At 31.7% G+C, this 72,089-nt stretch overlaps 2 protein-coding genes across 4 annotated transcripts; one reads left to right on the forward strand and one right to left on the reverse strand.

Annotated features, from left to right (window-relative positions):
- Positions 1-387: 387 nt before the first annotated feature.
- On the reverse strand, positions 388-17,222 carry LOC134716182 (nucleotide exchange factor SIL1-like). Of its 3 annotated transcripts, none has more exons than XM_063579011.1 (10): positions 17,151-17,222; positions 15,107-15,258; positions 14,365-14,460; positions 13,769-13,885; positions 5,205-5,302; positions 4,402-4,590; positions 3,236-3,357; positions 2,671-2,932; positions 2,106-2,161; positions 388-822 (listed from the first exon to the last, which is right to left on the reverse strand). In XM_063579011.1, the coding sequence occupies exons 2-10, from the start codon at positions 15,249-15,251 to the stop codon at positions 531-533; spliced, it is 1,377 nt and encodes a 458-aa protein (XP_063435081.1). In that variant the 5' UTR covers positions 15,252-15,258; positions 17,151-17,222; the 3' UTR covers positions 388-530. The 3 variants fall into 3 exon arrangements, with proteins under 3 accessions (XP_063435081.1, XP_063435078.1, XP_063435079.1); XM_063579008.1 differs by lacking the exon at positions 17,151-17,222 and adding an exon at positions 16,898-17,024; XM_063579009.1 differs by lacking the exon at positions 17,151-17,222 and adding an exon at positions 16,756-17,008.
- Positions 17,223-17,266: 44 nt separating this feature from the next.
- On the forward strand, positions 17,267-46,485 carry LOC134716183 (nucleoplasmin-like protein ANO39). Its single transcript, XM_063579012.1, has 10 exons — positions 17,267-17,428; positions 19,464-19,561; positions 20,924-21,046; positions 21,468-21,564; positions 26,126-26,277; positions 28,707-28,751; positions 29,213-29,304; positions 31,982-32,003; positions 40,398-40,448; positions 46,338-46,485. Exons 1-10 carry the CDS (start codon positions 17,377-17,379, stop codon positions 46,395-46,397), a joined length of 792 nt encoding a protein of 263 aa, XP_063435082.1. The 5' UTR covers positions 17,267-17,376; the 3' UTR covers positions 46,398-46,485.
- The last annotated feature ends 25,604 nt before the right edge of the window (positions 46,486-72,089 follow it).

The raw sequence follows: 72,089 nt of genomic DNA on the forward strand, positions 1-72,089 counted from the left end.
GCCAAAACAAAACTTAATTTAGTCAAGGAAAGTAACTCATTCAACAGTATTTCAGATGACAAACCTACACTATGTATTTTTGGTTTCATTGTACTGTTACATTGGGGTCTAATTGGACATATCTTTGTTCTTTGGTCTTTATGGATAGTTGTGTCATTGGGAATCATACCACATCTTCCTTTGATATTTATTTATACTTCATTTCCTTAATTTCTTATGTAAATATTGAAAAAGTCAAAGTTTCTTTATTAGTTTAAATGAAAATATGCTTATAGACAATACAAAACCAGAAAACTATTTCAAAATAGACAATTGTGTAAGTATGTCACTTTTCTCCATCTGGTTGCATAATTGAGTTATATGTGGAAAAAACAATATAAATACCAAAAAGAAAATATTTATAATCATTCAAAATATGCACTTACAAAACAAAACATCTACACTTTTCTTCAAAACAAAAAGAATATATTCATAAACATTCATAATATGCATTTACAAAACATTACATCTACACTTCACTACACCTAACATTACAATTCCTCCTTTTTATAAGCCACAGACAACTGCTGTCGTAATGAGTTAATGTTTTTATGAATTTGTTGAAAGTAATCTCCATCATCTTCATCGACTGCCAAAGTTTGATATTCATCTTCTAGTTTACTAAGATAGGATACAGTATTATGAAATTTCTTTTCACAACAGTCGTATAAAGATAACATGGCAAAAACAATCTTTTCTCGACTGTCATGGTCTGGTAGTTCTAACAATGGCAGCATCGTATCACAGAAACCATGGTCTAATAAACTGTCTTTCAGTGGAATTCTTAAACAAAACATTACATAATATTGTTAAAACATAAAATCCTACAAGAACGATGATAGAAACAACAATAATATAAACATGTATATTAAATTTGATCAAATATTTAAAGCATTATGGTTTATACTTAAAAAATCTAATATATAAATAATCCATCACTGCAGCCTTAGCTAACACAACAGGAATAATTATCCAACAGAGGGTAAATTATGACCTTAAGATTGGTTAAAACCTGTCAAGATGTGACCCCTATGGATTCGTAGGGGGTTAGTAAATTTTATAGGGGGTTCATGACAACACGTCTACTGTTTATGGTATTATCATCTATTGATTTTGTTGTATCTCATGGTGGTCCGTTGTGCAATACATTTGCTATACGGTTCCCTTCTGACCCCTTACGAACCATAGAGGGTGAGTAAAATATGTGTCCTGTTAATCATATCTCAACTCATATTTTCAAGAATCAAAAAACAAGAAATACCATATAACAGATAAAAAAGTGCAAAAACAATACAACTCATTACTGTTGAGGTGCTAAGCAAAAATGATGCTATACTTGTCAACTTTTTTAAGTTCTCCAAAATCTTGAAACTTTCAAAATACAAGCAAACCTGATTAAGGTATCTAACAGATCTGAAAAGTTTTGCACATGTTATAATTATTCAATGTCAAGCTGCTGAATGAATATAAAGCCATAAGAAGATGAGGTATGAGTGCCAAAGAGTTTTAATCAGAAAAGTGTAACAAAAAAATATTTGTTGGAAGAACAGTCAACAAAGTGATTGCAACCTCAACTAATAGAGTGGGGGTGGGGTATAAAGTTGCAATAGAAATTAAAACTATAAGAATGGGGGTATAAAGTTTCAATAGAAATTAAAACAAGAAGATTATATCTCCATAAGGCACCATGCACAGCTCTCACTATCACATTTCCATGTTTAGTGAACAAAGGAATCAATCACAATCCTACTTTGGCTTTTTCCTTTGAAGTACCAGTACACTTCATAATGAACATGTATACTTTGTTTCACAGTAATGTGATCAGGAACTACCTTCAACTAAAACATTCAACCTACATACCTTAAACCAAATCTTTAACAGATAGAAAGAAAACTGTATATTATGGAAAAGTTTACAAATCCCACTCCTGAATAAAAAGAACTAATCCATGGTTTTGATTTGTTAAAACGTCATCAAGACCTATTTATCCAATCTAATTTTAAACAATATCATAGACTTCATACATAGATATTCTGATCGGACAGCTAGAAAAAGTGTAAACTTACTGTTCATACTGTTTGTATTTCTCTTCAGTTGGTTCTAAATGTCCTAACCAGTGTACCTTTAGAAAATGGTTTTCATATGTTACTATGGCAAGTATAAGTTAAAAGTTGTTTGATATCAAGATTATATTTTCAGTATGTACATTTTTGGTTTCTTGATAGGCAAAGGGAGACAAATATCATTTGATATTGTAAACATTCCTCTTTTTTTTAACTAGACGAATCAAACCAAAAATTTATTACATCAAACATGTATAATCAATTTAGAATTTGATACTGCACATAAATATAACATAGATCATAATAAACAATCAACTTAATCCAGCTAATATTTTGATAGGTCATGTTAAATTTAAACATCCTTCATGTTTCTTTCTTTCATATTTTGTCATGATGTCAGTTTGCCATTAGCATACAAGTTTAAATAACCCTTCTATCTTCAAACTTGTTTTTTTAACACAGATGACAAACAGCAACCATTATAAATACATCATGTTGGCCCCCTTAGACCCAGTTAAGTTTTAAGAAGAAAATATTGTTAATTAGTGATAACTGATGTAATATTTACCCTTTCTTCATAAAGATCACTTATTAATGTGATCACTTTAACTTGTAAACTATGGAGTTTATTATCCTCAAACAAATACATCAATGACCGTAAACCTCCAAGTTCAAAGAATTTTATTTGGGCAAAAGGAAAATGTCTGACAATGCTAGAGATAGCATACAACACTTTCTTTTTCACTGCAATCTCTGGATCTGTAGCCAATGATCTAATCAGCTGATGTAGAGCACCAGACTCAATAGCATTAATCTGGGTTTTTGGATTGCTGAAAAAGATCACAAAACTTTACAAATATTCAAGGTATGACATCTATAAGGGGAGATAATTCATTTTAGTCCAAACACAAAAGTAGAGGAAAATCATTTTAGTCCAAACACAATAGTAGAAGAAACTTATTTATTTAAAGAAAATAAAGTTTTTTTAAACTGCTAACAGAATTTATTTTTCAATTCTTCCACATGATATTCATATTAATTCTCAATTACAACAATTTATTCAGATTTGAAGCAAAAAAACTATCTGGGTTTTTAACCTTCAACATCTGAATCTTTAGGTTTTTATAGCTTACTTTTGAATTGCAGAACCAAGTACAAATGCAGACAATGATCTAAGTGTAGGATCTGTGTGATTAAGTCCTTTAACCAGCAAAGAGATCCCTCCTAAATCTCCAAATAAAACAGCATTGTCATACTGAAATAAATTTAAATTCAAAACAAGTTTATAACAGCAACATGTGCTGGTACCTGTTTAAAACGACAGATTTTTTTTCAAATTAATTGTTTATACCAGGTTTTTTTTAAAGGATTTTGCTGTTCAAATAAGATCTTTGATATTTTAATGATTTCAGTATATTTTTTTCAAATTTACTACCCAATTTAAAATATTGGTTGGAAATGTTCCAATCACTGAAGATTGTTATGGTGATCATTTTGGTGGCTGCTGTATAATCAATGTTTAACTTCATAAACAGAAATTTTCCATGAGAGATATACAGCAACTAAATAATGGTGTTGTTTTTTTTAAGAATTGAATGCTTCTTTTTGTAAATTCATTGGGGTGTAAAAGCGTTGACCGAAGTACATTTTGTTCTGTGCTTCATTCTAAAAATGTGCGCACGGTCAACACTTTTACCACCCTATGAAGTTACAAAAAGAAGCATTCAATACTTATAATTACATTTTTTAGCTATGATCATGAAAAAGCGCATTTTATATTTTTTTAAATTTTATTCACCTGTGCACTTTATTGTGGGACCACGTGTTATCATGAATGAAAAGTTTTATTGAGTGATGCAATTACTTACAGAATAACACTTGATGTGCAATTAACCAATCAGAATAAAGTATTATAATGAAACATACATCTAAAGTAATTATTTATACATAATATCTACAATCTTGTTATGTACTGGTGATACATTTTTCAGGATTTTAGGAAAATTATCTTGTAAGTATTTGTTTTTTTTACAAGCTCAATGTTTTTTGTCAAAAATAATCAAAAGATATTTGATTGATTTCCAGAGGAAACAATGTTAAAAGATTTGATAAGAATCCCTAAAACTGTAGTTTAAAGGTTAGTCAAAGGCGTAAACCCAATTCTTCACAGAATATTTTTGTAATGTGCAGGTTTATGAAATATCTGTAGATTTATAAATTTCAAATAAGTGCAAAACATGTGTCATACACCTGTAATAGGTTTTGATAATGACATTTAATGAATCACATTTATGCATACCTGATGTAGATGATATTCCAAGTCCTCTAGCAAAGTCTCCCTGGCCTCAGTTGATATGTTGGTGGAATTTAATTTATCAAAAAGTTCTGTAACAATTTCCTGTCCAGTTTTGATCGCCATGTTTATCTTCTTAAAATCTTCTTTTAATTCATCATAACTTCTATATTTTTGTTTTATTTCTTCTGCTTTCTAAAATTATGAAAAATGATATACATATACTGTTTCAAGAGAACTTAAATGAATATATATATATATATAACAATGAGGAATAGATGGCCTTAACCCATCTTTGAACAGCAGATTTCCTATGATTCTTGATCATATCCTAATTTTACTTCAAGTGCACACTTAAATTGTTTTGAGTCAAAATTTTGTGAAATATAATGTAAAACATGTAAACTAGGAAAGCATTTTAGTTCTAAAAAGAGAAACATTTTGCACAGCCATGAACAAATGAATATCAGTATCTTTCTGCTCATAGAAAGCTGGTCTAGTGCTGAACAGAATTTAGGTAACATGCATTTGAATCAAAACCAAGCAATATTCTGTTTTTGTGGTGATGTGTTATTGAAATTTTAATTCATTAAATATTTTTTTCATTTTTATACTCTAGCGATGTGTAATAACCAAGACACAAAAATCTCACCCTAGGTCTAAAGAAAGCACTTGAAGCTTTGACTAAAAAATGAAATGAGGTTAATTCAATAAATTTGTTCCCTAAATCAAAACAAATGTCAAAAAGAATTCAAGATGCTCCTTAACAGTTATATCGGTGTTATAAGCATCTCTTAAGATAATCTTACCTTTTCATTGGGAACATCATGTTTTGTTGCTTTGAAGTCTTTCAGGGCACGCTTTAATTCTTCATGTGTAAACTCTTTGCTGTCAGTGTTGACCATGCCTAGAAATATATCCACTCTCCACTTAAGATTATTATGATAATTGTAAACTTTTTTTAAAGAAAAATGAACACCCTAGTCAATTTCCTTTAAATGCATAACCAGTTACTGCTAGTAAAAGATAAGCTAAGAATTTTAGTCTAATACAAAGCAGAGTTCATATTCATATCATAATGACATGTTGACAAAATTATTGCTGGAAATGAAAAGATCCCTCAATCCAAGTTTAATTATTACGTGTGAAATCTATGTCAGTGTATTGGTAATTTACAAAGAAAAGTTCCTACTGTGGACTCCTTTATTTTTGTGAATCCCAATTTTCATGGATTGAGGAGAATTGTATTCTTAACATAATTTCCTAGTTTTAACAAAGACTGCTTACAATCCTATAGATATTTTTGAATTTGTGGTTTCCCTGTTCCAAAGAATTTGTTTTCCACCACAAGTACTAAATCCATAGTAGTTGCAATATAGTGACATCTACTAGTCCTGATAACAGTTTTATAATTAATGATGGCAATTTTCTCAAAACATGCAGATGTACTGATTTTATTCACTATGCTGATATGAAACAAAGTGAAGTGTCTCCAAATTAAATAAAAATACCAACACTAGGATCTTACAAACAGCATTGCTTTTCTTGTTATCTATCATTTATGTTTAAATTGTTTAACCTTTTCTGTTCAATACTAGTAGAACTAGAAAGATGCCACTGAGACAACTCTTCATCCAAGTAACAATTTATAAAAAGTAAACCATTATAGGTCAAGATACAGCCTTTAACACAGAGCTTTGGCTCTCACCGAACAGTGTAAAACCATTCAAACGGGGAAAAAACAACAGTCTAATCTATTGAATTGACATTAGTATCTTTAATATTCTTCTTCTAATGAAGATGAAATATACTACTGTAGGTTCATCATAATTCTTTGTGTATCAATTTTCGTGGGTTTCGTGTGTACAGGTAAACCATGAAATTCAATTTTAAACAAATGACAAATTTTCTATAGGCTAGTATGCAGACCTTGGCAAAACCACGAAATTAAATATCTACGAACATACAAGTTTCCCTTTATCCATGAAAATTAGTACCCACAAATATAAATGATCCCACAGTATTATAAGTTATATCTGAACAATAACATTTCATCAAAGGACATGTAGGATACTATGCCAAGCTTAAACTACATTATTCTTGTTTTTTTTGTAGTGACATACAGGAAGTTTTGAAGGTGGTATGGGTGTCTTTCGCCATCTTGGATTGTAAAAAACAGAGAATCTAAGGTCTATATTTTCTATCAAGTTAGATAAATTTGATGCAGGAATGCAGATATTTAATGTGAATTTTCATCTAAAAGAACCAATTTATAAGAATATAACTTAGAAATGATAATATTTTTACAAAAGTAGATTATTTTTGGTTGTTTTTGAATATTTTCAAATTGGCAATTTAAGGGGAGATAACTCTTAAACTACATTTTCTGAAGGACTCTACATGAAATTTTCCTATTTTGTCTTTTAGCCAGAAAAAAATGTACAGTGACCCTATCTTTTCTTTTGATATTCTCAAAGCATTGTCTGAAAGCAATCTTTTCCTAATTTATTTTACAATTCTATCATTTTGTTTAGTATCTATTCACAAAAAGTTGTTTTTTCCTGTATAATCCATACAAAATTTGTCATTTTGTCACAACCAGTAGCTTGAGAAAATGCGCGGTGACCTATCATTTTTATAATATTTTTGAAAATGTATCAATATATACTACATTTTGACAAACTATGAACAAATTCTATCATTTTTATTTTAGACACCCATACCACCTTAACTACTTTGAATTGCTATAAAGTTCTTGCACAGTCAGTTGAGTGAACCATGAAATCAGGGTCAACACTTATTTGGCATTTAATAGATATAAACACTGTCACCAAATGTTCTTGCAAATTGGTGAAAGTGATATTGAGTGATTGTACACACTGGAAAAACTCCCTATAATAATGAAAAAGAAAACAAACAAACTCGGAAACTTAAAATCTAAAATTTATAAGAAACGAAAGGGAGCTGATGTCAATAGATATAAACAACTCACCAAAGTTTCATGTGAATTGGTTAAAATGTTTTTTGAGTTATTGTCCGACATGTTGACATTGGAGGCACAGACAAAAGGACAACATTATACCATAAAACGTCCTGTAAAGGGACGTATAAAAATAAGAACATGTGGTATTATTGTCGATTCCTCCAGAGACCAAATGACATAAAATTTATTAAATATGGGTCACTGTACAACCTCTCATTGGTAATCATGCCCTTATTTATTTATTATTAATATAAAGACACAAAGAACTGGTCTGAGAGTACCTGTAGTTACTGAGAGCTAGGTCAAAGACAATAACAACTAATAAAATAAAACAAGAATGTGCCCTGAGTACATGGATGCCTTACTTGCACTATCATTTTCCATTTTCAGTGGCCCATGAAGTTGGGGTAAAAGCTCTAATTTGGCATTAAAATTAGAACTCCATCTGTGTTTTGTGGAAATAGGCATTATTTATAAGTGTCGTATTAAACATTTGGTAGAGGCAAATTTAAGTTAGAGAACAGAAACAATAAATTCAGCATTTTTATCTATTTGTAAAGGAACATAACTCTAGAATGGTATAAGTCACCCTACCAAAATTCATAATTGATCTGTGTTTTGTGGTAATAAGCATTATTTAGCAGTTTTGTCACATTTGGTTGAGCCATTAAAGTTAGATGATTGAAACCAATTTTTCAACATACAGACAATAGTAAAACTTAATGCCCTCACCCCTATGGAGGAGCAAAAAAGAATGAACTTATAAATTTGGTGCTTTTCAAAGAGCCTGTGTCCCTCACCTTGGTTTATGAGCAAAGGAAACAGATGGATTCATGATAAAATTGTGTTTTAGTGATGGTAATGTGTTTGTAGATCTTACATTACTGAAATTCTTGCTGCTTATATTTATCTCTATCTATAATGAACTTTGCCAAGTAGTAACAGTGGAAAATATTTTGTAAATAATTACAAAAATTTATAAAATTTGTTAAAAATTGACTATAAAGGGCAATAACTCCTTAAGGGGTCAATTGGCCATCTTGGGCATGTTGACTTAATTTTAGGTGTTACTTTGCTGTTTTTATTGCTGTTTACACTTTATATCTATCTATAATAATATTCAAGATAAAAACCAAAAGCTGCAAAATTTTCAAAAATTTCCCAATTCAGGGGCAGCAACCCAACAACGGTTAGTCCGATTCATCTGAAAAAAACTTAAATAAAATAGTTTGGGGTAGGGGGATCAACATTGCTGCAAGTTTTGTTCATCCAAAATCGATTAAACATATATCCATATAGGTAAGTTAATTATACCCCCGCTTTATACCCCCGCTTTGAAAAAGGGGGGGTATACTGTTTTACCTCTGTCTGTCCGTCCGTCAGTCCGTCCGTCCGTCAGTCAGTCCGTCCCATGAAACTTTCGTCACATTTTTCTCAGGAACTACAATACAGGGATTTCTGAAATTTGGTTTCAGGGTTTATCTAAGTCAGCTATACCATGTGATGCGTCTTCAGATTGATCACTTGACAACTTCCTGTTTACCGAACACTTGTATGATTTTACACATGATAGACAAGTTGAAAATTTTCGTCACATTTTTCTCAGGAACTTCAATACAAGGATTTCTGAAATTTGGTTTCAGGATTAATATAAGTCAGCTATACGGTGTGATGCGTTTTCAGATTCATCACTCGACAACTTCCTGTTTACCGAACACTTGCATATTTTACACTATTAAGGATGTACACCTCTGGGGAGCCAAAAATTTCTAGAATTAAATTTTTTTTCTTAACCTGATTTTTAGGTTAATAAGACTGTAACAAAACAATTGGTGAAGAAAAAATCATATGGTGATGGGCTTCTTTTTTTGCTACGGCCCTTTGAAAATGCCCAATTTTGATGATTTTCTCACTTTTCATCGATTTTTACCTATTTTTGGGCTATTATCGCGAAAAAAAATCACGGTTCCACAATTAAACTTTTTTTCATACTTTCCATAAAGATGAAGTGGACCAATCTGAATAAATTTAACTTACAACTAGAGGCTCTAAAGAGCCTGTGTCGCTCACCTTGGTCTATGTGAATATTAAACAAAGGAAGCAGATTGAAAATTGACTACAAAGGTCAATAACTCCTACAGGGGTCAATTGACCATTTCGTTCAAGTTGACTTATTTGTAGATCTTACTTTGCTGAACATTATTACTGTTTACAGTTTACCTATATCTATAATAATATTCAATATAATAACCAAAAACAGCAAAATTTCCTTAAAATTACCAATTCAGGGGCCGCAACCCAAAAACAGGTTGTCCAATTCATCTGAAAATTTCAGGGCAGATAGATCTTGACCTGATTAACAATTTTACTTCATGTCAGATTTTCTCTAAATTATTTGGTTTTTGAGTTATAAGCCAAAAACTGCATTTTACCCCTATGTTCTATTTTTAGCCGTGGCGACCATCTTGGTTTGATGGCCAGGTCACCGGACACATTTTTTAAACAAGAAACCCCAAAGATGATTGTGGCCAAGTTTGGATCAATTTGGCACAGCAGTTTCAGAGAAGAAGATTTTAGTAAAAGATATATAAAATTTACGAAAAATGGTTAAAAATTGACTTTAAAGGGCAATAACTCCTAAAGAGGTCAACTGACCATTTTGGTCATGTTGACTTATTTGTAAATCTGACCTTGCTGAACACTATTGCTGTTTACAGTTTACCTATATCTATAATAATATTCAATATAATACCCAAAAACAGCAAAATTTCCTTAAAATTACCATTTCAGGGGCCGCAACCCAAAAACAGGTTGTCCAATTCATCTGAAAATTTCAGGGCAGATAGATCTTAGCCTGATTAACAATTTTACTCTAAATGCTTTGGTTTTTGAGTTATAAGCCAAAAACTGCATTTTACCCCTATGTTCTATTTATAGCCATGGCGGTCATCTTGGTTAGTTGGCGGGGTCACCGGACACAATTTTTAAACAAGATACCCCAATGATGATTGTGGCCAAGTTTCAAATAATTTGGCCCAGCAGTTTCAGAGGAGAATATTTTTCTAAAAGATTACTAAGATTTACGAAAAATGGTTAAAAATTGACTATAAAGGGCAATAACTCCTAAAGTGGTCAACTGATCATTTTGGTCATGTTGACTTATTTGTAGATCTTACTTTGCTGAACATTATTGCTTTTTACAGTTTATCTCTATCTAAAATAATATTCAAGATAATAACCAAAAACAACAAAATTTCCTTAAAATTACCAATTCAGGGGCAGCAACCTAACAACGGAATGTCAGATTCATCTGAAAATTTCAGGGCAGATAAATCTTTACCTGATTAACAATATTACCCCATGTCAGATTTGCCCTAAATGCTTTGGTTTTTGAGTTATAAGCCAAAAACTGCATTTTACCCCTATGTTCTATTTATAGCCATGGCGATCATCTTGGTTAGTTGGCGGGGTCACCGGACACAATTTTTAAACTAGATACCCCAATGATGATTGTGGCCAAGTTTCAAATAATTTGGCCCAGCAGTTTCAGAGAAGATTTTTCTAAAAGATTACCAAGATTTACGAAAAATGGTTAAAAATTGACTATAAAGGGCAATAACTCCTAAAGTGGTCAACTGATCATTTTGGTCATGTTGACTTATTTGTAGATCTTACTTTGCTGAACATTATTGCTTTTTACAGTTTATCTCTATCTAAAATAATATTCAAGATAATAACCAAAAACAACAAAATTTCCTTAAAATTACCAATTCAGGGGCAGCAACCTAACAACGGAATGTCAGATTCATCTGAAAATTTCAGGGCAGATAGATCTTTACCTGATTAACAATATTACCCCCATGTCAGATTTGCCCTAAATGCTTTGGTTTTTGAGTTATAAGCCAAAAACTGCATTTTACCCCTATGTTCTATTTATAGCCATGGCGGCCATCTTGTTTAGTTGGTGGGGTCACCGGACACAATTTTTAAACTAGATACCCCAAGGATGATTGTGGCCAAGTTTGGTTAAATTTGGCCTAGTAGTTTCAGAGGAGAAGATTTTTGTAAAAGTTAACGCAGGAAGACAACGGACGACGGACGCCAAGTGATGAGAAAAGCTCACTTGGCCCTTCGGGCCAGGTGAGCTAAAAACTATTGGTAGGTGTTAATATAAGAAAGTTTTATCATATTTTGATGCGTTTTTGTGTAAAATTTACCATACTGCCAATTTTCTATTTTTATGATTTTTCTCATTTTAAAGAACAAAATGCATATTAATTCAACTTTTTTGTTATAAATGATTGAAAAAATACATATCTAAGAAATTTGAAAAGACCAAAATGAGATGGGATGTATATTATTCTTGTAAAATCATTTTTTGTATCCCTCACCCATTTTCTCAAAATTTTGACTAAAAGTACTGACTTGAATGGTCGTAAAATTTGAAAACTTGATTATTCAAAAACCGTTCATGGTAAATACACAATTTTTTCACAGAGTTATGTTTGATTATAATATTTTTAAAATTCATTGATATTTTCCACTTCTATCATATGTTTTGGAAATAATTTAAGAACAAGATTTCAAGGAGACTGAACGAGACTGAAAAGTCAGAAGAATACATCCTTAATATTATCCACTTGCGGCGGGGGTATCATCAGTGAGCAGTAGCTCGCAGTTTCACTTGTTTTTCCAAAATTAAGTTAAAAGGGGGTCAGGGGGGTCAACTATGTGAATTTAAGTTTTTTATCCTACATTGAACTTTTGATGTTGTCCCTTACACTGCCCCAAAATTACCAGACATTTTATAATATTTAACCATAAATAGATATTAATTAATATCAACGGCTGGACACCTAATATATATTTTTGGACATTTGAAAACAACCTATTGCGATATTGTGACTAACAACAGACTTTCTGAGTATCAATATGCAAAATCAGAAGTATTAAAAAGATTTTCTAATAGAAATGCTTGTAGATGCTCCCTAGTCCCTATACATTTATTTGTAGAACTAAGCAAGAACTAACATGACAAGAAAACATTTTTAATGACAATAATAAAACATGCATGTAACATATATAACAATAACTTCTACAACTTTTCTTTAAGCTTTGCTAAAGTTATGTAACTGAGATTAATTAGTTTTAACAATTTATAATCAAGGATCAGGTGCATGTGAGCACTGAAGGGTAAAGAATTGCATTCATTTTGCGTTTGAAACTAAAGATGAAACATTGCATCGTATTATCATTATAAGGCTATTCAATATTGTAATTGTGAACTAGGGAAGATAACTCCAATTTTAAATATTTCTTAATGAAATTTTTAGTACATGTAGAACATATATATTACAAGGGCCTGGAGTGGTGTAATTTTTAATCTACACCTTTGTACTATATTAGTTATATATAAAGTTGAAATCTTTGATTCGTCGTTTTTACGTGATGACGGCTGACAAATTGGACCTCGTAATTTTAGTATTATAGATTCATGTACAAGATTCATGCAACATGCACAACTTATTCAATTATTTCTAAAAGTATGGCTATACAGGTACACAATTTTATAAAATAAATATTTGAGAATATATTTTTCGTTTGAAAATGTTTTAAAATGTTGTGCTCAATGCACTAATGTCTCAAAAAACAATGTAGTGATTTTAAAAGTCTGGAGTATTGGTAACTATTAAGCCACCCACATAAGGGTTTTGTTTGCATGAATGCAATATTTACTCCCTCAAATATATACAGGCAGTCTGACAGTACTACAGATCTCTTCCTTTCTGTTTAAGAATTTCTAGCAGACTTGTCTCTCTTTTAGCAATATTTGTTTCTCTTTTAGCAATATTTGTTTCTCTTTTAGCAATATTTGTCTCTCTTTTAGCAATATTAGTTTCTCTTTTTGCAACATTTGCCTTCCTTATAGCAAGATCTGATTGTCTTTTGACAACTTTTGTTTTTCTTTTACCTAAAATATATAAATCTTTTTCAGTTTATCTATATCAAGTCATAATTCAGTGATTCCCTATATAATCAACCAATTTTTCACAGAGTATTAACTTGGAAAAAAATCTTTTTCTTATTAATCGACACTACTTTGTCAGAAGAAAATAAGAAATCAGCAACAAGACATGCACCATGACTGCACTAATTCCTAGCAAGACATGCACTATGACATAAGAATGCAAAAAATATATATAATTTTTTTAAACCAGTAAGTTATTGGTAAATGCATTCCATGTTCCAAATTGAAGCCATCCTAAATATTTTCAGACGAGAAAATGTCTATGTTTATTTTTTCAGTAAGAAACATATCTCACATGCTTTTTAGAATGTCCCTCAATACATTCTTGAATTTCTACAGTTGACATCATACATGTATGTTACCTTCTTTTTCTCCTCTTTTCCAGTACTTGTGTCCATCATCACCATCCATTAGTTTTGCTTCATTCACGCCGGTTTCCATATTCATTCTGACATGTAAACCTGCAGGAATTGCTTGACCTGAAAACAACTGGAAGTGATTACTTTGAAATATTTTCTCAGGGAACCATTGTACTAATATACTGGATTTTTTGTTTCCCAGAGTGAGACTAAAACTGCTTACGAGTTATAATCAACAAAAGGCAGGTTTTCAAATGATTTGATATTTGGATTCAAAATTCAATGAATATTTATTTTTTTAAACTAACATTAAAACTAGAAACTTAAGAACATTTTCATAGTTAGTTCACTGATTCTGTTTGAACGAAAAGCTGTAAATAGTTTCTGTCCTATATTACATCTTTCATGGTGAGCCATAAAGCCCATCAACCCAGGCTTGACAAATTACTATCTTGTCTGCAAGAGTTTGCACTCCAAGTCAAAAGAAAACCTACATGAAATTTCCAAAAATAATAGTGTTGGGACAGAGGCTGTGAATTTTTGTTGTGAGTACTTCACTTTTCAGCAATTTAAAGAATAAAGCATCTCTATAATCATACCGGGTTGTATTTTCTTCCATTCTTTTTCTGGATAAAACACATTTAATGGGTCTATATTTGTGATCTCTGAATCTTCATTCTCTACAGCAATCTCAGCTAAAATAGAAAGTATTTGTAAATTGATATGATTATTGGAAAGGGAAAAAAATCAGGTAAGAATTGTTATTTTTCAATGTTATTATTGTTCTGAGTTGTCCATCAGACATGTACAAGGTATGCTGCATCTTTTACTAGCCCAATAATATTTCTAGTAGTGTTTGTAATCGGACATCCATTTACAATGTATGTCAAATTTTGTATGCAAAACTAAAATGTATTTCTGTTAATTTAAGTATAATATTGAACATATTATGACTTGTGTGCAGAAATAAAATGAGAAAACATTTAACTGATAATATAACACAATATGGTTCTCGGAATTAGTTATTCTACAAAGGAAATTACTCATGTTGCAATGCACAAGAACCCTAATATTGTACGATAAAACTTTTTTTAAATACAAGAGCTCAAGTTTTAGGTATGGTACTTGATGCTCATTCTTCAGATTTCAATAAAAAAAAAAAAAAAAAAATCATTTGATGTTTTTGTCTATTTTGTTTTGGCAATGATGTTGCCTGTTAATTTCCCCCTTTATATCCTTGGCTTCCCCCTACTGTTTAATAGGATAAAGTGAAAAATAAAATTGCAATTAAATTTTTCAAAAGTAAGGAAACAACAAATAAGTTTATAAATTAAGCCTTACCATTATCATCATCATTGTCTGTGTTGACAACAGTTAGTGCTCCTGGTGCATGTTCACTGCTTACACACATATAATAACAGCAGATCAAAAATAACACCAAACTGGTTATATTAAATGCTCTAATACTGTTCACCACACTATACATTTTCTACCTGAAAATTCATTGTATACATTTTACTTCTATTACATTTGTATTTTAATGTGGTAGATTCTTTATCAGTTGAATTAACATGATTAAGGAAGCAAATTTTTAGCAGAGGTCCCAGTGGAGACCAAAAATGATTTTGTAAGAAGAATCATGATCTCTTGATTCCAGTTACATTGGCCCCATAATGAAAATCACATGGTGGTTAGAAAGGAATTTTAGCTAGGATATATATATATGTGTTTTGAGTTGTGGGAGTCATAATGGTTTGATGACTCTTGAGGTGGGGAAAGTGTAACAGGATTGCTTCCCTTAGAAAATGTGGTCAACACTTTATTTCTTCATCAGCCGTAAGCAGTTGAGCTAAGGAAGTATTCCTTCAACTCAGTTTGTTAGCATGCTGCCTTGTAACCACAGGCACTTGTTTCTATCAATGAGAAGACCCATAGTCAACTTATATTTACGTAAATACCTGTATATGAAATATGTGTTGATACTGCAGTGGCGGATCAAGGGGGGGGAACCCTTTTTTTTGGATGATCAATTCATTTGAATGGGAGCATATAGTTGGACCCCCTTTTAAAAATATGGCTGGATAATGGGGCTTCCCATGGATAGAAACAAGTACCTGTGGTGTGATGATATTAGCAACAACTATATATTATATACATGATTGTAAATAAATAACAAATTAATTTGAATATTCGAAAAAGAATTGCAAGATACTGCAGGAACATATATATTAACTATATAACGTGACGGTACCCAAATTGCACCTATTTTGACAGTTTTTTCACCAACGTTTTTTTATGATCAAGAAAAAAATGTCCATACTGTGTTTATTTTGTAGCCCTATCCTTCTTGATTGTATAGGTACACCAATTTAAATTTTAATCCATATTGAGTCATTGAAAAATGGGTTTGAATCAACCTCCAAACTATCCATGATTCTGTAATAAGGAGTACCCAAATTGCATCCATGCTTAAATTCACATCGTCAAAAGTCTAATAACCGGGCTTTTGTTTAATTTCTTCAAATATTTTGAACAATTGGATATTTGTCCATGCTTACTCTTCATATTTTACGAAATGGATACTTATAATGTATTGTATTTGCTAATTTTAAAAAGATGACGTTTTGATGACGTCGCATGGTGACGTTTTCGTACATTTTGCTTTTTCAGTAAACAGTCCATCTGTTGATAAAAACTATGAACGTTTTGTGTATATCTAAATATGTTTACCTATGTTGAAAGACGTGCATAGTATCAAATCATAAAAATACAAATTGTTTAGTCTCTAGGAAATCTTGTAAAATTTTTGTTGCTATTTTTTTCTAAATAGGTGCAATTTGGGTACTCGGTGCAATTTGGGTACCCTTACGTTACAGATATATATTAGATATATACTGTTCACAGGATACTGTAATACCCAGGAACTGACACGACATATGAATTGATATGATAATTAAAACTATTCCTAAATATACCACAAATATACTCACTTCAAAGACGTCAAAGTGAAACATGTGTCGAAAACTTGCTTGCTGAGGCGGAAATATCTTACAGTTCTAAATTCGTAAAACAGTGAAAAGTGTGGTGCTTTTTTTAAGAATATGTCTTTTATACTATTATTAAAACTTATACCTAAATCTTGCATCAGAAATGTTTGAATTATGGTAAATAATGAGTTGTCAACATCTCTGATGAACACGTCGTCTTAATTTACCGTTCGATACACCTCGTCAATTGTCCTTTCTGGTAACTTCATCGAAAAAGTCATCCAAAATAGCATATGTTGAAACAGGGATTCAGAATAAATATTATTACGTTCGGGTGTTTTTAAATAAACGGACGTGAACGATAAACAGCATTAAATATGAGTTAAATAAAAACTTACAGTTTCACTTTCACATTGAATTGACATAAACCAGTTTTAGTTTGTTGTTAAATTCTACAACTATAATTAGAAAAGAAATAATTGTAGTCCAAACCGGAACCACGTGTATCGAAGGTGTGTTTGATTGCCTCAGGAAACCCCAATTGCACGTGCAAATCATGATGTATCAGTCTGGAGCATTAAATTTGTCGCATTCAGCCAGAAGAAGTACAAGGCATAACATCAAATGGACAGACTACCCTCCACGATGAATGAACCTGCAAGAGAGTACTTTTGGGGTAACATGATATAATAGTAAACTAATGTAGTAATGATTGTAATGCATGTTATTACAGTATTTTATGCATTAGCCTCTCCCAATTATAATAATAGTATCCTTTAAATTCTAAAGCTAAATTGTGTTTCCGTAATTTAGGTTGCATCATAGACGTAATACCCATTGACCACACAATATCGTAAAAAAAAATAAAGGCCTTCTGAAGCCATGTATTAAAAATAGTTATCAATTACAAAGTTTTCTAGCATTGCATGAAATAAACATAATCCTTGACATTCATAATGAAAGATTTTCTTTCCTAAGAATTGGGACAAAAGATAAATCGTACTTGCAACTAATTACTTTAGTGACTTGCCAAATTTTCCTGAAAACCGGCCCTTTTTTTCATTACTATTTTTGTAACTTTTCCATATAAAAAAATCAAAAGACTTTGAAGAAAAATTTTAATAAAGTGATTTTCCATTTCTATACTTTTGGGGGGTTATTCTGATGTCCAAAGATGAATATTTTCATTTTCTTTGCAAAATTCACATGTATCTAAGTATTGTTTTACTTAAGGTTCATGTGGATCCTATGACTAAAATGGCTGATTTTCACCTCAAAATTTACTCTGAGTACAGACAAAGCTGCGCATCTGTAAAAAATTTCAGGCATAGCATGCCCTAGATAAATGAATTTTAAATATGTTTTATGTTTTAGAAAAATAAAAACTTACCAGGATTTTACCGTGCACTTTTTTTCATTCCTCCAGAAGGTGCCAAAATGAACTAAGTTGGGAAACAGGTTTGAGAACTTCCCCACAGGTAAAAATTAAAGTGAGCATTTTTAATTGACATGGACATTAGATGGACAATAGATACCTGACAATAATTGGTTATTTAAACTGTGTACCTGAATGGACCATATCAAGGTACACTCAACTGTTTGTTAATTTTATCATCTTCTGCAGAGACGAAAAAGTGTACGGCAAAATCCAGTTAAGTTATGAATTTTCTAAATCATACAATGCATTTGAATTCTATTTATCTAGGGCATGCTATGCCTTAAAACTTTTCCAGATGCACAGGTTTGCCTGTACTCAGAGAAAAATTTGAGGTGAAAATACGGCCATTTTAGCCAAAGGGTCCACATGAACCTTAAAACTTTACACACTTAATTATATTAGTTGAGATATCTGTATTTATGTTTGTGGTAATTCAAAATTATTTTAGAGTTTTTGAGTTTTTTTGTAAAATAAAGGTGGGGTTTTCACATTTCTCGCTGTATCTCAGAAACTTATTTATAATTATTGCATAAAGCTTGACAATAGTCCATATTCCAATTACCGATTTGACTCTGTTATTATACACTTTTAAAACAAATTCCTTCCCTTTGTCAATTGTAGACTGGTTCCATACTGGACAAAAATGGCTTTTGCCAATGCAAAGCATGATGAATTGAAAGTGTGGTATCAGCGGTTTAATTTATTTTTCATAAAAAATAATTTCCTTCATCAAAAGTATTTAGTTAAATAACAAAATAATGCAATTAAAAGATTTGAAAACCTTAGATTACTCACATTAATTAGGCACAGGTAGATTTGATCTTTCTGCTAGCTCTTCATTGTAAATAAAAATCAATGTCCCTCATAAGGGAGACAACTATAAACAGGATTTAAAAGGGATCTCGAATTACAGAGTCAATTACGGGAATTGGCAAATCGCCTGTTAACTAAGGCCCCCAAAAAATATGTGTTTACGGTTACCCACTGACCCTATTTTGAGGGCCGACACTAAGCCATTTTATTATACTATAATACTATAAATTGTGAAAAAAGGTCTGAAAATTTGTCAGGTTCAGTAGGACAGTATTTTGTAAAATTGGTAATTTATTTTTGTATATATATCTCTAATATTTTTGTGTTATATGTAAAATGAGCAATATGCCAGCTCCGTGTAGCCTCTACTTCAGGAAGCAGTCTTTCCCCCAGCTAGTATCATCATGTATACACATGCTTTTTCTAAAAATGGCTTCATATATTTAAAATTTCATTTTAGGAATAACATTAGACAAAGAAAATCCCACATTTACGTGGACGTTTGAAGAAGAGGAAGAAGATACAGATTATTTAGTTCACACCTTATTTCTTAAGCAGGTAAGAACTAATATGCATGGGTTAAACTGACAATCATTATTTGATTTAATGAATTACCCTTTTAACACCTTGCTTGAAAGGCCAAGTCAGCTTTTGCATCACTTGTAGAAATATAATATAAAGTAAAGTAATTTTCTATATATTTCATTTCTAAGTTGTTTTATTTATTTCTTTAATCGTATGAGATTGTAATTTGTAATATTTACCTCTTGTTTCACATGTCAATGTGATGGAGTGTTTGAAATAAAGCATGTTATTATATTGTAGCCCATACATAATTGTAAACTTCAGAAAATACCTCCCATATGAAACTTCTGGGTCAAAAGATTGCCAAACTTGCATGAATAGTCTTGAGGAATTTTGTTCAAAACTCTTATACAAGGATCTGATTTCCATTCTCTATTTTATGACCTCTGTTGAAAAAATAGTGCATAATAGTAATATTCAACTCGATAAACATGATCTCGATGAAATTTACAAAATAATCAGAATAACCTATTTTGTAGTTTCCCCTGAAATCAGAACAAAGAGATCAATAAATGTCAACATGACATAAATCATCAGTTGACCTCTTATATAGGAGTTGTAGCCCTTTAATAATGACTTTACATTACCGGTACCTAAAGTGAAGCTCCTGGGTAATTAGATAAAGGAAGATGTGGTGGGAGTGCCAATGAGACAACTCTCCATCCAAATAACAATTTAAAAAAGTAAACCATTATAGGTCAATGTACAGCCTTCAAAACAGGGCCTTGGCTTACACCGAACAACAAGCTATAAAGGGCCCCAAAATTACTAGTGTAAAACCATTCAAATGGGAAAACTAACAGTCTAATGTTGTAAAAAGGTTTGGATATGGATTTTGATACCTGGTTTTAAAGCTTCTAACTAAATACAATATAGTTGAGCCCATTATTAGAGCCAATACAAATTGGGGGACGTTAATTATTTTATTTTTTTGTCTTTAGGTCTGGAGAAAGTTTTTGTTTGCATTCAGGACATATATTTTTATTTTATTTTACAAAAGCTAGCAATATGAATAAATTTGGCTATATTAAAGCAGTCTGGGTGCCTGTATTTTTGTGATGTAACATTAGTAATGGCATAACAAAAAGATGTGCATTGCTGTGAACACTTATTATGTGTTTAGATATTTGAGTCTTATGTTTAATTAGTAACTGAACAATATGCAAAAGACCACTGTAATTAGAAATTTGTAATTGGGACGAAATTTGTGCAATTTTTTAAACTAGAACAAAAGTATCTGCCTACTTACCCATATTTAAAATGACCAAGAAGAGGACAAACACACATACTTTTTATATTAGCTTTAGTGTATAATGATATATTGTACCTTTTTAGGCAGTTTTAGGAGCATCTGCAGTAAAAGATGAAAGAAATCTTGTACAAATAGAAACAAAGAATTTTGATCAAAAAGAATTGAAACAACCACTATTATCATTAACGCTGGGTAAAAATGATATGGCAAGTACTACAATATATTTTTCAGAAGAAACTAAAGTATTAAGAAACTTGGAGTTTTTTTTGTGTTTTTTTTTTAAAGTGGATTGTTTCTTTCTTCATAGTGTTTGTTCTCTATGTTAAAGAGCAGTTGAGAAAAAAGTCATTTGCCATAAGATATTATTTTTGATTTTCTCAACTCGTGAAGTTTCATGACTTTTTCAAAAGTTCAAGTAACCTAATTTGTTAATTCTGAAAATATGTTTTATTCTAAGGTAAAACTATTTTATATCTACTCGATTTTCTTATTTGTTGCAGCACTATGTATTGCCATTCAATACATTCAGAATGTTTGTGAAATTTTATATTTCAAACATGGCCTTTTCTGTTAAAATTCCTTTAAGTGAGTATCTTTATTAACCATGATAATGTTTGTTTTTTGTAGACAAGTTTAGATGTGAGTTTTGGTCATGAAGTTGCTGTAGTGTTTCGACTTGTGGAGGGTAGTGGACCAGTCTGTTTATCAGCTCAACAGTTAGTAGGTGAGTTATCAATGATGTAGTGTTTTTCAGACGTAAAGAATAATTTCACAACAACCCATATCCAGGATAGACCAGCAGTGTAATGGCTTTATGATTTATTTTAAGATAACACAAGGCCAAAGCAAATAACACATGTGTTTTTTCTAATGGGCTGAAAAAATAGGGTAGGTAGGATTTAGGGAATATCATTTTATTTTACATACATTTTTTAACTGGTTACTAATAGGGAATCAGTCTAACCTTAACAGTGCATGTTTCAAAATGGCATTAAAGGTGTTGAGAAGGCACTAAAAATTGATGGGTAGTTTTGGCAAAAACTTCTGTATTTTTGTTGTTGCCTAAAACAGTGATCTGGAAGGTTTTTTTCACTATGGGCCCAGGGCCCCCCAAAAATAAATTCAATGGGACATTTAAAAAAAATAATGGGCCATGTTGTCAAATGAGTGGGCCATTCGAATTGACTTCTGTAAAAAAAATAAAAAGTATCATTATTTTTCTCATGTTTTGGAAAAGAGGTGTTGGTACAAGTTTACGTTTATGATTTTAAATAATATTGTTCCTGTGATTCTGTAATTTCAATGAATATACAATAACTTCTTCCAAAACGGACAATATTAAAGATAAACCTTTATTTACAATGTTTAAACTGTTACTGTTGCCTTGGCTTGTTCATGTTAATGTTTTTTTTAACATTAAATTTGGGTCTTCGTCAATACCATACTCATTCCAGACGTTCACTATTAGAGGACATTTCAGGAACGTCCTCTGCACTTCTTGTATTATTATTATTACTTCATCAAGATGACAAGAATAACAGTAGAGAGTACCATTAATTGATAGAACAAAACAATAATTCGCTGAAGTCATGTTTACAAAATGTCAAAACGAGCCAAAGACCAAAAAATGACAAGGACAGTTAAGCGCCTTTTATGGAGACAAAAACTATATTCATAAAAAGGCTTCAGGGGTTTTCAATCGAAATAATAGCAAGCTAAACTAAATTAAAAGATTAAAAGATTATTATTAGAGTTAAATCTCGTCTGTAATAGCCAAATTTCACAAATGTAAAGTTGTTTATAAAAAATTATATCATGAATGATGGTTAATTGCGTTTTTTGGGTTATCAGTTAAACCGCATGGTTCTATTATTACCATAGGAAAACACCCGAGACGTTAAACCGCATGGTTCTATCACCATAGGAAAACACCCAAGACGTCCTAAATATTTATAGGTGCTCCTATGATTGGAGGAACATTATACAATTATTCACACACATGGCGGGACGGAACAGGATTGGAAAACTATTTGACGATATCTAAACGTTTCGAAACGATGTGAAAAATATCGTGCGCCACGTGGGCGCTTACATTTGTCACTCTATGCGCCATTTCTGGTGAATATGGGCTATAGGCGCAGGGCACACGTCCTTCCCGATCACTGCTAAAATGGTAGCATATGGACCATAATTTGCTATTGGGCTCTGTTTCCTATAACTATAGAAAACTAGTGATAAAATGTGAATTACTGTAAGAAAAGTTGCAACTACATCTCAAGATGCCATTATTTTTATCAACATACAAGTGTATGCTACTCTTCCCTAGAAAACAAATGAAAATGTACGAATTTCAAAGATTCTACAACCGTATTTTTGTGTCGTTTCTCGCGGTACTTTTTGCTTCTGAAGAGCATAACGCTGACTGATTTATAGATAATCGTCACCGGCAAATTCGTAACTTTTGCTTTCAAATAACAAAGAACATCGACCAATAAGAATAGTCAGAAGAAAATGCAGAGAACTATAAGTATTTATGTAGCAGATGAAAGAACAGTGGTGTGATTTTTGTGTCCGATTTCGTAACGCAATTTTTAGATGATGTAATCTGCTTTGTTGTAATAGAATTCTTAAAAACAATATGCAAATATGAACTCTCGCGAGATGTTCAAACAGGTAAATCCGAGATGATTTACATTCTTGTTTTGATCTTCGTAATAATTAAATAAGAAAATTACGTTATCGTTATGCGTTACATTTCACACGAAACAGAAGTCCAGTTATTTATTAAAATTGTTTTTGTCCTTAAGTTCTAATCATTTCCGGTCATACGTGAAACATGTGACTAACATGTGATAATGCCATTACGGCCGGATGTACGAAATACTAGGTCTAAACATTGTTTTTGTTTCCAACGGGATGTTAGCAAACATAATCTGTAGACTTGTTTCGTCTTGTTTAAAAGAGGAAAATACAATTGTCAAAGAGATTGCGCCGGTGGTCTGTTATTTTCCTATGTGCATAATGTTACATACGATCCTGTGTGAAAATAAATGCCCAATGACTTGACAAAATTGATTTCATATTTGAAAGACGTTAGAACACACTTCGTTTCCCGATAATGACGTGAAGAGTCCTTGGAAAAATCAATCGAAATTACGTCTCTTATCATTGTACCAATGCTCGTTGGATTGATTTAACCTCAGCAGTAAATATTACTGGATATTTTAGGTGAATAAATATAATTTAATAAAAAATACATGTTAATATACAGTTACACTTGGAATGTACAAAGTTGGAATCTTTGTCACAGTTTTTAATTAATATTTTTTATTCATGTTCTGCAAACACTTATCAGAAAGGCAATAAACTTGTCAAAGGAGAAGTAAACTTTTGCCATGCATGACTTGAAAGGAAGTACTTTATTGATATTAGCCCACTAAAGTAGGTTAAAATGTGGAAACCATGTAGATGGTGTACAGGTCACAAGTATCACATTGTGCCTATTTTAAAGATTTTAATTCCCAGTTAAAAGTTTTTTTCTTTGCTGGATTTAAAGAATGTTACATTGCCAATGATTTGGAATAAATTGTATATAACAGGAATATCAAAACCAAATATAAATACATTTTTTTGGCTTAAACTTCAAGATACAACAATTATGGTATCCTGTATCAATGAAGAAAATATGGAAAATTCTGAATAAATTGTACTAATTGTTTTCAAAACAAGCACATATTTAGGAGTTTTATAATACTGTTACATTTAAGATGGATTTTAAGAAAAAGTATACTGTTCAGATTATTTTAAGCAGACTTTGCAATAAAATAAAACAAAAAAATTGCTTTCGGTTTCTTATGGTTTCCTGTCGGGTTTAAAAAAAACTTTAATACAACATTGAAAATAGATTTTAAATATTAACATGAAGCAAGTAACACTAGTAATGGTGTTTATTTATGCCTTTTGAATTATATTGTGCAAAATAAAGAAAATAAAGATTGGTTTCCTGTTTGGTTTCATGTCACGTAAACGGTGAATCAAAATGTATTAATTTTTTCTCGAAAAACTCAATTGTTCCATTCATACTATTCTAACACCAACACAACCCACAAAATAAAAGTTGAAATTTTAGAACTTATAAAAAAGGATACAAAAAGAAACCAAAGGCTGAATACCAAATTATGGTCCATATTGCCTATCTAGTACTATGGGGACATTATTACAATAAATTTTAAAACTTGGCGGCCTAATATGCTTTTATTTTTGCAAAACTGAAAATTGAATTTAAACTTGTATACCATTATTTTTATGCTGTCTTTTTTAGAATTGCAAAAATTAAATACTGGAAGGTGTGTTAGGTACAAGGAAGAAAATCATTCATTGAAAGTGTTCATCAAAAGTTAGTTTGACTTTCATTTGACCATCCCTCTGCATATGAACAAAAATAGTTTCCCCTCTTAACTTTAAAACCCCTTGGGCTTTGGGGATAAAACGATCTGTAAATCTGAAAATAACATTTAAACAGTTACAGGATTTTTTTTTAACTAAAACAGGGGTGTTTTTTTTTTTTTTTAAACATATAGCACTGTATCTTAAAAATCAATGAATGGTTGCTTTAATCTATGCACACTTCTTAGTTATATTGATCTTAAGATCTATATACTTTTTGGTGATTTTAGAGTTATTGAGTTATTTGTAAAAATTTAAAAAAAGGAGGGGGGGGGGGGGTCACATGTTGCACTGCATCTCCAAAATGATTTTTTGATTATTGTGCAAAACTTTACATTAATTATATTAATTTAAAGATCTGTTTACTTTTGGGTGATGATTCAAAATTTTATTTTTTACAGTTAGAGTTTTTTGTAAAAAAAAAGGGGGAGGGGGGTTACTTGTCCAAGCATCTTAACAGCCTTGAATGACAAATGCTTAACTTTCCACACTTCTATTAAAATTATATTATTCTAACTATATTTTTTTGTGATGATTAAAAATTTATTTTAGAGTTATTGAGTTTTTTGTATAAAAAAAAAGGGGGATTTCAAATGTTGCACCATATCTCAGAAAATATGATTATTGCATAAAACTTCACACTCAAGATGAAGGGCATGACATACGCTGGTGGCGCAGCTGTTTATTGATATTAAAAGCTCAAATTTAGAAAAGACTGAAGTTTGCCGATAATTTTCTGATTCACATTCCCACTGAAACTGGCTGACTATATTTTTTGGTGAATCTTCATAAAAGATTCTATTTGTGAATTCTTTAATGTGATATTTTCAATTTTCCAGAATATCCAGATGATAGAAATGTTTCACAAGACGAATCAGAATTAGAATGTTCAGAAGTGGAGGAGGACGAGGAAGAGGAAGAAGAATCTCCAAAGAAAGTCGAAATCACGAAAAAGAGAAAAGCATCGTCACAAAAATCTGGCAAAAACAAGGTATTGAAAAAGGTATCCATGATGAAGACTTAAACTTTCAGAAGCATACAATGCATGATTTTTTTTCAATAGTAGTAGAGTCCTTAATAAATCTAGAAAAAATTGAATCCAACACTTGACATTATAGATCGACTAGATAAAAAAAAAAACTTGTATTGTGTGCATAGCAAGGAAATAAAAAAAAAAACTTTCTATTGCTTAGAAATTTAAAAAAGAATTGACACGGGTTTCTGAAGTCTTAAATTTTTAAAGACCAAATTTTATGAAAACAACAGCACCAAAAAAAACTAAAAAAAACAATTTGCCAAATTATCAAAACTTTTTGAAAAAAAAGTTGCTAATACCTTTCCACTTTTCACCTGAAAACAACAAGAGACTAATTTAATTTTCCCTTTCATAAACAAATTCTTGTCTGATGACCTGTTGACTTATCTCGGACTAAACTTTTGACTTTTGGTTTTGAGAACCTCTTTATCGCCACATGTAAATTACTCTTCATTAATTTGAAAGGTTATGAATAAAATATTTTTTTTTTTTTTTAATTTGTTACAATACAAAATAGTGAAACTACTAAATATCAGAGCTCCAGATAAGCTGCATATTTGCGTGATCCTGCAATACAAATAATAAAAAACTCAATGCAATTGCCCATTGTTGGGTTCAATAACCCAATTAATTCAAAGGAAAACCCAATTATATGCAAAAACCACGAGTTCTCAACCCTTTTATTGGCTACCGTTTACGTTATTTACCCTTATCTGTTTACAGTCGTCGCGTAAATCTATTTTTATTATATTTATAATTGGAAATTTCCTTTTGTCCTAAAAATAGATCCCTGCATCAAGTAGCTGAAATGGGTCCCTGTTGGAGTTCTCCGTTGCTCAATAGGTACACATGTTTTTGAAAACATTTCAATCTTCTCGGCGTTTATCCATAAGAATGTGTCATGACGTCATATTTGTTTCTAATTGCTTTGGATTTATCATAACATACATTGAATTCAAACGAAAGTGAATGTCTGGTAAAAATATTGAATAGAAACATGTTTTCTGCTTCTTTTGAAAAGCTGAGGGAAAGTTCTGATGATAACAAGACCCAATCAGTTTTATTAGGAAGTGTCCATCGAACGCACAGGCGTGTATGCGTACCTTAACAAGAACATTGCTATTAAACATGGGGTTTCTTCAAAAACAAAATTAGTTGGAAAAAGTGAAAGGCCGGCAAATCAATTATGACATGATAAAGCATCAGAAACCAAAAGTTCTAATAAAAGACAACTAAACCCTGATTTATGTAAATTGAATAAAACAAAAACATTCAAGTATAATAAGAGTTTATTTACTATTTTTATTTCATTTAACGGTCACTTTATGAATACACACACAGGCACTGCCACTGGTCTCAGAATAGGGCTCTTCACTGTTAGTTCGGCCATATTGGATAGGGGGCAGATTTTCATAAAAGAGGTGAAAATGGTGTGAAAAATACGGGAAAACATCATTAAAACAGAGCTGTTGCTTGGAAACACACATAGGATTTCCCACACTTTCAAACTATTTCCACCTTCTTCCAAAAAAATCTGCCCCCTATCCAATATGGCCGAACTAACCGTGAAGAGCCCTATTTATTATATAAAGGTACAAGACAAGTGAGTGCCTGTGAATACACATATCCGTTTTTGTGAGAAAATACAAAACTGGCAGAAGATTTGAAACAGGACACAAATTAAACCTACAATTGCTCCTCAGTGAATAAACCAAATAAACCAGCTAACAAATAACCCTAATCTTAACCCTAAACCAAATAAAACAGCTAAACAAAGAAAGAAACACATTTTAGATGGAAAAAAATGTGGGGTTGATATTGCTTAAATATTCAATATTGTGTTGATGAAAAAACCCAATACATTAAGGAGCTTGGTGGTGAAAAACCCAATTTGATATTAACCTGAGGGGTGAACTCGAATTGATAATGCAATTAAAAAACTTTATCACCCAATTCTATAAGAAAATGGTGGTTAAAATCCCCAATTTGTGAATTCTTATCTGGAGCTCTGTAAATATTGTATGTCATGATGCATTATTTGAGTTAAAGTGTTGTATAAGGTTGATAAAGTGATACTATATTAAAGAAACTGGTGGAAATTTTATTGGTATACTTTACAACAGATGATGCAGTCTTGGAAATGTCCTCTGTCGCACTTTTTGAAAAGTTTATCTGTAAAACTTGTATTGGTCAAAAACCAATCAACATTGAATTAATCCAAAAACAGATCTGGATTTGAAGGACAAGTATTTTCTGGGTTGTCATATTGGGTAAACATATTTTTATTTGGCCTCAAAATGTGGGTAAATTCAGGCATATCTTGTGTTCACTTCCATCTAAACCCCAAAATTTCAATTAATGGGATCTTTTTTTTTTCGTTCTAGAAAAAAGGGAAGATGGAAGTGAGCCAAGATGATTCTGATGATGAGGTAATGCAGAGAATTAATCACATCTTTTGCTTACATTTTTGAGAATTTTTTTTTAGTTTCCCCATTTCAATACTTAGCCCTTCTGCTTATGCTTATCTGCAACTTGTTGAAAATGACTGGACAGGATTTAATTTAACTAGCACATATTCTTGTTTGCCGAGGACATAAAGTTTGTACCTTTTATTCTAATTTTTGATTTGAGTAAATTTTGGGGTTTAGCATATGTATGAAACGGTGTGGCTGAACAGTTTAGATCTTTTAATTTTGGCTTCAAATTGAAGAGACATTAATGTTGAAACTGGCAGTTTTTAGTTGTCATAAACAACTATTATCATTACATTTTTATGCAGTATTTTAGTTTTGATAGACAGAAAATGTCTTGTACCCCACATTAACTTTTAAACTTGTAACATTGTTATGGTTTGTTGTTGTTGACCAACTTGACCAATTATATATTACAGGATGAGGATGAAGAAGATATGGACGAAGAAGATGAGGATGAAAGTATGGACGATGAGGAAGATGAAGAGGAAATGAGTAGTCCAGAAAAAAGGTAAAAATTAATTATCATTTAACTTAAAATTGTATTGATGCAGATTTTACTTAAGATTGTATTGATAGCAGGCTAATCTTTCATATTTTTTTTTAAATGTTTGACATTTTGATGGGTAGCTGCATGCAGATTTAAGGTTTGACACTCGTTTTTGCTAAAATGTTTCATCTGCTCTGGTAGTTAATCATGAATAATGATATAACATTATTTTTTATACTCTGCCAATGATAAGTTAGCGATGTCTTATTGTAACAAATTAAGTAGAACCACTAATTGTTGCCTGCCTACTCTGTCAGGGCCTATTGAAAAAATAACAACTTAATAGTTCACATATACATATGATATAGTTTTGGATAAGGTCTTAAGTCAGTTTTAAGGGAACCACTATCAAAGGCAAGACATGATACTTGGTATGCAGTTGTATTAGCATTGACTTAACAATTTTTGGCAAGTTTACTTGATATTTTATTTACTATAATATTTTACATAATATTTTTACCTAACATTTCATACTGGCGAGATTTATCTCTGAATAGTTAATTGTAAGAAATCAACAGGCATAACAGTATTTGATTAACTGATATTTAGGCCACTTTTTTTTTATTAGTTGGTTTACGGGATTCTTCTTAAAAAAGGAAGGGTAGGAGGTTGAAAAAAATAAAATAAATAAAAACTATGAAAAAATGTAGGGTAGGAGGTTGAAAAATAAATAAAAATAAAAATTGGAATTAATACTGTTTTTTTTAACCAAAAATGGAGATTAACAACAATGACATTACTCTATATAATAGTAATATAATCGCTGGAGTATATACACTCAAAAATGAGTCCACTCCTTGACGGGAAGATAGATAGATATGATAGTATTATGCAGATTGTTTCATAATTTGGTATCGATACTTGCTGTTTTAATTTAAATTTAATGTGTTACAAGGAGTCCAATGTCAATGTAGATTGATGAAAGCATGTCCCTGATGAAGGGGAAGTGTCTTTACCAATTGCATTTGTCTTTGTTCTGTGTATTTATTTATCAAACTTAGATCAGGGAGTGACAAAATTCCTCATAACAAAATACAATCTTATTGAGGAAATACCATATGTGATCTGCATGTCATATGCCTTCATATGTGGTACATGAAAACATGTCCTTCTTAGGCTTTTTATGCTATTTTACACTGCTATTAATAAAGTATTAGCTTATATCTCGAAGTGTTCTGTGATTGTCCCTTTTTATAAATGTCGAAGTGATTTTAAATGTCAGGCATTCTATTACAGTAATACATGTTCTGATTTTGTGTTGGGATCTTGTTCACCATATCCCATCTCTGTTCCATTAAATCTTAATGGGTACGGTGGGATGGTATTTAGGTATTTATATAATAAGGCCAATTAATCAGACACCCATCCCTGGAAGCAAGTTAAAAGATTCTTCCCTTAAGTGACGTCTGGCAAGGCTATTTGTAACAAATCTTGGATGCCAGAAAGCCTTGCCAGACGTCATAATTATTTGGACTATTACCTCATATATGTAATGACAAATGGAGCTCAATCCTCAAGAAACTAAAACAACCCCTTTCGACGGGTTTCAGACTTTCTGACCAAAGTTGACCAGCCGTCAACCTCACTGACTGTCTAGGACAGGGTTTCAAATTAGCGGTTGTTCGACCTTTTAAACCAAACTTCCCAAACCATCTCAAAAATAATTTTCATTTTTATTATTCATGACTGCGATGTTTATTTTGTTCAACCGTTAGATTTACACCGAAAATCTCCAAGGCAACAATATTAAAATCGTATCTGGTCCTCCATTTCAACTTCTGAAGCAAGGTTGTCGGCTCTCCGAACTTTCCCGAAGTCCTGCGTGTAACATTGATTGCCGAGTTTTTGTGAGCTTCGGTCCTTGCTTGGAGTTGCCTTCATTTTCAACTGGTTCCTTTTCACCGCATCAAATCATGATGAAACGTTGACTGAACAGGGAACCGCCTTTCAACTGGTTCCTTTTCACCACATTAGATCATCATGAAACCTTGACTGAACAGGGAACCGTACGGGATTTCCGAATCCACTCCGAGGGTACTCGGATCTTTTTTATTTAATCGTGTTTTAATTTTTATTTGTACTTCTTCAAACAGAAAAAGGTCGGCCGAATTAAAAAAAATCTTCAAAATCGTTTTTATTTTTATTTCAAAATCGTGAAAAACTGGGTCGGCGGATCCGTAAACCAACTAATAAAAAAAAAGTGGCCTTATAGATTATCGTTGATCATCTCAACGAGATTGATTTTCTCGCTTGAGCTGGAACAGCGAAAGTGAGAAAAGCTATCGAGTTGAGATGACCAATGATAATCTGTTTATCGCTATTTTACCTATGACAGTGTTGTCAATTTCAATGTCAATTTCGTTAGCAATGCCACGTGGTCTCCTTAGATTTCTAGCAATAATTTTTCCATCTCAAGCGAGAAGCATGATATGAAAATTATCACAAAAAAAGATCAGAGGAAAAATGCACAAAATAGCGATTATATAACTTACTTTTTAAATCAATGTAACTTTCCATTCTCAATTTTAACTTGCTTGATCATATTTTATGAAAAATAATTTTATTCCCTTGTTTCAGATATTAATGCAGTTATCTTTCTTTGTACAACTTTTGACTGAAATTCAATTTTCTATTTCAGTGATAAAAAGAAAGGGAAAAAAGTGAGTATTTACTTAATTATTTCCACCAAATATCCATATTTTTTATCCCAAGTTGGAAGCCTGGTCTGTGACTGACTTTTGTTCAAACTTTATTTGTTTGGGTTAACATTTTAAAAGTTGTTTAATTTAGTCTTATTTTAATACTACAGATGATTTTAAAGCTAGTTATTGTACAGACACCTACCTTGTGGTAATTTGCGTAAAAATTGTAGTCTTGTATACCCCCCTCCCCCTCTTTATGGTTTGCATCCATCCGTCTGTCAGAAACACATCTAAGTTGGGACTTTTTGAGTCGGTTTTAATACCTGGTAGGATTATTTTTAATCATATAATCTTGACCATGCTACATTGTTAGTTAAATTTGATTTGACAATTTTATGGTAGCTCTTTTGTTGATTATTTTAATAATGAGATCTTGTGAATGAAATTCCATTTGATATATAAAAAAAGATGTGGTATGATTGCCAATGAGACAACTATCCACAAAAGACCAAAATGACACAAACATAAACAATTATAGGTCACCGTACAGCCTTCAACAATGAGCAAAGCCCATACCGCATATAGTCAGCTATTAAAGGCCTCGATAAGACAATGTAAAACAGTTCAAACGAGAAAACTAACGGCCTTATTTATGTAATAATAAAAAAATGAACGAAAAACAAATATGTAACGCCTAAACAAATGACAACCACTGAATTACAGGCTCCTGACTTTGGACAGGCACATACATAAATAGTGTGGCGGGGTTAAACATGTTAGCGGGATCCCAACCCTCCCCCTAACCTGGGACAGTGGAATAACAGTACAACATAAGAATGAACCATTTGAGTCCATTTTACAGAAAGCTCTCATATTAAGTAGGTTTGTTTACCATTAGGTGTTAACAAAAAAATTAGTAATTTTAATTTGATAACTAGTACATTGTATTACAAGTAACATTTCTAAGACTTTTTTAGACTTCTTTCAACTGTCAGAGGGGACTTTAGTTTTGTATTCGGTCCGTCTTGTCTTGTCTTATTCATCTTCATTTAGTTTAAATATTCACGGGGAACTGCCCAAAAATTGCAAGCAACAGGTCATTATATTTCATGTCAAATGATAATTAATTGTGCATATATTTCAGTCTGGGTGGGTTCATTTAACCTTGACCTCATATGCATCATCACTTTTTTGTTTAAATTTTTTCTCAGAAAATGCAACTGCAAAGTGTACATGGTTCATCTGACATAAACCTTATTTTCATGAATTCTTGACAATATAAAAAAGATGTGGTATGATTGCAAATGAGACGACTATCCACAAAAGACCAAAATGACACAGACATTAACAACTATAGGTCACTGTACGGCCTTCAAAGCCCATACAGCATAGTCTGCTATAAAAGGCCCTGATAAGACAATGTGAAACAATTCAAACGAGAAAATTAACGGCCTTATGTAAAAAAAAAAATGAAAAATGTTAGCTTTATGTTACAGGTACTAAGGTTTTGACTTAAGGACTTTCAACATATCACTCAGGCTTGGTCATTTCAGCATGTGCACTTTTATGCAACCTTTTATTCTAAAATAGGCTTGCACTGATCCACAAGTAGACATTTGTATCCTACTGACTTTCATTTTGAAAGTTGTACATGTTGATCCAGATAATACAAGTTGTAAAGACTAAAGATATAAATGGCAGGTCTTTGATCATTATTTGTCAATGGGTTATAAAAGTGTTATTGGTCTGTAGTTGTAAAAACATTATAGTTATTGAGTGTTTAACTATTGTGTTTATATTTGTGAAGGAAGAGAGTTTGAGTGGTGTATAAATGTTTGTTGTTTCACCTTTGACTAGACCAGTAGGCAGAATAAACAAGTCTTCATGGTTATATTGAATCTCATTTTGTCTCGATTGTATACAAGTTCATCAAGGTGAAGAACACATAAGGAGTTGTTATTCTTGTAGATATTTTTAGGATCTAGCAAATTTAATTTGATTAAACTAAGTAAGATGTACCATGCAGTCATATATAATTGCTGACTATTATACTATAATAGTCTCAGATATAATAACACCAGTATAAAAAAAGGTGGGAGGGGGTTAAAAAACTAACCAAAACTCAGATTAAATTAAAAATGCAAAATATAAAAATTATATGTATAATTGCCCATGTGAGAACTCCATGAGACAAAATGACAGAACAGATTTTTTTGTGGCTCTTAGTCTTAATTGATTTTTTAGTCTTTAAAAACAGGAAGATAAATAAAAATTGCATCAAGTTGGCTTAAGTAATTTCTGGTGCACTTTCTCCCATTCAAATGTGTGTACTTTAATATAATTATAGGATGTAATGGTTTAGTGTAAAAAAGTTAAAAAAAATCCATTTACCAGCAGAATTTCTGCACTTTTAGACATTTGTTAAAAAGTTTAAATAAATGTTAAAATTCTTCAGCACATACAGGTGTGTATAGAATGAACTTCCCATTATAAAACACTAGAGAAGAAACTTTAAAGCTGCTTTTGCAACCATTCTCAAAATACAACAACACTTGAAATACCAGAGATGAAACTTTGAAGCTTCATTGGCAACCATTGTTATCATACAATTAATAATACTTATAGTAGTAAGAGGTACCATGATAAATTCTGATTTAGAGGTATAGGTGAGATTGAACAACTTTTTACTAAAGTATGCTGTCTGTCATCATAAATCAGGCTGTTAGATTTTTTAATTTGAATGTTTTTACTTCAATATGTTTGACACATCTGTAGCCAAGGGGTGCAGTGATCGGGAAGGACGTGCGCCCTGCGCCTATAGCGCATATTCACCAGAAATGGCGCATAGAGTGACAAATGTAAGCGCCCACGTGGCGCACGATATTTTTCACATCGTTTCGAAACGTTTAGATATCGTCAAATAGATTTCCGATCGTGTTCCGTGCCACATGTGTGTGGAAACAACTGTAAAATGTTCCTCCAATCATTGGAGCACCTATATATTTTTAGGACGTCTCTGGTGTTTTCCTATGGTAATAGAACCATGCGGTTTAACGTCTCGGGTGTTTTCCTATGGTTATAATAGAACCATGCGGTTTAACTGATAACCCAAAAAAGCAATTAACCATCATTCATGATATAATTTTTTATAAACAACTTTACATTTGTGAAATTTGGCTATTACAGACGAGATTTAACTCTAATATATAATCTTTTGATTTAGTTTAGCTTGCTATTATTTCGATTGAAAACCCCTGAAGCCATTTTATGAATATAGTTTTTGTCTCCATTATAGGCGCTTAAATGTCCTTGTCATTTTTTGGTCTTTGGCTCGTTTTGACATTTTGTAAACATGACTTCAGCGAATTATTATTTTGTTCTATCAATTAATGGTACTCTCTACTGTTATTCTTGACATCTTGATGAAGCAATAATAATAATACAAGAAGTGCACAGGACGTTCCTGAAATGTCCTCTAATACGGAACGTCTGGAATGAGTATGGTATCGACGAAGACCCAAATTTAATGTTAAAAAAAACATGAACATGAAAACAAGTCAACAGTAACAGTTTAAACATTGTAAATAAAGGTTTATCTTTAATATTGTCCTTTTTGGAAGAAGTTATTGTATATTCATTGAAATTACAGAATCACAGGAACAATATTATTTAAAATCATAATTTTTAGGTAAATTTGTACCAACACCTCTTTTCCAAAACATGGGAAAATAATGATACTTTTTATTTTTTTACAGAAGTCAATTCAAATGGCCCACTCATTTGACAACATGGCCCATTATTTTTTAAAATGGCCCATTGAATTTATTTTTGAGGGGCCCTGGGCCCATAGTGAAAAAAACCTTCCAGATCACTGGGGGTTTCATGGGTTTGTAACAATCCCCCTTGAAAACGAAGAAGCACTGTTAGAGATTGATGTTCTGTTTGAATTGTAACTGTTTAAGTTGAGTGATTATATCCCCCTCCCCTTGGAAATTCCTGGATATGGGCCTGTTTCAAACCGTCAAAAGCTGTTATAGGCTGTATGGTTTCTTACATCCATGTCATTTGGATTCTGGTAGATCTATAGCAGTCTCATTTGCAATCATAACACATCTTATATCTTTTTTTCTTGTAAACGATTTATTTTAAGAAATAATGCCTAGAATAGTCCAACTGATACAAATACCCTTGGTTGGAACCTGGAAATAGTACGATCATTTATTGTTTAGTGGCTTTGATTTTAAAATTAGTAACATTCTCTGGGAAAATTGTTCTGTATTTTAAGATGAAGTTACATATTTTAAGTGTTAATTTGGAATGTAGATTTTATTATAACATAAGATGAGTTGGTATTTTGACATTGACATTTCAATTTAAACTGGATTCATTTCAGTGAAGAATTTTAATCTGTATACATAGATTTGTTTCTAAATCAACAATCTTTATGGTATGTTGTTATATGGCCATACAAAATACCACCTGCAAAATGCAAATTTTGAAAAACACTTGTTATTGAAAAAAATCCTTTCATTTTGAAATTAAATTAAGACTTATTTATTTTGCCTCCCTAAGAGTTTGTTAGGCATGTCATATAAAAAATATTTGTATTTGGGAAAAACAAGCAATTGAAATTCAAACTGCACTTTTCATTGTATTTTTTGTTTTTGTTTAAAGATTTATAAAAAAACCTACAGAATATACAGGTGAAGAAAGAAGGTTAAAAACTTGCTTCAAACTACTTGTGTAGTTTTTTGTCCCAGTTCTATTGTAAAAACTAAAAAATTAAAAACAACTATACAAAGGTCATTTCTGTAAATAAGAATAGCAGTTTTAAATTTTCTATTTTTGGTTACAAATGATTCAATTTTCTCCATTTTTAATGTTTAGCAAAGTTCCAAGAAGCCGACATTGTTGTATCGAACAATAACTGAAAAGTGAATGTAAGCCTGAATTTCTGTAAGAAAAAAAGTATTCAATGAGGAATTTCAGTTTTAATATATATAAAGCAATTGTCCGATTATTTTTCCATTAGACTGAGGTGAAATAAGGCCTGGATAAGTTTTGAAAGGAGTGCACTGCATCAACCAGCATGTTACAATTGATGCCATAAAGCTAGTTATAAAAGATGTCACGATTCAAATGGTACATATGTTCAGTATAATGAGAAGGTTTTCGTGGATAGTTGATTTCTACAGTGTTAATCTGTGTAGGATTTGACTTGTCACAGGCATGTTGTCAGTTCGATTCACTCCCTTCAATTGGTACTAATGACCTTTTCACCACAGCACTCTTCACAGATGACCATGCAGAAAATTATTTTCCCTTTACTGTTGTCAATGGCCACCCAAGAATTTCACCCATTCTGTAAAGGCATATTATAGGTGGTTTAACAACATGGGTGGATCAAGGATACATTGTATAATTTATAGAATATGTTTAGGGAGTATGTACCTTTTATAGGAAGATTTGTTATGTTCATTACCATTTTATATTTTAATTTCAAATTCTTTCAATATAAAAATGTACTATGGGATGAAATTTATGTGGAAAATTTTCTACATAATTTAAATCTATATAAAGAATTGAATAAACAAAAATTAATTTTTAGAATTTTATGGATTTTCGCACTTCAAATATAAATAAAAGTTATAGTTTTCCAATTTTCTTAGGCTTTAAAATATATGAGATTGAAAAACTTCAAAGGATACAATTGATGATACATAGTTTTATACCACCGATAATAAACTGGTGGGGAAATAGTGTTAGTCCTGTTTGTCAATCCATTCATATAGGGAACATGATTTTGCTTTTGGATTGTAGTTTCTCAGCAACTTTGGACAGTACAACAGTTCCATCAACTACATGGTGCCCTGTTAAAAAACCACCCAGACTTACATTTGTGAAGTGCAAGCAATTGTCAAACTTAAAATTAACTTAAAAACCATCTTGGATGGAGAAAATCTGACATAGGCAAAAGTGTTCAATTATAGAATCCCTCTTCTTGGCATTGATTGCTCTCAAGTTATCAGACGCCTATTAAAGTTGTTTCCATTACAGGCCACCATTTTTCTTCTACCAATTTGATGTTTTTGTAAAACTAATAGATGGAAAATGTAAACTGGAAACATGCCCCATCAATACAACATGGAGGGAAAAAAATCAATATTTGAAACATCAAATAGGCCTCTTCTAGGAGTCATTGTCCTTTGTTGACTATCTCCGACAAATGCATTCTACCATTGTGCTGATTTTTTAATTAAAACAATTGAGAGGTTTTTAAGAAGCAAACCCAAGATGATCATCTATACATGAAGTGAATCCCTGTTTGAATTTGTGAGCTCTGCAAACAGAATTTATTATTAAAGCTTGCCCTTGGGATGTGATGTTAATTTTTTTTTTAAATCAGACAGTTGAAAGTAAAGGCCTTTCACTCGCAAATTTGGCCCTGTAGACTTTAATTTTGAAAGTCTGTCGAGTTAATACATTACTATATTTCTTGTAACCTTCATTACCATAACAAAGTAAGAATATTTTGATTTGTTGTTTACAAGTGATTTTGTGTTTTCCCAGACTGAGGGATGTTCATAGTTCATTTACCATCACATCAACATTGTAAACATGAGTGGTATTTGAAATAAACATGTATTTACCTTTTATCATTGACCTGTCATTATCTAGCAACCTCTTGTTTACATATTAACATATTAATCTAATTATCACCTGGACAAGGTGTTTGACAGGTACACATTTTGGTGTTATAGGGTCATTTAAGGTTATCTTTAAGTTTTCCTGTACACCTGGGTTCACTTTGAGACCTGCTGAGTATACAGATGATGATTTTCTATGGATGATGCCCTTTTTTAAATCATGATCTTAGTACCTGTTATTTATAAACCTGTGAATATTGAATATCTATATAATTTATATTGCAAGGTCGAAGGTAGTATAGGCAATTATATATCTCCGCAATAGTGCTGAACATTCTTTCTGTAGAATCAAGAAGTAATAAAACAGAATTAGTCTCTTGTTTTGCCCCAGTTTGACCAAACTTGTGATGAATCTTTGGTCCACTATAGTTCGGCTAAGCTTTTGACAAGTTTGCATTATTACATAAAAGTTATTTGACTAAAGCCATTCTAGAACAAATTATTATTGTAGTTATGCCACAGTGGTGTCACTTTTACTGATTTTGAGTTATGCCCCTTTAAAAATTACGAAATTGCTAAATCTTGTTACCCATCATTTCCTTATTGGTCTCAACCAAATGTTATGAAACTTGTACACAATTCTTATAATAGCAAACACTTCTTGTCCCACCTGGATAACAAATTAAAAAAATATCATCCTAAATTTATACATGACCTTCAATTTAATGTTTGCTCCTTCAAATCCTCAATTACTTTAGCTTGACCTTCAATTTATTTGTTTGCCTTTTGTTTAAATGTTGATTTGGAATATGGACATCTGATCTTTCAAATGTATAAGTGGACAGTTGAAATCTTTGAAACGAGTATTATTTTGTAAACAAGACGCTTAAAGGATTCACTGTTTGTTTTTATTAAAAATTTTGTAATATACAGTTGTTTGCTTGTAGATGTTCTATGAATTATTGACCCTCAGTGTTTGGTTATATTTGATGTTAATAGCTCTTTTTTTTTATTTACAATTTAATTCTTGAACTCTATCTAAATGGGTTAGAAATTTCACCTTGCTCAAAAGAACAATCTGTCAATGCTTCTTTAACTTGGATATCAAGAAAATAAACTGCCCGAAAGACATCTCGAAAGTGAAACTCCAAATAAAGATATCCCCAAAAAAACCTGGCGTTGGTTCACTAGACAAGAGTTAAATGAAAAATAATTTGGTTTACAGTAATGAATTATTGATGGCAAATAGCTATTTTTGTGCCTGTCCCCAGTCAGTAGCCTCTGGCCTTTGTTAGTCTTGTATATATATTTTTAATTTTAGTTCATTTATATATATGGGAGTTTAGTGTGATGTTCATATTCACCGAACTAGTGCAAAATTTTATTTAGGGACCAGCTGATGCCCAACTGGGTTGCAGGATTTGCTCCCTGCTTTGAAGACCCATTAGTAGCCTTGGCTCTTTGGTTGGGTTATTGTCTCTTTGTCATATTCCCAATTTACATTCTCAATTTAATTATTGCAATCTTATTTGTTTTGATTGTTAAAAGTAATATATTGGAATGATCAGTTGACTATTAAGCAATCAATTTATAGTCCTCCTATTTATCACATTAGAGTAAATTCACAACTTTGTTCTGAACAGAAACATGTGAAATGCTCTCATTTATACTGATTTATATCTGGTGGTGATCTAGGAAGATGGGTCGTCTTTTCTTCCTTTTTTTTTTTACTTCACTGACCACCACTTAATACTTATAATTACAGGAAGCCAAGAAAGATGATGGGAAGGCAAAGAAAGGTGGAAAGATGGCCAAGGTAAGATATCAATAAAGAATTGGTAGTTGAAATTTTAGCTTTCTTTCTCTATTTTATGTGGAAATGAAACAGTTAAGTAAATCCAACATTTGTCTGGTGATAATTTATTTTTGACTAAATTTTTGGGACTACCAAAGGTCCGTTTTAAATATGGAATTCTCATATAGACATAAAAACAGAAACTTCAACTACTGTCAAGAATTTTCTGATTGTAACAAATGAAGGTCTTTGTTCAAACAACAGAAATACTAATGGCCTGGTGTTTACAGCATGTGTCAGATTAGAGCTTAGCTTATTGAATAACTTTTAAAACATTAAATTTATTTGTTATAACATAAAATTATTTGAAGTGGATCAAAACTGCAAATGTGAATTGGTACCAATTTCTACTTTTGTTTCAAGTGTGAAGGTAATGGATATGTGTGACATTTTGAAAATCTTAATCTCCACATTTTAAAGAATGACTTGCAAACTTTTGGTTTAAAAAGCAAGGTGTTACGACAACGGGAAGCTGGTACCTACTGTATTTAGTTTGACCCCTGTCATGATGTTGAAATGCACAGTAGGGGGCAGTCCACACATATCTTTTAGTCATATATACATAGCTACAGACATGAAGATTTGTGTGGAGTATTGTAAATAGTGAGTTTTCATCGCTGGGTATCTCTTTCCCCATTTGTTTATTGAACACTTATGTTTAACAGATTACTGTACTCAGACTGACAATAAACCAACAGATTTACTAGGTTGTTAGAGGCCATTGGTCACTTGTTTATCTCTCAGTTCAAAGAAGAGATTCATGAAAAGTGTGATAAGGCATCAATCGTGTAAGACTTTAAAGGGGGACAACCCAGCATGGTAATTTATGGCCTTGGATTGAATTACCAGGTGTTTTATTGATATTGTTGAAGATATATTGTGGTAGCCTCTGTATTTGGTAGATCCTGTGCCAATTTCAAACTAGGACTTGTGGTTAATATAGGTTTATTGTGTTTGAACAGGTGATGGACAGACACACATTTAAATGTTCAAATCAATCTGGTTTTATATAGACCTAACGAAGGGACAGTGAAGAATCGTGATTTAACTTTGGAAATGTATTTTTGCACTTGAAGATCTAACCTTCTACAGGACGGAATGATCTCAATGACAGTGTAAATTAATTCGGGAAAACTACCTTAAAATGAGGGTCATTTAAAAGTATTAGGAGTGACTTTCATCTGTTCTAGCATTTCATTGTGCCTGTCCAAAATATTTAGCATTTTATTGTGCATGTCAAAACTGTTTTAGCATTTCATCGTGCCTGTCCAAACTGTTAAGAATTTCATTGTCTATTCTTACCCTGAAATCATATGTTTAGACTTTTCAGATGTTTGGTGTCTTAATTGAAGCTGATATCTTGATAAAATGGTTTAAGGTCCGGCTACTTCTGTTGTCCATTATTAACTCTAAAGACCTCTGTACATTTTGGTTTTCTTGGTGCTTGGGGATTCACTTTAAATTGTTTGCGCTACAATCCTCAATAGATGTACAAGCGGTCACTGATACAGAATACTGTCACTGTTGTAAAATCGACTCGTAAAAATAATTTGATACCATTTGCTATAACATGGTTATAGTGTAAAGATGCATAATTTAAATGGATAACCCAAGTTGTAGATGACCTTGTTGGACCTAGTTTTAGACCTTTGATCTCCAAAATGATATGAATCTTTTGCTCTTGTCAGTGGTGGATCCAGAAATTTTCATAAGTGGGGGTTTTGTTAAGGTTGAATAAAATGTGACTGAAATATTGCAAAATGCCAGGCATATGTGTAATTTTTTTGTGGCACAAGATATTCTTTATATTTCAAATGTTAATTTTATATGTCATGTCATTTTAAAAGCTTCTGGGTATACAGTGAATGATTCATTTCATAATCTGCAGATTTGGTAGAAAATTTTAAAGCTTCTTAATTGTTCCATTAATTACTGAGAAAGACAATGAAATTGTTAGCGGGATGATGAATGCAATTTTTGGTATCTTTAAGCACTGAACTAAAATATTTGTGGTCACATTACAGAACTAGTTTTACAAATTGATCATTCAAGTTATCTGCATTACTGAGAAGACTTTAAAAATTTTCCAAAAATTAGCTTAGTTTTATCTGAAGAATTTGTACCAATATTTGTTCACTGGTCCGCTCTCCATGACTATTTAATGATAGACACAACTTGTCAACACTCTTAAGAAAGACAAGTGCTTTTCTGTGTCCTTAGGAGGTCGTTAATTTTTTTCAAACAGTCTGATTAAGTGTTTAGCTAAGGATTAAAGGTCCCTCTCTATTGCAAAACCTGGATCAGTTCTGCATAACTCCTGATAATATTTTGTTACAGGGCTTTATGTAATGTCGTAGATTATATATTGACACAGTGCTAGTCTAATCGCACTGCCACACTTGAGGTTCATGGCTCCATCGTTGCAGGGGGAAAAATTCAAAATCCTCTTCTGCAAATCTCCGATTACCGCATGTCACTGTGGAATGTGACAGGATTTTCTGTCAATCACAAGCTATTTTTGGTGCAAAATTAATGCAAGAAAGTTAGATAAGTGTTTGAAGTCAATGTCAAGCCTCGTGCTCTTATCGGTGGCCAATTCAGGATTAAGTAAATAGGAAATTGTTGATTTATTGTCGATTAAATGATTAAGGTTTTTAAAAAGATACCCCCTTGAATTTTCAATAGAGTTGTGATCTAGTTTTTAGGTTGAAAAAGAAACTATATTTTTGGGATGAGCAGTTACATAAAATATTCCATCACCTATACAATCTCTGTAGTTTTGTTAAAGAAATAACTTTTAGCAAATTTACAGGAATACAACCCAGGAAATTGATGTTTTTGATGTACTTTTGATTGATATATGTAAAAGCTGAAATTATTCTTTATTAAACCTTGCAACTTTTTGAATAAATATAATTCTGTTTATTGGTAGTAATTGTAAAAAAAAAAGCTTTCTGGCTAAAAGAATTAACTTTTAACAAGTTCGATAAAGATAATATACTTCAAAAGTATTTTCATGTCTTGCAATGAGCTTTCAAGCTTGTATGTGCAAGTATTTATATGTCACAAACACTGCTATTGGGCATTTAGATAGATATTGTATTGCACAGTTTTGAAATTAGAGATGAGCATTAATAGCATTGAGCCTTGTAACCTTTAAGCTTAAGACTGTAACATTTTAGAAGTTTATGAAGGCTAGGTATTGACACTTTCAACATATTTGGAGAAACAGTTGGGTTGTAAAAGAATTATTTTTTTAAATTGCATAATCTGTCATTGTGTATTGATTTGATTTGAAGTAAAGCTACATCAAAACTTTGCATTGGGAAATAATTTTAAGAAATATAAATTGCATGTTACATAAACTAGTAAATCTTGTATCACTCTACGACCTTGCATTTCGCTGTTGTTTTGCAGGTTAAATGCACTTTCTTAATGGTATACTTCCCGATGGTGTACAAATTTTTATCAATGACCCACATTTTTTATCATCGATAATTTATTATTTTTAAACTACAAACATTCCTTGGTATCATAGCACTTCTGAATTTCAACTTGAAAATTTCATTCATAAAAATATTGGTTGGAAAAGTTAATCAAGCTAGATTGTTTTCAGAAATCTTGAATGAACTAAAGATGTCTGTTTAAATGTTATTTTTTACCCCATGCAAAGAAAAACAAATGGAAATAATAGATTTTTGTTCAATGATTTTGAATCCTATCAGATCTTGGTCTTCAAATGAACGATTTGAAAAACATTAGTTACTTTTTGAATGATATATATAAATCTATTTGAATACAAAAGATTTGGAAATTTAGAACAGGTTGAAAGAATTTTTTTTACCCAAAATAAATTGGGGTTTTCTTACTACATGTATATATAAACAAATATGAAAATTAAGAATATATAGAAAGTTTAATAAAAAAATTCTACCACAATAAGATTATTATAATTCTAAAGTAAGTTAAAGAACAAGTTTAAAAGGTGATGCATACATGTTTTCTGGTCTGTACATTCGTCCATCTGTTGGTTGTTTGTGTCCCGCAGCAGGTTAAAGTTTTTGAAGTTGAAGTCCAATCAACTTGAAACTTAGTACATGTACACATGTTACTTATGATATGATTCTTTCTAATTTTAATGCCAAATAAGAGTTTTGACCCAAATTTCAGGGTCCATTGAACATAGAAAATGATAGTGCGAGTGGGACATCCATGTACTGGGAACACATTCTTGTTTGGTAATCTTTTGAGTGACCAAAGTTATGTGCAGATTATTTTCTGTGGATGTATAAACAATTGTAAAATCATTTTCAAATTTTATGGGACCTCTGCATGCTTTATCTTGTAAATTCTTGGTTTAAACAGAATGCTTTGTTACTAAGAATGGCTAAACATAGGTATTGCTTTTATAGTGGTTATGGTGATAGAGTGACCAATTGTAAATTTTTCTGCTTAAATCAGTTTGATAGTAACTAATTATTTTAATTCAATGATATTTTCTATAAAGTTGCATTACTATCAGAACACATCAGTTTGTTCATGACTATTTTAATGCAAGACCTATCTCATTCTGTCTAAGCAGGTTGTAATACAATTTTTCTGGATTATGGCCCTTTGCATGATGAGGAGTCCAGATGAAGTTACAAATGCTTCGTTTATAGAAACGAGATAACTTTATCAGTATTAAAAAAATGATTCAGAAAACATTTGAGTTTTTCAGGTAGATAAACATACATAGAACATGTAGTATGAGTGCCAATGAGACAACTCTCCATCCAAATAACAATTTAAAAAAGTAAACCATTATAGGTCAATGTACAGCCTTCAACACAGAGCCTTGGCTCACATCGAACAACAAGCTATAAAGGGCCCCAAAATAACTAGTGTATAACCATTCAAACGTGAAAACCAACAGTCTAATGATCAGTTTTGAAAAAAAAAAGGATTCAGAAAATATTTGAGTTTTTCAGGAGGATAAACATACAGTTCACAATACACTGCAGTGCCTTATTTTAAACAATCCATACTACTCTTTACTTTAAAGGCCTCAATTTTGATTTAACTGTATTGTGAGTACATGTATAACAATAGAGGATTAAAGTACTCATCAATATTGATTTAACTATATTGTGAGTACATGTATAACAATAGAGGATTAAAGTACTCATCAATATTGATTTATCTGTATTGTGAGTACATGTATAACAATAGAGGATTAAAGTACTCATCAATATTGATTTAACTATATTGTGAGTACATGTATAACAATAGAGGATTAAAGTACTCATCAATATTGATTTAACTGTAATGTGAGTACATGTATAACAATAGAGGATTAAAGTACTCATCAATATTGATTTAACTGTAATGTGAGTACATGTATAACAATAGAGGATTAAAGTACTCATCAATATTGATTTAACTGTAATGTGAGTACATGTATAACAATAGAGGATTAAAGTTCTCATCAATATTGATTTAACTGTAATGTGAGTACATGTATAACAATAGAGGATTAAAGTACTCATCAATATTGATTTAACTGTATTGTGAGTACATGTATAACAATAGAGGATTAAAGTACTCATCAATATTGATTTAACTGTAATGTGAGTACATGTATAACAATAGAGGATTGAAGTACTCATCAATATTGATTTAACTGTAATGTGAGTACATGTATAACAATAGAGGATTAAAGTTCTCATCAATATTGATTTAACTGTATTGTGAGTACATGTATAACAATAGAGGATTAAAGTACTCATCAATTTTGATTTAACTGTATTGTGAGTACATGTATTACAATAGATTATTAAAGTACTGTAGTTTTTCTTTATTTATTGACAGGTCTCTCCAAAGAAAGATGCCAATTCCAAGAAAGCAAAGAAAACAGCTAAAGCCAAGTAGATAGTATTACATCTGATTATAGACTTAATAGTGAAAGTGCTAATATTTTCTACATTTTGTTTTGATTAATAAATTTTTCTGAAAATTTTGCTATTGTACTTGTAAAAGGTTGATCAGAGTAAAGTAGAATCTTTTGTTTATAAGATTCCACTTATTCAAGGGAGTAGTATAGTTACCATGTCTATCAGTTGAAAGTGATCTTCGTTTTGCACTTTTGAGGCATGTGATATTTTATTATACCTCTGCTCAAGAGTCTTGTGTATATAGAAAATCTGTGCGTCACACTTCCAGATTATAAGAAACAGATTTTTTTAAGATTTTAAAAACCTAAGTGTTTCATGAAAATAATGGAAATCTTGATTGGAGAAGATTACAATGATCAAATTGGTATATTTGAATTGTTTACATCTGTTTCTAATGGCTTTAACTGTTTAATGTATGTCCATTATTTGTTTTTATGCCCCATTTATGGGTATTATGTTTTCTGGTCTTTGCATTTGTTCGTTGGTTTGTTTGTTTGTCCGTCTGTCTTTCCTGCTTCTGGTTTTTGGTCGAGGTAGGTTTTGATGAAGTTGAAGTCTTGTCAACTTCAAATTTCAAATCAATTTTTTTTTTAAAAACTTAAGGATTTTCTTATCCTAGGAATAGATTACCTTAGCTGTATTTGCCACAAATTTTTGGAATTATGGATCCTCCGTGCTCTTCAACTTTGTACTTGCCTTTATAGATATTTTGATATGATCAACTGATGAGTCTAATGTAGACAAAACGCGCTTCTAGCATACTAAATTATAATCCTGGTACCTTTGATAACTATTGAAACTTGGTACACATTTTCCCTATAATATGAGATTTCTAATTTTTACCCCAATTTCATGGTCCACTGCAAATAGAAAATGATAATGCTGATTGGGCATCTGTGTTCTATGGACACATTATGGTTTTTATACGCCCGCCTTTTAGAAGGGACGTATTATGGTATACCGTTGTCTGTCAGTCCGTCATCCACACTTCGGACAATAACTCAAAAATACTTTCACCAATTTCCATGAAACTTACGTGAATTGTTTATAGTTATTGACGTAAGATCCCTTTCGGTTTTTTTTTAATTTCAGATTTTAAGTTTTGGATTAATGGGGCTTTATTCATAAAAAAGGGGGGATTTTCAACACTTCGAACAATAACTCAAAAAGGCTTTCACCAATGTCCATGAAACTTTGGTGAATTGTTTATATCTTTCCATTTTTAAAATTTTAGATTTTACGTTTTCTTAAGTAATGAATTTTTATACTTAAAAAAGAAAGATTTTATGCAACTTTGGTGAATATATTAACGCAACATCCCTTTGGATTTGTATAAATATCAGATTTTACATCAACTATACCAATTTTGTCAGATTTTACATTTTATGCTGTCTTATTAAAAAAAAAATCGAAAACAGCCGAACATTTAATCGGTGAAAACAGATCCTTTGTATGATCATCAACTATACCAATTTCGTCGAAGCTGTCAGATTATAATTGGGGGAGGTATTTAACAGGGCTCACACTATTTGTAGTTGATCATATACATTCAATTAAAGCATAAAAGACAAGTAAAAAGAGCAACAGGCGTATCATGCGCTAAAGCGCAGCCCTTTATTGTATTTTATATACATATTTATCCTAAGAAAATATAGAACTTCAGAATATTTGTCAACTTCTATATTGAAGACAAATTTTTACAAAACGGTTGATAATAGTAAAAGCAGTTAAACTTGGATCTTTTTTGGTGAATAATTAGATGCAAAAAGGTGTGCTATTGAGTGCCAATTGGACAACTTTCCAACCAAGTCATAATTTGTAAAAAAGTACTATTATAGGTCAAAGCATGGTCTTCAACACAGGGCCCAGGCTCACGTCAAACAGCAATCTATAAAGTGCCCAAAAATGACAAATGTAAGACCATTCGAACAGGAAAAGCGATAGTCGATATAAAAAAGATGTGGTATAATTGCTAATGAGACAACTCTCAACAAGAGACCAAAATGACTCAGAAATTAACAACTATAGGTCATCTACTAGTATATAAAAATACTCATGGACCACATCAACAAATGACTACCACTGTGCATGAGGTTCTTGCCTTCAGACGCAAACATGAAATAAGTTGAACCGTTTAAATAGCTACCAACCTTCACCCTTACACGAAACAGAAGTATTAATCCATAGAAAGATGAAATATTTTCTTGTTTTAAAGCATTGATTTGCAATTCTGCCCCTGGCAATTTTTTTTTTTAAATCCTAAAATTAGCCAATAATATTGGGTGAAAATCTAGCTAAAAGAAAGAGCCAGAACCAAAATTGCTAAATTGAGACTAAAGAGATGAAACTTTGGGATATTTCTATTAAAAAAAGGCACAAGAAAAATGTGAGTTTTCTGGAGTTGATAGGTAAAAGTGGAAGTTCAATATGCTGCTATATTTAGAAAAATGTTTTCTGAGATGAAATTTTGACCTTTAGGGCTTTGTTACCAGTTCAGGTCTTTGAACACTTGTGTCGTTGGGTTGTTATTGATAACTGCTATATAATATTGGAGTGAAATTTGCACAGTTTGAAGGTATTGAGGGGAAAAAGGAAGGTAGATTTAGGGTGCAGTCTGTTAAAGGTCGAGGTCACTATTGTTATAACAGATTTTGCTTGTTAGAGTATAGGATTCCATTTAGGTATTTCACTATGAATTGCGACATTTATACAGGTGACAAACTTTGCTATAATTTTACATATAGAAAATAGTATGAATATGATTGGCAATGAGACAATTTTACACCAGAGACCAAATGATTTTAGCAATAGAGTTGCCCTATGACCTTCAACAACGAGCAAACCCAATCTCGCATAGAAGGCTATAATGGGCTCTACACATTTTGAACTATTTTGAAACCTTGATTTATTTGAGTACGAACATCGTTTAGCTGCAACTGATTTTTGCATGTTACACATACAGTACTAACAGCTGAGTTGCTGTTGTCTATGCCTTGCTTTCAGATGAATATTCATACATATGGAAAAGTAAGTTCAATGCTCTAAACTTCAATTTGGTGATGTGTTTCATCTTGAAAAAGACCAACCTGCAACACTTGAATAAATCAAATCACAACAATTATATGAAAAATGTTGACCCTATGGGTTATATTTCTTGTTGCGAGCATATAGCTTTTGAATACTTCCATGGTAGGGTAATTTGATTTTGGAGTAATTGCCCCTGAAATGTCAAGGGGAAAAAGAATGTTTTTGGCCTATATCTAAAAAAAACTAAATTAAAATAGATAGTTATTATATTTAGATGATGTTTTTTTGTCGCCTTGATTGAATCTAAAAGCGAGACATATGTATTTGCCATTTCAAACGGCGTCGGTGCCAATAAGTCCGTTTGTTATTGGGTCAGTTTATGGGGAACTTCTGGTGGTAGGTCAATATATGCAGCTGTATTTGCATTGTCAAATTTTACTTCCACGGATACAATGTGGCTCCCGACACTCCCTCAATATAAACAGATCTTCATGCATGTTAGATTTTCTTATCCCAGGCATAGATTACCTTAGCCGTATTTGGCACATTCTTTTGTAATTTTGGATCCCTAATGCTCTTCATCTTTGTACTTGTTTGGCTTTATAAATATTTCGATATCAGCGTCACTGATGAGTCTTATGTAGACGAAAGGTGCGTCTGGTGAACTAAATTATAATCCTGGTACCTTTGATAACTATTTATACCACTGGGTCGATGCCACTGCTGGTGGACGTTTCGTTCCCGAGGGTATCACAAGCCCAGTAGTCAACACTTCGGTGTTGACATGAATATCATTAATGTGGTCATTTTTATAAATTTCCTGTTTACAAAACTTTGAATTTTTCGAAAAACTAAGGATTTTCTTATCCCAGGCATAGATTACCTTAGCCGTATTTGGCACATTTTTTTGTAATTTTGGATCCTAAATGCTCTTCAACTTTGTACTTGTTTGGCTTTATAAATATTTCGATATGAGCGTCTTATGTAGACGAAACGCGCGTCTGGCGTACTAAATTATAATCCTTGTACCTTTGATAACTAATTAGTCAGTATTCACCTGGCCAATGCTCGTTTCGATGATCAGTGATTGACGTAAAGTTTGTTTCTCGGATTCTTAGAGCAGTTATAATAGTTCAGCTATATTAAGCTTGTTGTAAGGAATGATTTTTTGAGGATGATACGTGCATATAGAGACTTATAATACATGATATAGAATTATGATCTATTAAATGTTTGGTTTAAAGGAGACATTTCTGACGACACTTCCGGTTTCGTTAATTTTGATTTAATGCGGTTTCCTCAGTTTGTGTTTTACTTTGAATTGTATCTTCTTGCCATGATGAATTTATGAGATTTGCACATCGCTATACTACCTCTAATTTAAGGTGGATAGCGTCATCTTACATTAAACTCTTATTGATATTTCATTTGTCAACTTTCTTGTCAGTGGTTTTTCATATTCTATAATAAGCAATAAAAAAACCCTGAATCATAGTTTGATTCAAAAGTATACGTGTTTGTCTTGCAGGTTTCATCTGACATTGAGAATGACCTTACTTCCATCATTGATTTTATAAGGTTAATATTTGTAGATTTATAAGCGACATTCAAACTAATAGTAATAAAAAATAGTCCGCAATCCTTGGCCCATGAAAAGAGAAAAGGACAAAACACAACACACACACATATATACATATATCACAGTAGCATGGGTTCGAATCCCGGCGAGGGAAAAACCAAAAATTTGCGATCTAACATTGTTGGGTTGATGTTTAGACGAGTTGTATATATATAAACCTAAAGACTAAGCAGCACGACCAACAACGAAAACTTGGGACGATCTCAGGTGCTCTGGAAGGGTACAGAGATCCTGCGTCACATTTGGCACCCAGTCTTGGAAGGACAAATCCTGCAAAAAATCTTAATTCGGTCAAACAATTTCGAGGAAAGAAGGACGGAATTGAGTTAAGGACTATGTACCCTTGTGTTGATTCAATGCTAAACATATGGAAATTTTTAAAGAAAGTCTAAAGCATTTATCCTTGTACTTTCATATTTGGCAATTTCATGACTGATATATATAAGATTATTGCATGCAGTGCTAGCATTGATTTCCTTGAAACGAGTTTATTTAGTCCTGGTATCTTTGATGAGTTTAATTATTTATGTAGCTATTGATTAAAACAAATTAAAATATGGACCAAACCAAATACACCTTTTAGGGTACGCTCGACTTTAGTGACTCAGTACGAGGTATTTTGGAATTTACAGGTTGCTCAGAACTTTTTGTAAAACAATAAACACTAGCACGTCATAGAACATCTTCGCTAGCCAAGGGTTACGATCCACTTTCGCTCTCTTCACCCTTGGCGGATTGAGCCAACATTTGTGCATAACAATGTTGCGCCATCTATCGAAAGATAAAAATCACGCCCATTCCGAATACATTATTCTTGACCAATGGTAGCACTTGAACTCTTCAAGTTGGAGGTAAAAACACGGTAGCGTCTAGATTCTACACGCTTGGTAAAGCCGGAAATGAAAATATACGTCAACATTCATGCATTTGTGCATGAAACATACACAGGAACTGCTATTGGACGAATAAAAACATTTAAGTTGTCACTAAATATAGTCGTATGTTTATGGATGTAAAGACTTGTTGCACAATAAACACGTGGTAATTGTTTACAAACACTTTATACATTTACACGTGATCATGTTATAGGCGATTTTTGATTGGATGCAGCGAGTTTTGACTGCAACCAATAAAAATCCTTACCTTGTGTCTCCGAAATTTTATCTCAATCCGCCAAGGGTGAAGAGAGCGAAAGTGGATCGTAACCCTTGGCTAGCGAAGATGGTCATAGAAAAGCTAGTGTGTAATCTATGTTTCAAATTTTATAACAAAAATCTCTGTATTAAGGGCTGTGGATTTTCTATAACAATCTTGGTTTATTTGCCACAAAGTACTCTTTTTTCTGTTAAATGCAATGAAACAATAAATAAAAATGCTTTGCACCAAGTTTCCCCTTGGTATATGTACAAAATGGCCTATCTCTATTATTCATTACATCTGTAGTTTTGATTCAATTGAAGTTTGAAAAATTAGTACAAAAATGGCTACAGAAGGGGTCATAAATATTGTCATTTGTGAAAGAGATATTCCATAATGGCCAACCAACTCGTTATGGCGTCCTTAAACTTTACGAATTAATGATTTCAATTCCAGCACTTTTAACTCTTAGTTGAATAGCTTCCTTGTGAGAAGCAACCCCCTATCACGAAAATCCTTATAGGAAACGCAAGCTCTATAATTTCATATGAACTATGATAAAACCGAAGATGTGACTAGCTACAGAAAAACACGGATACATAAAACAACCTTTACCAGCATGGAATTTTGCTACATAGAAATGGAAAGTAAACAATCAGGAAAGCTGAAATCATCTCTTTTGTTGTATTTATTTTTTTCAATCGACCCTCATTGTTAATTTAAAAATTTGAGCCAAGATATTAGGCAAAATCAACGGTCTATGTTGAATTCTTAATTTCCAGTTCGATGTAATGGATGCGTTCAAAATAGTTGTCATAGTTACCAAATGTTTAAGTCTTTAGAGTGGAAAGTGAAGTTAAAGAAATGAAAATGCTAGCTTCTTTTTTATTAATCAGAAAAAGCTTGTATGAAGTCGCTCTCATTTAAAAAAAGAAACAGTTTGCTCCCATGGGAAAACCCATCGTTTGTTGAAAAACACGTCCTTCAAACGCAACAAACATGTTATCAATTAAGAAATCATGCCTCTCGTTAATGTCAATGTGAGACATAGAAATTAAAATCAGACGTCTCTTTGTGTGCGTCTACCGCTTTAGCTAACTCGGCTTTGAATTTTTATATGCTGGTAAAGGTTGTTTTATGTATCCGTGTTTTTCTGTAGTTAGTCACATCTTCGGTTTTATCATGTTTATCTATTATATAATCCTTTTATTAAAATTCACTGTTTGCAAAAGTATGAATTATTCTAAATTGTAAGGATGTTCTTATCCCAGGCAGAAACCACTAGCCATAGTAGGCACAACCTTTTGGAACTTTTGGTTCTCAATGCTCTTCAACTATATACTTGGTTTGGCTTTCGAACTTTTTTCATCAGAACTTCACTGGTTGGTGTTGTGTGAACGACACTCGCGTCTTGCGTATTAAATTTAAAACCTGGTACCTTTTCTTAGCTATTATTCGTGTGTTTACCTGTCCTATATGTCCTCCCATTTATTTGTATTGTAGTCCTGTCATGTAATGTTTGTCATTTTAATGTTATACTTACTATTATAACATAGAGGCGACAGGTTTGCCTTACCACACAACCAGGTTCAACCCACCATTTTGTTTTCTTAAAATGTCCTCATTGGTCCTGTACCAAGAAAGGAAAATGGCCATTGTTTTATCATAGTTCTGTTATGTATGTGTTACATTTTAATGTTGTGTTTTTGTTGTGTCGTAGTTCTCTTATATTTGGTGTGTTGTCCTCAGATTTAGTTTGTAACCCGGATTTGTTTTTTTCTTAATCGATTTTTTAATTTCGGTATACTACTGTTTTCTTTATTTAGATTTTTTTTAAATTTGAGTAAGAGTATTTTTTACAAAGTAAGATTAATAAGATATCTGTATCTACGTTGGTTATTTTTTATATGAAACAAATCAGGACCAACTCTTTCAATTTGTCTTTTATTTTGGAATAGGGAATACTCGAATATACGGGGCAGATAAGTCAAATGTTTTAATATTACTTCAAGATGAAAGAGTTTTAGATCGTATGTACACTTACAAATTTTGAAATGTTTTACATGAAAATCTATAATAAACGGGACGATTTCAACTTCCCAATTATCAATTTCCCATTTCTCAGCAGTTACATACCCTCTGTCCTTCGTATGGTATACATATCACTATTGATACGTTATTCTCGTGCTTGTTCACACTATACGGACTAAATATACAGGAGAGTGCTCCTCACACAAAAACTGCTTGAACAAAGTTATGAGGAGGACAGATTAAAATTGACATCCCGTAAATTTTATGAACACCATCACGAATTAGTTGCTCCATACGATGTGTCTTTGACCAAACTAGCCAAGGATATTTTTACCACATGGTAGATTGTGGTTTGTCATTACGTTGTTTATCTGTTGCCTTTATTCAGTATCCACATCTGATTTACATTGCCTCTCGAATAAGTTGCTTCACAATTACATTTAAGCCTTGATGAAATTTATATTCATAATTTATCAAGTGTATTTGTGAATCACTTTGAAGACCCAGCAATATAATGTTGTTTTAAAGGACACTTATGTTACTTTTATATCCAATACAGTGATGGAAGACCAAATTCTTCATCTTTGGTTGAAACTCAAAGGGAACATAGAACAGACCAATGATTATCCAGGATGTTCTCCTTGGTAGGTGTCTTGAAGTTACATGTTGAGTTTCAAAATGAATTGTGAATACCTTATTCATTTATCAAGCAGTTCATGTAATGTGACGTATACACAAAAAAGATGTGGTGTAAGGCTTTATCTGCGGATAATATAATATATTCGCCATGGAGGAAGAATAGGTGCTTTACGTCTTTAAAGATTGATGTAGCATGTCCATTCAGTTCTTTTTATTTTTTATTTTTATCAACAACTCCTCAGCTATAATCCATTCGGAAAGAGTATCTTCTTTCTTACGTTGAAACCAATTGCATGCCATAACCGACTGAATCCATCAGTATTTTAAAGTTGTGTGTTCCAAGTGTTGGACTTAAGCTCACGATCAATATTTTGGGTAAGGCCTTTGGATTTTCGCTGAGAAATGTTAAGGACAATGTTTATGTCACCATTAATAACATGGTCAGCTTGATTTTTATATGTTAATAGGGAGCTAGCACAGGTGTATACATAATCCGGAGGTTTAGACTTTTAAAATGCTTTTTCTACAAAACTTTCAAAATAAAGTTGAATCATGGCCTTTTTATTTTAGAATAAACTCACTTAGGACTAAACTACAATTAACCAATTACCGTCTTTATATCTCGTTGAAGTAAAGGCAACAATAGTATACCGCTGTTCGAAAGTCATAATCGATTAAGATAAAACAAATCCGGGCTACACACTAAACCCAGGTGTAAGACTGGCATTTAAAATGAAGACATTTTCATTGAAAACATTCGGATGTTTTCAACCATTTTTCCAGTTCCCATTTGCTTTAAAACTTGAAATGAATTTATCATCGAACTTTAGTAAGAAATTGAAAATATACAACTTATACTTTCTAAATTGATGCCTTCTTTCAAATTTTTCTAAGAGTGACGTACGTAGTTCATTTTTTGCTCGAATCGAGTTGTCCTATATATCACTGCTTGACAAAGAAATAGGAAAAAGTAAAATCACAAAAATACTGAAATTAGAGGAAAATCAATTCTGAGAGTCCATAATCACATAGCAAAATCAAATACCAAAACACATAAAAAACGAACGGACAAGAACTGTCGTATTCCTGGCTTGGTACAGGCATTTTCAAATGTAGAAAATGGTGGATTAAACTGAATACAATAAGGCATTTTTTTAGTAGTTTCATGTGTGGTCAAAGCCTTCGACGTATTTGAGTGCATTCTGTTTTATTCATTATCTTATAACATATAAGATTCAACACACACCCTAACCACCTTTATTAATTAATCCTACTGCATTTAAATTAATCGAGGATTAATTTATTTGAGGGTGTTGGCTTACCAATTATAGGATTATAATTACTCATTTCTTAATAAAACTGATCCGGCGTATTACTAACTACATACATTTGTAATTGCATTTGCAATTGACTGAATTTTTTACCAGTTGTGTAATTTGAAATGATGAACAGATACGAGTACTAGCGCTCTGTACCTAGTATCTTTTTGTTGAAGGTATGTATGAGTACCCTGTCATGTCTACTCTGTGTTTTTGTTAAATCTTTTTCTGCTTTTGATCCGTCTGATGAGTTGAGCTATTTTTTATAATTTGTTCTTATGTTGAGCTGTTACACTGTCATACCACTGTCCCAGATTACGGAAGATTTTGCACCTTCATAACTAGTCGAACCCTGCCACATTCTGTAAGTGCCTGTACCAAGTCAGGAGATGTAAAACGGCGGTTGTCGTTTGTTGTTGTATAAATTATTTGTTTATCGTTCATTATTCTGTACATTTCTGTATCATTTGGTTTCTTGTGGAATGTTGTCTCATTTTTAATCATACCACATCTTATATTTGTATAAATTATAACCCATCTTAAGAGTGTTTGAATAATGAGCGTTCTGGAAATTAAAAATCCCATCTTGTACAATTACACAGTATCCTGTTGACTGTGTAAAACAGAATGACCACAGGACAAACCAAATGATGTTACTAGATATTTGCTGTGTCTTTCTCACAGTTGTGAAAGGGGTGTAACAAATCAATTACTAAATATTCCGTCTTTACCTGATTTTGTGTATAACTTTTAGGTAGATAGGAAGCATGTTAGTTTGCCCAACAATGTTAGTGTTTATTTTATGTAGATTTTTCTACTGAACATATACCACTTTTAATATTTTCCATTTATTTACTAGACATTAAAGAAGAAGAGGCATATACTCTGACGCCTGTACACCAAACGAAGTTTTAACTTTCTAATTATATAAAAATCATTTAGAAATACCAGACGATAAATTAAATTTATATTGAAAATGTATTTGAGATTCCAGTCTGCGGTTTTGATAACAAAATCGTCAGGTTGACACAGCCAAACCACATCAATCGCCTTTATCCTTTGAATTCACTACTTAGGTTGATGTGTTTTTGGTTTGCAATTAACTAGTTTGAAAACTAACCATGATTTATTTCATTTTAAAATACAATTTTTTGTTCACTTCCGATGTTAGTTTTGGGTTGTGTAGATACATTTTATTACGAATCGTTAAAGTAAATATTTTCCCAATGTATATACATATTTGATAAATACTCAGGCCAAATCCACTTTAGATTCGGACTTCCAATGTTGAGTGGGACAGATAATTATGGTTACCCCGGGACTTCTAACATCCGGCAGAAAAAATCGTTTAGAGCGCGGGAGTAAAATGGCTGCCTATCAAATGCCCTCATTTTTCAGTCCAAATTTCTTGCACTTCATATCGGTTGGCCTACCTTGGTTTTGCATAACCTACCTTTCACATTTAAAATTAATGTCAAAATATGTATGTAATGACTATTGGACGTGAGACAAGAAACACGCAATCAATCATGATATAGGTTCGAGCAAATTTATAATGTCGATCGATTCGTTTATTTTTACTCTTTATCCCAGATTTGCTTACTCAAACAATGCACTCGATTTGGGTAAAGCATACTAAGCAATTACTACGCCTTGGTTAAGAGTGTCTTTCTCTACATGTTGCAGTTCAATCAAATATCAACATGTTTTATCAGTGATTTAATATTACATTGCTGCAATGATAGTGGCCTAAAATTTGACATTCTGATTTTTAAGTGGCTGTAAGGTGATTTGAGTGAACGACGAAAATAGGGGCTATTACGTATTCTGTTGACAGTATTGAATGTTTGGAATATATACACCAAGCTGTCAACATATACAACTTTCTCCCATTGATGTTTGCTCCAATAGAATATTGGCATGAATAAATCTGTATACTAAAGCTCTCTGACAATTACTGTTCCTTGATTCCAAGCATTTCACGATCTGTTTTTGAAGCTTTAGATTATGTTTAATCAAATTGTAATTCGGGATTTCCTATCATCAAACCAGAAAATCTGCAAAGTAATCATCGACAAAACTACTGATGGGAAGGAATAAACAATAGACTGCCTTGTCAATCCTGTAAATTTGTTAGGAAAATTAATATCAACCATGTTTTAAAAATTGATATGATTATAAAACGTTTGTAATAATATAATACTTTTTAGCAAAATTATAACGTGTTTTAAAAGGTAATAGTTCACAAAAGAACGTGTGCGATATATTAAATCTTCAAGCTGTCTGTTTTTTGTTCACACTACATGTCACATTCTTGCACAAAACCCCCAAAATATCTAGAGATCAACGTGGACAAATGTATATATATACACTATACAAGATCAAGCTTTCAAATTGTTCAAGTACAGTTCAGCAGGGTATAAGATAGAGGCGTTTAGTGGTTGTATTTTGTGTTTTATTTTGCTGTTTTTGCTGTGCAAATACTAAGTTTGAGTCTTGGAGACAACATTAATTTAGCTTTAATGATCTTTTCCCGAGCAACAACTTGATCGTCGCCTTGTATGTCTCAAAAGAAAATATAACTCTATACCGTATTTTTCAAATATTCAATACCAACAGATGAAACATACCAATGCTTACCCTTCCGGAGCACCTGCGATTACCCATAGTTTTTGGTGGGGTTATTGTTGCTTATTCTTTAATTTTCTATGTTGTGTGTACTATTGTTTGTCTGTTTGTCTTTTTCATTTTTAGCCATGGTGTTGTCAGTTAATTTTCAATCTATGAGTTTGACTGTCCCTCTGGTATCTTTCGTCCCTCTCTTCCCTTATAATGGAATTTCTGAGGAAAACATTCCACAATTGACATAACAAATATTTAAGGATAAAAACCAGTAATATGAAAGTATTTTAAAAGCATTAAGGTGAAGTGTATACTGCATGCACAAAATTGCACAGTTAGTAGTGGAATAAAATTATTGAAGATTATTAAAATGATACGATTAAAGAAAGTGACACCATCAAACGCAAATTACCTTACATCTACCTTTAAATTGAACATCAAAGTCATTTAAATGTGATAGATTTTTATCTGGAAGACCATGAGCCTGCATCTTTCATTCACTTAAACCAAATAATATGCATACTTTGAAAATTAATCATTACAAAATGGTCTATTCGTCCAATGAATAGAACAAAACGTGTTTCCTTAAATAAGTACTACGAGGTGAATTATAAAGAAAATAAGTCATTTTCAATTTCTAATATGATATCTAAATTATGATTTATTTGCAGTATATTCACTAATAACTTACACTTTTCTTTGCTGAATTAAATATACATGTTTTATGTTTTTGATATTGTGTGCGTCTCTTATATTCTCAAATTACAGAATTCCTAAATATATACTAGAGAAAACACTCAATATGGAGGTTTTCAGGAATTGAATAATAGCCTAAGTTATAGGTAGGATCGATTGCTTACAAACATGTTAACTCCCGCCACATGCTTTATATACCTGGTCATTGTTATAATAATTCAGTGCGTGCTATTGGTTGCTGTCTTCCAGGGTTTGTTTTTCTGTCCTATATTGGTTGTATAAATCTAAATCGAATATTTGTCCTTTATCACTGCCAGTCATTGCGAATCATACGTCATCTATTTATCTTTATATTAAGAGTTCTGCTTTATCAATATGTAAACTCTTTCCTGGATTTACCTTAAAGAAGAACCTGCAAAGTAAAAGTATCGGTACTGCATCCACAACTTTAGTATGCCGAAAACGAAAAAAAAAAGAACGAAAAGAAAATCAACAACAAAACACCAGACAGAAAGATAAAGAATTAACAATCATTATATTCTGTTCAAAACCGTTATCCAATCGATGAATTGTTTAATAAACAAGATGCTTACAAGAGCCTGAATACTCCTATGTTTCATTTTAGATACTGTGGCAAGATACTCGGAAACTCATCCAGTTCAAGTTTAGATGAAATTGATTATTCAGTTTCAAAGGAGAAGATTTTTTAAAGAAAGCCGAGAAAACAAGATGAAAAAATTGTGAACAATTTCTTAAAAGGGCATTAATTCCTTATGCGATGATGACTGATGTACCCATATTTTGACTATTTTATTAATTTTATTAATTGTGACTGTTTATTTAACGCATCATGTAAATATAACGGAATTTGATGGGACTGTTATTAACGAGAGAGGGTTAGCGCTATAGAACCAGGTTTAATCCACCATTTTCTACATTTGAAAATGCCTGTACCAAGTCAGGAATATGACAGTTCTTGTCTATTCGTTTTTGATGCGTTTTGTTATTTGATTTTGCCATGTGATTATGGACTTTCCGTATTGATTTTCCTCTGAGTTCAGTATTTTTGTGATTTTACTTTTTAAAGGATCAATTGACAATTTTGATCATATAAAACTTATTTGTAGATCTTACTTTGCTGAACATTTTTGCTGTTTACAGTTTATGTTTTAAACAACTCATTAATACATATTGAAAAGAAAAAGTAATCATTGATGAATGATTAAAGCAAACAATTACACTTGATCTCTTCAGGCTCTTGAGAGTCTCTTGTTTAGTTACTTTTTTTTAATTTCACGCAGTTAACTAAATTACATATGTAACGTATGTTGCATTTTTTGTAATATAGCCAGAAGGAACAGAACGGTGATTCTGGTTTTCCAACTTTTTTCACGAGCTTTCTTCATTTATCTTATTTTAAAATTCTGTCATTTAGTATTTTTTAATGCACGTAACAACATGCCCTTTTCCTATACGATCTTTACAAAATGCGTCTTTTTTTTAACACCGTGTAGCTTGAAAACTGTAATTTTAATTATATTTTTAGAATTAGTTCGTAAAAACTTCATTTCGGCAAAGTTTGAACAACTTTATCGTCATTTCTTTTGAAGTCATTGATAGTGCTGAATAACTTCTAAATTAGGAATGTATGTGTTGGGGTTCGTGTTGTTTATTCTTGAGTTTTCTATGTTGTGTCGTGTGTACTATTGTTTGTCTGTTCGTCTTTTTCCTTTTTAGCCATAGCGTTGTCAGTTTGTTTTAGATTTATGAGTTTGACTGTCCCTTTTGGTATTTTTCGTCCCTCTTCGTTAACTATTAAAAAATTCTTACAGCAGAATTGAAATATGAATATAAATTCTGCGATATGAATATATTTATTAATATTTTGTTATATGCTACTAGTATTTATTGGTCTGAAGCATCATCGAAGAGACTGTTATTGTCGAAATGCGCATATATCGGGTACATGCAAATTGTTAACGTTTATTTATATAAAAATAAATGAAAATCTTATTAAGATAAAGAGGCAAACATAAAAGAGACTGCAACCCAAAAATTTAGACAAATACGAGAATCTTTGACCTTCATATAGTTTTTCATCGGTAAACTTCATCGTGTGGGGTACCATAATTTTAAAGTTGTTCCTTTGGGTCAGGCAATGAATATATAACTTTTCGTGTACTCGCAGTACCAAACTCTGAACGTTAAAAAAATAATAATTTAAATATTTAAGAGAATATAATAGATCGGTAACCATTTGTATGCACTATATGATTGCCTATTTTGACAATAAATGTCTCTTCAGCTATGCTCGAGACCAAAATATACTATTAAATAAAATATTAATCAATAAAATATTCGCATTGCAAAATTTGTATTGGGTATTTATGAAATTACCCAGTCATAATTCAATTTTGTTTTAATTCTACGAGTGATGTGAATTTTGATTATTAATTAAATATTTCAATTTTGAACTTTAATCTATTTGAACATAATTTTTAATGCACATAAAATTAAACGATGTGGGCAATATGGCACTCGATATTGATAGTTTATGATGTTAACCATATTACAAGAGATATTAAAAAAATTACATAGAACATTTATTATCTAAATACATGGAACAGTGAACAACGGCCAAAGGACCTAAATAATATCTCGCTTCATGGTCATTTTCTGCTTTATTGCTCTGTTTCATTCCAAAAATATTACTTTATTTAGTGCTTGCTTTTCCTTTATATAAAAAGAAGGACATTTGTTATGACATAAAGCTGTTTTATACACTGGAATGTGTAAACAAGATATAAAAAATGATGCGGAGATGAAGTATTCATCGGGTTTTGATTAAATGTGTCCATCAGACTGAATATTTAAACCCTTATTGCCAAACTTCTTAAGGCTGAACAAACATATATTGGATAAAGATTTTTAATTAAATGAAAGCTGGATGAATTATTTAAAACATAAAGAATATAATAAATTACGTAGTCAATTCTTTCTTCAATCCGGTATTAAATTCTTTCTTCAATCCGGTATTAAATTTTTTCTTCATTCCGATATTACATTCTTTCTTATATTTTAAACCAAAAGCAACATCAAGCAAATATTTAAGTTTCAGGTTTCAAAAAGCTATGATGACGTTACATAGAATTTCGATTTGACAAAGCGAATTGCGTACACATTTTACAAATCTGATTTCAAAATCATCCCAAAAGTCAATTTCTTTCTTAATTTTAAAATCTTTGTTTGTCACACAAGATATCATACTAGTCGGAGGCTATTTTAAATAAGTCAGCAGTACTTACACTGCAGAATAGCATGCTTCTTCGCCCTCTTTTATGTTCATACAGGCCATGTTAATACCAGTGACCTAAAACTACATGCCTTAAAAACGCAATATTAAATTGAATTTTCCTAATTATTGTTATATTAGCCTCAACGCATCAACAGATATATTCTAAAGTTCTAAACTTAGAAGCTTAAAATTACAAGGCCAGCAAATTGACAAAGCGAAAACCCGGACCAGATTGGTTATTCATCGCTGTTCATTACTTTTGAGGGCAATAAATAATCAGCATTGAAAAAAGTGTATTTTTTTTTTCTAAAATTGTCATCATTGTACATCTACTAGGAATCCAAATTTGATCCTAAGCGGTGATTTTTATCAGGACAGTTTTAAATGAAAGTCTGAACAAAACATTATTAAGAATTTATTAGTCTGTCAATCAATTTCCAGACTTATACAATGCGGTAATCGATTCGGGTCACACGAATTGCATGCAGTCAAATTAGATATGTTTAGCAGTTGTGTTTAAACCTATTCACCTTAGATAGTTATCAAAGGTACCAAGATTATAATTTAGTGCGTCAGACGCGCGTTTCGTCTACATGAGGCTCATCAGTGACTCTCATATCAAAATCTTTATAAAGCCAAACAAGTACTGTACAAATTAAAAAATCATTGAGGATCCCAAACTCCAAAATGTTGTGCAATATACGGCTAAGGTAATCTATGCCTGGGATAAGAAAATCCTTAGTTTGACTAAGTGCTGACTACTGGGCTTGTGATACCCTCGGGGACGAAACGTCCACCAGCAGTGGAAACATAATACATTGTATAAAAAGCTACTGAACAGTACTGAATTGACTGAATGTTGTTAATCTCAAAATGATTATTCGAGACCAAATTTACTAATTTTAAATCAAATAAAAACAACAGTAGTATACCAATATTTAAAGTCATAAATCAATTTGATAGAAAACAAATTCGTGTTACAAACTAGAACTGTGGGGAATATATGAACTATAAAAGGACGAAATGAGTTAATAGATACTATAGTAATTAAAAGACAATTCCTTTACTTCCATTAATGTTTTGTTTTATAATATCTTTCTTATTATTAAGTACTGAATTAAATCGCTTATAATTTTACAGCATGTTCAAGAAAATGCAATTTGTAATAGTTAGGACCTCAAAATACACTAAAATGAAGCTTTAATACTGTCGTTAAGATTAAATGATTTTTTTAAATGTTCTAAAGTAAAATAAATACAAAAGAGATTTGTCCTTATCTCTTAAATAATTTGGACAGTTTTTGGGACACATTTTGAAAAGCTAGTTAAAACAGTTTATCTAGAATTTCAATCAAAAGTAATTTATAATCAAATTTTCTAAAACGTGAGAACATAAGACTAATTTCATTTGATGTCATTTGAATTCATAGCTGTAGTTTTGAAAATTCCCATTCATACCCTACTATGGTGATTACGTATGTAAATATTTATAAAATGTGATCTTAATTATGTATTTCTTGCTTCAAATCTACTTTTAATTTTTTACTTCAAGCGTATTAATTCCCTCTTACAAGTAAAAATACATGTTTCATCTTCGTCAAAAATCATATAACATGATAAATCAAACACATAATATTGTTGACAAATAAGAATATCCTATCCCAGTGAAATATAGTATATCTTCAATTGGAATTAGAATATTATTTCAAATAAAATATGCATTGTTAAGTAAGAAACTATAAAAAAATAAACCAAACAAACATGTAACAAATAACATGATTTATTATATGTTTGCAATAAATCTGTTTGTCTTCAATTACCATATCATGTATTAAAACACAGTTTGGAAAACACTAAAGTACACGCCGAAGCGTCAATAAAACAGGGACAAAGCCTTATACTATATAATGGGTGGGAAAAAATCACACGACAAATATTTCATGGCCATTTTTGACGCAATCTGAAATTGTCTGGATACTTATCTTTCATATTTCAGAACACTACTCTTTTTTGTTTTTTTCGATGCTTTATTTTCGGTCGTTGCTAGGTGAGCTATGAAAGACGAAGAGACAAAACATAGATACCAGGATTAAATTTTAAATATACGCCAGACCCGCGTTTCGTCTACAAAAGACTCATCAGTGACGCTCGAATCCAAAAAAGTTTAAAAAAAAACCCAAATAAAGTACGAAATTGAAGAGCATTTAGATCCAAAATTCCTAAAAGTGTTGCCAAATACAGCTGAGGTAATCTATGCCTGAGGTAATCTATGCCTGAGGTAGCAAACCCTTAGTATTTCAAAAAAATCTAAATTTTGTAAAATACACAACATTTTAACACAAAGTGAACCGACTGGAGAGCGGTGTATAACAAGACAGAGGCTATGTTAATAAGTGTAGACCAACTTATCATAGGGATGAATTTGACAAAGAGATCAACTTTGTAAATGTAAATATATTTGGATAATGTATAGTCATTGGTAGTTAACAAAGAAACAAACACCACTAACTTACTAAAACGCTTTCTCAGTCATGAAGAAATTGAATATGAAGATAATAGCAACCCAACAACTAACTTTCAGAGAATACTTTATATTTCAACTATCATTTTTTCATATAAGAGTAATCCGACAGTTGTTTGTGTCCGCTCAACAGGAAGCAAAAGGGAAACTCTTGCTGACACGATAAAATGTTCTAATTGTAAACATTTAAAGGTAAAGAAAGAACATTCGACTCTTGAAAAAAAAAACCAAGATCTTTAGACTTAAATTGCAAGTCCGTTGTAGTGTTAACACTTCTATTTTTTTTTACCGATATTTTCACCAGTATTTGATAAAAAAAAATTAAAAGCTAATTTTATTAGGAGCTTGATCACCAATTATAAGATTTCATTGAAAGTAATGGACAATGTACCAAAACGACCACGCTTCAGTATCTTCACATATTAAAACATTTTCCTCATTTGTAAAACATATATTCCTTTTTTGTGAAGAGGATGGTATCATTTTTCAAAAAGACGAGTGTCGATTTATCAGATTTGTTTGACAGAAAAGAATTTGTTATCTGATAGAATTACATTTGATTTTTAGCAATCACAATTTAAAATCTTGACTTTTGTCTGGTTTTAACCAATATGGCCCTATAAAATGTCTACAGATAGTAGATTTTATTCATCTTTAATCCTTTCATATTCCATTAACGTTTCCATCCAATTGTATTATAAATACACTTAAAACTTGTGGGAGCTGCATGTTTATATTATTTATTAATGCTCCACATTTCGTCTGCAATAAAGACAATATTTTATTTCTTGTTCATTCTATAGCTATAACGGTATGTATTAATGAACGTCATTTTAGTCCAGACATGAATGGTAATAAAAGTTTTTTTTAACCTTCAGACTGAAAATATGTTACTATCTAAATGCATTATAGATTATCCCAGGGATAAACATTTTGTACTTTTTGCAGCTTGTTCTCACGAAAGGATAAAGGAGTTTCTAATATATATAATTGATTGACAGGTATGCCTGTTGTCACTGCAATATTGTACGTCACATGGTTCTGGACAAGATATGGCGAATATTATTATGCACTTTTGTATTCAACTTGTTTGAAATGTGAAATTTATTGGCATTTTCTTTTCAATCTCTACCAAATAATTTGCTATGCATTAAAAACGTATCGTAGGCAAAACTATATCACTGCGTAAAAATTATGCAACCGTTGATTTTTTTTGGCGGTTTTCGATTGCATTCAACTATAAACTTAAAAATGTCTGATTGGAATAAAAAGTGACAACTTGTTATTGGTAATTTGTTTATCGTTTAAAGTCTCATTTTAATAGAACCATAAATATTTGGAAAAACAATATTTCATAAAAACAAAAACGAAATCGAGCTCTAAGAATGATTTCATGGACATTCAAATATCTAATTATTACAAAAGAGGGACGAAAGATACCAAAGAGACAGTCCAACTCATAGAATGAAAATAAACTGGCCCCGCCATGACTGGAAATAAAAGACAAACAGGCAAATAATAGTACAGAAGACATAGAAAACTAAGGACTAAACAACACAAGCCACACCAACAACTGGGGATGATCTCAGGTGCTTCGAAAGGATAAGCAGATCCGGCTTCAAATGTGGCTACCGTCTTGTTGCTTATGTTATCCAAAATACGGTAAATAGTCTAGTTCGGTAGGTCACTTTAGAAAAAAGGGAAGGAACATATCCGATATCATCTGTGAAACGGTGATTCCATAACGTTCAACCAACTCGTGATGGCGTCCATATCATTTACGAAGAGATGATTTGAACTTCCCCATTTGGAACTCATGGTTTAACAGCTTCCTTCTGAGCAGCAATACTTTATCAAGGACATCAATCTTGGAAATGCAAGCCCGGGAATATCGTATCAATCATGACTAGTAGATGTGTCAATGACTACAATAAAATTGAGAATGGAAATGGGGAACGTGTCAAAGAGACAACAATCCGTCAAAAGAGTAGAAACAGCCAAAGGCATCCAATGGGTCTTCAATACGGCGAGAAAATATCGCACCAGAAGGCATGCCTCAGCTTGCCCCCCAAAAAAATATTTGCAAATATATTATACAAATAATGACGATAATCGAACAAAGTTTACGCCATTGCAGTTTAAAGTGGCTTACGAAAAATATTCTCAGAATTTCTAAGACATTGAGTTAGTAAATAAAGATGCTACATAATTTGATGAAGGCCTGGTTGAAACAGTTGTTTAATGCGCTGAACTCCTGAGTGTAGGCAAAGTGCAACGATATCACAGAAGCACGGCTTCAAATCTAGTTGAGGGAAGAGCAAACGTATGATTCATCTTACATTTTAAAAGCTTAAATAAGACAAGTTATATGTAATATGTGGTGTTCTCTCTATGTATAAACCATTGGTTATCGGATGGATAACGTATATCGTAAAGATGTTTATATAGAAGTACATTGTGTATAAGAAAACACCCGATGAAATTTTATTTGCTAATATATCACTGCAAAATAATTTAATCAATAATGCATTGACCTTACTAATATAAATATAAAAAGCACAAAAACCCGCAGCTTTTGAAACACGAGTAGATAATGTTCTTTATTTCTTTTAGATGAAATATAACTTTTTTTTTATCATAACTACAGAATCGTTTTTGTAAGACTTTAGAAAAAAGTAAAAAATTAAATAAATTTATTAATATATATTAAAACATTCATCCATATATAAAATAATAAGATATACAGTTTTTCTACATAGTTGAAAATAAAAGTTAACTTTTTGTAGATTTTTGTGTACTCAATGCGCTTCAACTTTAGACTTGTTTGGCCTTTAAATTATTTTGATGTGAGCGTCACTGATGAGTTTTATGTAGACGAAACGCGCTTCTGGCGTATCAAATTATATGGCTGGTACCTTTGATAACTATTTACACCACTGGATCGATGCCACTGCTGGTGGACGTTTTGTCCCCGTGGGTATCACCTGGCCAGTAGTCAGCACTTAGGTGTTGACATGAATATCATTTGTATGGTCAATTTCATAAATCTGCTGTTTACAAAAGTATTTAAATTATTCAAAATTCTAAGGATTTCGTATCAGAGGCATATATTACCTCAGGCGTATTTGGCACAACTTTTTGGGGAGTTTTTGGTCTTCAATGCTCTTCAACTTGTTTGGCTTTTTAATTATTTTGATCTGAGATTCACTGTTGAGTGTTATGTAGAAAAAACGCGCGTCTTGCGTATCAGATGATAAGCCTGGTACCTTTGATATAAATTCACGTCTCGAATGTAGATGTTCGCGTACTCATCACTACCGTCATTACCTTCAAGGTAGAAAATCGGTTTAATGTAAAAAAAAAAAAAAGGGGGGGGGGGGGCTCGTCTTGGGTAGCACATACTCATTTACCAATGTGGGTCGATGCGATGATCCCTACAAATTAACGATAAATGCAGCTTTCTATTAAGCAAAAGAGTTGTATTGAGCTTTCACCTTAGAATTGTATATTGATTAGTGGTATCAATAATTTCAGAATGAGATAAACGTGGTCTCGTTTATTGTTTAGAAAGAGATGAAGCCTGTGCGACAATTTAAAGTATCTGTAAAGGGAAATGATTACACTTAAACAAACAGACTCGCTTCATACATATGTCCACAAAAGACAGAAACAAAAGATTATACAACATGTATCCTACCTTCATAAACTTATGTATATTGAAAGCAGTTACTAGTGGCACTCGTCGCTTTACTCATTGTCTGAATTTATAACATTTGCTGAAGTCACAATCGAGGACAAAAGGAGGCTAAACAGACACAGTTGTGTTCACTTTGATATTATTGTTTAAAATCCCTTTGACCTGACTATAAGCATTATTACATTAATTTGTTGACTGTCTGTAATCATGAAACATGAAACATGAAAACTTAATTAAACGCCTATTTCTACATATACAATATGTATTCAATGGCGTTGTACATAAATGACATATAAAATACAAAAATACTATACAAAAATACAATATGTATGTACTATACCAAAAATTGAAAATATATACTGCATTACACAAGAAAAAAGTCAGAAAAGTTCAAAATAATTTTCGAAAACCAATGTTTTCAACCGTCATTTAAAAGTATCCAAAGATTCAAAGTTTCTTACATTTGTACCTAGTTCATTCCACAATTTTGGCCCAATAGTACTAAAGCTTCTATCTGAAAAAGATTTCTTTTTGTTTTATAGGACTGCATAACAACCAATCGATGACTCTGACGACCTTAATGAACGGTTCGACACTTGAGGATTTAACAAATTGATAAAATATGACGCTGCATCACCTACATGACAGTTGTACATATATGTTAAGATTTTGAATGAAATTCTGGCTTTGATCGGAAGCTAGTGTAAGTTAAACAATGCCTGCTTGGCACTATCATACTTAGAACGGTTTAACACAGGTTTGGCACATGTATTTTGTATACGTTGCATTTATATAAATCAGTTTGTGAAATTCAAAAAGTATAACATTGCAATAATCTAAATGTGATATAGCAATAGTCACCACTCGAAATCAGTTTCGACAAAAAAATGTTCAAAATTTTACTGAAATATTAACACTTTTAAATATTTTGCTTCTTTCGACATTATAGTTTTGATTGCCCTCTTGGTAACTTATTTTTAAAAAACCTAATATTTTCATTTTTAAACTACCTGAAAATGACATTTGACATTAAAATAAAAACATGATAATTATTGAGTTTATTTTAAGCAACTCAAGAGTTATGAATTAATTATGTAAATAAATCTCCAACCTTCGCAGAACAATTTAAAACGTTTTCAAGGAAAAGCAATTGAAGGCCTCATGCACAATATTGACACTAAATGTCGTTTCCTTCCCGACAGTATTCAAAGACAAGTTGCACGCAGTTTGTATTGACACGAAATGTTAGTTATATGGTATTTTTCTCTGAATTTTTCGTTCATTTTCCCCCATGCATAGATTTTCAAAACTAGGTTTAATCCACCAATATTTACACAAGGAAATGCACTTACTAAGACAGGAATATGACAGTTGTTTTCCATTCGTTTGATGTGTTTGTGCTTTTGGTTTTGCAATTTGATAAAGGACAGTCCGTGTATTTTTTTCCTTGTAGTTTGGTATATTTGTTATTTTACTTTTTAGTCATACTATACATGTTATTTGGAATATAAACTAGTAATGCTATGCAACTTCGTGTTTGATAAGCCTTCAATTTTATTTCAATATTTAAGTTTTCTCATTGGCACTCATACCACATCTTCTTATATCAATTGTGTTAGTTATTGGCAGGGATTTGTATCACAACACCGCTCAACTTTTACAACTCAAAGATTGACTGTAAAAGTAGATTCTAAAATTATGTAGATTTCAGTAATAAAGTATGACATAATGATGTCAGTACGCGATACATGTGCGTTGTATTGTAAAAAAAAACCCACATATTTATGAAACAGTACTATTCTACATTCCAATAAATAACTAAAAGTTTACATTGTAATAATTTTGTAAAAGTGTTATATTTTGGGACAATAAGGGGTCTTACTGAACCTACTTCTTTATAGGTAAGGATATTGTTTCAGTTGAATCTTTTAAAATCAAGTATATACAAAATTTCCCAACGTCTTACAAAGGAAAAACAAAATCCAATACGGATGCTTTATCTTATCACTTTCTTCCTTTTGTAGTTTTGTCATATGTTTATTTCACGTTCCGTGTAAGAAAACTGTATACGTTGTTCTGAAACTTAAAAAAAATATCTTTGAAAAATAAAGCAATAGGAAATATGCATTACAATTATTCAATATTTAAGCATTAATCTTTCAATTAGTTAAATTGCTGTCTAGATCTGACATGTAAGCCCTTTGAAATTGTAAGTATCATTGTCATTTTGTTTCGTTTCTTCTGTTATCTATTCTGATATCAACTCGGACTTCTTTTAAGCTGAGTTTTATTGTGCGTATTACTGTGTATTTTTTTTATTCTACATTCACTAGAGGTATATGGGAGGGTTGAGATCTCACAAAAAAATATTTCCGAGTTTGATGTCCATTTTCGCTGAGCTAGAAAAGCTTGTTTAGTGTCTTGCTGAAGCCCGCCTCTGAGTGCTGGGTTTTCTCGCTGTGTTGAAGACCATCGGCGGCCTTGTGCTGTTTTCAGCACATTGGCGTCTCTTCGACACATTCCCCATTTCCATTATCAATTATATGGAAATACAATAAAAGTGCAAACAATGTTAATGGTCTCTTTTCAGTGGAAGGGTGACACATTTGTGTCAACACATTACATAAACCTGGCTAGATTTTAATCTTTACATGTTCAAACAATATTCATCGCGCTATTTCATGGAGATAAATAAGTGACACTTCCATTAAATATTTTTATTTACTTTATAACAATTCGCACACAGTTGTTTTACATACAGACAGGGTATAAACTGCTTATTAAACATTAATTTGTACATATTTTCCAGATGACTGTCAAATAGTTTACCCTTTAATAGTTTGATATTTGATTTTTAAGTGACAAAAGAATGAAAACAAAGAAAACACGTCATTTCAAATGCATCATAAACCACAACTTATATTTAATGCACCCAAGTTAATCTCGTTACATTCGTGTAAAAAATCTTCCTAGTCAATATCCGAAATTTAATTCTTTGGAATGCAAAAAAATATTTCGAATCATTTCATTGGATAATCAGGTCATTT

This window comes from Mytilus trossulus, chromosome 4 (genome assembly GCF_036588685.1).
Source record: "Mytilus trossulus isolate FHL-02 chromosome 4, PNRI_Mtr1.1.1.hap1, whole genome shotgun sequence".
Lineage (NCBI taxonomy): Eukaryota > Metazoa > Mollusca > Bivalvia > Mytilida > Mytilidae > Mytilus > Mytilus trossulus.

Excerpts from the sequence above, each read along its gene's own strand:
- LOC134716182 (XM_063579011.1), bottom strand. The coding sequence starts at position 15,251 with ATGTATAGTGTGGTGAACAGTATTAGAGCATTTAATATAACCAGTTTG. Across the intron at positions 5,303-13,768 it reads GAAAAGAGGAGAAAAAGAAG|GCATGGTCAACACTGACAGC; the intron begins GTAACATACATG and ends ATATATTTCTAG. Across the intron at positions 2,933-3,235 it reads CTTGGTTCTGCAATTCAAAA|CAATCCAAAAACCCAGATTA; the intron begins GTAAGCTATAAA and ends GATCTTTTTCAG.
- LOC134716183 (XM_063579012.1), top strand. The coding sequence starts at position 17,377 with ATGGACAGACTACCCTCCACGATGAATGAACCTGCAAGAGAGTACTTT. Across the intron at positions 17,429-19,463 it reads TGCAAGAGAGTACTTTTGGG|GAATAACATTAGACAAAGAA; the intron begins GTAACATGATAT and ends ATTTCATTTTAG. Across the intron at positions 21,565-26,125 it reads ATCAGCTCAACAGTTAGTAG|AATATCCAGATGATAGAAAT; the intron begins GTGAGTTATCAA and ends TCAATTTTCCAG.